Source organism: Natator depressus, chromosome 15 (assembly GCF_965152275.1).
Source record: "Natator depressus isolate rNatDep1 chromosome 15, rNatDep2.hap1, whole genome shotgun sequence".
Classification (NCBI taxonomy): Eukaryota; Metazoa; Chordata; order Testudines; family Cheloniidae; genus Natator; species Natator depressus.
In genome coordinates, this window is record NC_134248.1 from 12,530,488 (window position 1) to 12,592,949 (window position 62,462).

The following is a 62,462-nucleotide window of genomic DNA, read 5'->3' on the forward strand; positions in this document are numbered from 1 at the left end:
AAAAAAATCCATGATATTGACAAGATGCCATGTTGCAAAGGGGACGGTTTAAAACAGAGCTAAAGGGAATCTCTCCACACCACAAATGCCCCACAGAAGTCCCCTAGATTGGTTTGCGAACCAAAGAGGGGCAAGAAAAAAGCTAGTTAGTGTTCGTTACATGTTGACTAATGTAATACAGCTAGTCCTTTCTCCTCCCCATGTTATTTTATAGCTGTCATACCTCTGTTCTTTTGCTCATTTGCTGCCTGACCACCATCTTTTTTTAAACATATGGAATTACTTTGATCAGAAATACTGGGTGAGGGATTTTTTTCATATCTGCATTAGAAGGAGTGGATCCTGCCGCATATCTGCTATCAGAATCCATTTCAGTGGCAGATGGCAGCAGAGTTTGTTTTGTTTTTTTCCAGGTGATAAGGGCAATGGCACCATAACATAGAAAGCAGGGGTGAAGTTACGCATGAGCTTAGGTGACCACTAGTTTCCACTGCCCCCACATGCAGTGAAATCCCTTTGCTGATATTAATAAAAAGCAGCATAACCCTTTGGAAGGTAAGAGGGTGTTTTTGGGTCAAGGGTGCCCGTTGTTAGCATTCTAGTCTCTTTGTAGAGAGCTTTGTGTCTTGTTTCAGAGAATGATGGTGAGAGAAATGGTTAGGATATGTGATCTAGGAGAAAGCAACAGAGTCTTGGGAGAAACACAGGCATTCTGGGGGGTGGGGGCAGGAATGTACAGACTAATTATGCAGGAGGGAAGACAGAGATTCTACTTTATAAATACAATCCTGTCTGCTGGCTCTGACCTGCGGCCATGTTCACTCTTTGCTTCTGACTTAAGTTACAGTGGAAAGATTGTTTGTTTGAATCAGTTCTTGGTTTTTTCCCCAGCCTCGGCCTGACTTCTGGGTTTGCTTGGCTCTTGATTCCACTTAGTGCCTCAGGGCTCTGAGTGTCCCTTAGTTATGCTAGGGACACTAACCTGGAGTTTGTGGGGAATAATAAGAATAGTTGGTGACTCCTGGCTATAGGAACCTTCTGGGAGGAGAATCTTGCAGCAAAGAATCTGGACCATTTTAATTAGACTTCAATTTTAACACTGGAATGCTGTCTGCCCAAACCAGGACTTCAAACTGGGGCATGCTGGTGAAGAACTGCTTGCTGTACAGATGGCCTCCAGGTGATACCCAGTTTTTCAGTCTGGAACCTGGCATCACTAGGCATTTACTTCTGGATGAGTCCTGTCCCAGGCATCTCTGACATCCAATCATTTAGTAAAAATATCATGTTGATAGAAAGGAAGTGTGTGCACCCTTTAGAATTTGTTTTGAGGGAGTTCTCAACCATTTTAAATTATCCCCTTGGTCAACTATCTCCATCTGAGCTGATTACCAGAGCAACCTCCATTCCTATCAGAGGGTTCAGTTATTTCACAGAATATACTAATATTAGATGGTCCAGGTAATCCAGAACATTGTATGCAAACCTCTTTCAGAATTTTGGGGAAGTTCTGAGTGAGCATTCAGAGCTGGATTCAAGCTTCATAACTTTGATCTATCTTTGTAAGGGATTGAGCTGGGATGTTCAGATTTGGATCCAGGCTCTCTCTCTATTTGATATGCCATCATCTGGGGGGGAACCTAATAAAGGAAGATGATTTCTGTTATCTTCCTGCTGAATTTTAAGATTTGGTGCTTTGGAAATTTATGTTGGCCGTTCTGTTCCTTTATCCATACACAATTTCAAAGAAATAGTCTGGTCTCCCTCCATCCCTATTACTACTTCTAGTTTTGTCATTACCCTTAGTAGCAATGAAAAGAAATGTCTACACTGTCCATGCTACAGCGCGGCAGCGCTGTGACATAGGCAGTGTAGACACGCTTTATCACCGGGGGAGAGCTCTCCCAGCAATAATAATAATAATTAAAAAAAACAAAAAAAAAGAACCCCACCCCGAATGAGGGGTGGTAGCTTTATCGCCAGGAGCACAGCTCCCGGCAATAAAGCACTGTCTATACTGATGCTTTTCAGCACTACAACTTTTGTTGCTCAGGGGTGTGTTTTTTCACAACCCTGAATGACTAAAGTTTTAGAGCTGAAAGTGGCAGTGTAGACACAGCCTACGCCTTTGTTGTATTGATGCAGGGTGGTTAGTCTGGTGCACAGGAAATGTATTGTTTTTTCAGGTCTCTTCCCTACACAAGTATTCTTCAACTTTATTGCTCTGAAGTCAATTTCCTACACGTAGTACACTTTAAACAAAGCTAAATTAGAAACAAACAAGCCACCAAAAGAGAAGTCACTGTGAGTTCATGCTAAGATTAGAAAAGAAACTTGGAGAACAGTTCAGCTATGTGACCTTATTCAGGAGTTGGACACGGAACAGACTTGCTGCTATGTTTTTCTCTACAGTTTGCAACGCACACAGAGAAGAACTTGGTCAATCCCAAAACAAGGCCAGACCCTTCAGTTTGTTCCCAGAGTGGGTTCCAGCAATAGCACAGCTAGGAAAATGCTTTCCCAGCTTACAGCCATGCTGGGTATTGACATGAAATTGAGCTATGTGTCGATTTCCTTAAAAATCCACCTGTAGTTTCAGCTGGATACAACACTGATATTCTGTTGTGCACTGTTAAATACCTGCCACGTTCCACCCAAGAGGTGGATGAAGTGATTCTTTATAAATAGCTTTTAAATCCGCTAGTAGAGCACTTTAGGATCTTCAGATGAAAGCTGCTATATAAATATCAGTCATTATTATCATTGCATTGCAGGAAAGCACTGGGGAAACAAATATTTCCTCAAAAACCAATTCTCCAGGCTCATGGCCCTGGACATTCAGGTAGAACTATGGTGATGTGTGTAGTAGGAAGGCTTAGATAAAACAGATAATAGACTGGCTACCCTCTGTCTAAAGGAGTTTCTCCCTTCACAAACAGTTCCCCTTTTCCATTTGCAATGTGTATTTGCCACCTTTTGTGTCATAGCATAGCACCATCCCAACTATTGACTAATCTTGAAAATTCCCCAAAAGACTAGAAAATTGTTTAACTAATTTCCTGTATCCTACTTCCACGCCCCCTCCTCTACTCACACAAACATCAAACCCTTCCTCTGCTACAACTTGCACATAAGTCTGTCACGGAGGTCACAGATTGCGTAACTTTCCGTGACCTCCGTGACTTATGCAGCAGCTGGTGTGGCTGGCTCTGGGGCTGCCCAAGCAGATCAGGCAGCCCCTGGGCCAGCTGCACCAGCTGCTGCTGGGGCAGTTTGGGTATGGACGGGGCTCAGGGCTGGGGCAAGTGGTTGGGGTGCAGGGTGCTGCTTACCTTGGGGGCAGGGGCTCCCCACAAGTGGCCAGTGTGTCCCTGCAGCTCCTGGGCAGAGGGGCCAGGGAGCTCTGCACGCTGCCCCTGCCTCCACAGCTCCCATTGGCTACGGTTTCTGGCCAATGAGAGCTGCCTAGCAGGACCTTGTGGCGGGGGCAGTGCATGGAGCTGCCTGGCCTTCCCTCCCCCTAGGAGCTGGAGGGACATGCAGAACTGGTAGGGAGTCTGCCAGTCCTGCCCCCACTCCACCCCTTCTCCAAGCCCCTGCACACTCCTGTTCCTGCCCCACCTCTTCCCGCCCCTGCTCCCCCCCATCTCCATTCCACCCCTTCCACCAAGCCCCGGCTTCCGCCTCCTCCCCCGAGTGATGCCAGGAGCTGTGGGGGCGGAGCAGGGCAGGCTGGGGCTGGGTTGCTTACTGCTGCCAGCACCAGGCTGCTAAACCCCCAGGCCGCTCTGGACCCCGTGTCCTGAAATGCAGGGCCCACCAAAGCACAGGGCCTGGGGCAGTTGCCCCAGTCAGTCCTATGGATGAGACGGCTCTGGTCATCAACAAAAATGAAAAACTGGTTTCCTGTCAGAGAAGAGCTGTATGTCTATCTACCTGTTTACATGTGAAATGAGTATTGTCTTGTTCACAATGGGTCTCCCATCACTAGTCTGAACTGAATGCAAATAAAGGGTTGTGAGGACATCAGAAAGAAACCAACAGAGAAAAACAGCTTGGGGGAGAGAATCTTATTTGGTGGTACAGATCAAAGATCTGCCTGAGTATATCTGAGCGATAGAGAAGACACTCAGGCAGCCTTCACTAAGGAAGTAAGAGAAGGACAGCAGTTTTCTTCATGAAAAGGGGGTCTCAACCAGCCTTGGATGAAAATGCTGAAGAGGACTTTGGGTGAGATAAACTTCTTTAGAGGTTAAACTGTTAGTTAAGTTTAGTCTCTAGAAAGCAAGTTATGATTTTGCTTTATATGTAGCCATTTGTTTCCAATATTCTTACTCACTATTACTTGAATCTCTCTTTTGATAACATAGTTATAGTGAAAACAAGAGTAAATTTAACTAAGCAAACTGATAGTCTTAAACTGAATCTTACAAGCTTCAGTGTACTGTTCCTTTGGGAACAGCAGGCCTGGTGATTTTGGGAGTGTTCAGTGGATAAAGGGCTGGATGCTCCAGAGAATGCTCTGAGTATTCAGGGGTTGGTGTGTGTCTATCACTACCTGTACAGAGAGAGCAAGGCCTGGAAAGTGGTGTTTTGCTGCTAGAGGCTGGTGGTTTCAGGGTACTGACCCACAACGGGCACAGACAAGACTATTTCGTGCTAAGAGCAGGCAATGGTGAGGTGCCTCACAACCCTGGGTACCCCTGGGGAGCATCACAGGAGAGCATATGGGGGTATCTGCAAAGGCTGGCATTTCCAATTGCTGCTGGGAAACCAGATGACCCCTGGATTCTTTTTGTTTAGATTAAAAGTTAATTAATATAAGTTACTCTTCCCTTGCAAATATTTAAGAGGTTTAATATTTAACTTAGTTAACATTTGCTGTTATCAAGGTTTTCAAGTGCTGTGTGTTGCCATGTGTCACGGACTCATAGGTCATGCCCACTCTTGGCCCCATACAGTCCCTGGGGGGAACCCTCTTCAGTGTAAAAAGAAAAGGAGTACTTGTGGCACCTTAGAGACTAACAAATTTATTTGAGCATAAGCTTTTGTGAGCTACAGCTCACTTCATCCTTCTCAGGGGTCCACTCTTGGGGGTTAAACCCCTCCACCTCTTGGAACCATACCTCTCTGAACCTTTAGCACACCTGTCTCTCGCCGTGGGCCCCCTCAGGGAGTCCACTCGCTCTGGAACCCCAGGGCCTCCACTCCCAGAGGGAATAATGCAACCCTGTTCTCTAGACTGGAGCGACTCTCATTCAGTGTAAAACAGGAGGGTTTATTGAGCGTCTGAACACAGCATAGGAAACTCTCAGGGCCCTCAGGCCTGGCCTCCCTCAGCACAGTACATCCAAGTCTCCCCTACATCCACGTGGGCTCTCTTTCTCTCCCTCTCCAGCTCAGAGACCTCCTGCTTTCCAGCTGGGCATCCAATATCACCTGCTCCCAAGCCCCGCCTTTCTCCTTTGTCTTTTGCCCAAGTAAACAGGGTCGCCTGGGCCTCCTCTTCTCTCAGCCATCCTTTGTTCCCCACTAGCTGGACCCAGCTGGCCAGGTCACTGGGTCCTCTCTCTGCAGCCCACTGTCTTCCCACTGGCCAGAACCGTCTGTGTCGGCCGAGCTGGGCCTCCTGGTGACTCGGTCACCAATCGCTGGGGTATCTATTCTCCCAGCCGTTGGCTGGGGTCCCAAGTTCCGTCGCTGGGCCTCTGTAACAACAAACTCCCTCTCCCATCACCTCGTTAAACCAGTAACACCCAGGGAAACTGAGTCCCACCCCCTCTGTATGCAAACTATTGAAAAAAACCAAGAAAATACCCCCATTTCATCACACCATGTCTTGTAGGAGACGTAAAGAAAAGACTCTAAAAGTCATAGTTTTGATCTATTAAGACATTTGTAACAGTCACTGGACTCTGTAACCAATCTTCTCATGGGAACAAAATGCTTACACATTATTCATTTCACAATAACACCTAGAAGCAGAAAGCATGGCCAATAGTTATTGACTCTGGTGGGAATAATGAGGTTTAAACAGGATGGCCTCTTGGTACTTACTAATGGAACTATCCTTTATTCATACCCACTGTTCCTTGTCCCAGATTGGTGTTTAAATGGAGGCTGGTACATTGCCTCCTTATTTTGTCTGAGCTGTCCTTTGTGTGGTAGATTGATTCTCTCTGGCTCTGGGATGATTTTCCAGTGATAACCTGGGGCTCAAAGCCAAGTTGAGGACTAGGTTAATCATTACTGTTTCTGGCTGCTGTGTGGTATCTTTTTGCTATTAAAAATGATATACATCACAAGACGCATGACATTTTCTGTAAATTGTGATACTCCCTCTTTTCCTCCCCTCCCCATACTGTGGCTTTGCTTATGGGACATCTTAAAAGTTCTTAAGAGTGTGTTGTGCCCGTGTGCTGGTTCTAGGTTAGCCAGGGATTAGAGGCTGAGGGGGCCAGACGGGATCTTTGTGACCATCTTGTCTGACCTCCTGTATAACACGGGCTATAGAACTTCCCCCAACATAGGACCTATAGCAGATCTTTTAGACCAACAGCCTGGGCACGGCAGGAGCTGTCGCCCCGTAGTGATTCTAATGGGAACAGGGGGTAAGCGGAGGGCCTGCACAGCTCCAGGGGGTTGGTAGGAGATGCACCCGTTCAGCGCTGGGTGCCATCTACTCAGTGAGCGACAGGCTAGGCCAGAGGGGCACATCCCAACCAACCCTGGGTGGGCGGCCACAAAAGAGTGCACAGGCCATGGAGACGGACAGTGCCCCCACCCCATCCCCATGGCGGTGCTACCCCCAGGGCGCTGTGAGAGGCAGGTTGGCGGGGCCCTGGGGGACAAGCTGGCACTGCTTCTGCCCAGGTTGCAGCCAGTGAGCAACCATCCCCGTAACCCCACCAGGTCTCGCACGTCCAGCCCCTCAGCGGGCCCCTCCCGAGCAGGGGAACGCGCCAAAACCCCCTGAGGGGTGGTGGCGGGGGCGTGTCCCGCGGGCCAACTGTCTCATTCGGGGGAGTGCCGGGCTGGCCGCCGGGGCGTAACGGTCACTTAGCCTGCCCGGTCCCGTGCAGTCCGCTGGTGGCCACCGCTGCCTCCCTCGTCCCCGGAGCCGCCATGGCGGGGGGTCTGGATTCGCTGGAGAAATGCCTGGAGCGGCACCTCCCCCCCGAGGAGCTCGGCGAAGTGAAGCGGATCCTCTACGGGAACCTGAGCAGGTGCGGGAGGGACTACAGCTCCGAGCAGCCCCTGCGCCGGCGGCCCGCGTTGCCGTGGGACTGAGGCCGGGGTGGGGGGTGCCTTAGCTCGGGCGGCGTAACCGAGCCGGGGGGAGGGGGCGTGGCCGTTGCTGTTGCCGGAGGCCTTTGGGCCTGAGGTTTGGCTTGAGGGGTGGTGGCCGCGCAGCCTCCAGCAGCCGCCTTGTCCCGCCTGGCGGTTGGCAGGCGCGCGGCGCCCGCGCTCGCGCCCTGTCTGCGCGCGCGCGCGCGCGCCCTTGATTCCGCTCCTTTGCTGTTTCAGAAAACTCGCCTTGCCGGCGGCGGCTCTGTCGGCCGCGAGCCAGAGGGCGTTTGAGCTGCAGGGCTGTGGATTTGGAGCGGCGCCCGAGCAGCTGAGGCAGCCCCGCGTTGTCCGAGTGGGGCTGGTTCAGAATAAAATCCCCCTGCCCACAGATACACCCGTGGTGGAACAGGTACAGTCACGGGCTCTGGGTCAGCCCGCTCCAGCTCCTCCGTTGGATCAACACCTGTCATGAGCCTGGCTGCTTAAATTCCCAGCTCTGTGACACTGAAATCATGGACTCCTTAGGGCCTGTCTTCATCCCCCCCGTGGCACAGCTGCAGGGATGGATGTAGCAGGTCTCGGAAAGACACATTGTGTTGACAGGGGAGCGCTCTCCCATGGAGGTAATTACTCCGCCCCACTGAGAGGAGGAAGCTGCGTGGGCAGGAGATAGGCTTGCCAGCTTTGGTTGGCCATATTCCTGGAGGTTTCCTCACATGACATCATCTTTTAATTAAAGATTAATCTTTAATTCCTGGAGACTCCAGGACAATCCTGGAGGATTGGCAACCCTAGAGGAGAGCATCCCACCCCTGAACGATGTAAATTATGATTTTAGTGGTACTATAAACAAGCTCTTAGAGAGACTGGTCTTGTGTCTCATTACAACAGTAAGTAACCCCTTAACGCTTCTTTGTTCAGTGATTGCAGAGGTGACTTTGTGCACATTGCAGAGAAATTGTGCACATCATTCTGAAGGATCTCTTGCAATGTGTTAACTCCTCATATTTAGCAATCTGTTCTACCTTGTACTGAGCTGTGACACTCTGAGTCCAGGTCTACATTAGAGACCTATATCGGTATAACTATGTTGCTTAGGGGTGTGAAAAATCCACACCCTTGAGTGCTACTGACCTACAATTCTCTTCCACGCCCCCACCCCCAGGGTAGACCGTACTACATCGACGGGAGAGCTTCTCAAGGAGGTGGATTAACTACACTGCTCTCTCTTTGGCATAGGAACATCTTCACTAAAATGCTACCACAGCATAGCTGCATTACTGTGCATGAAAACAAGCCCTGAGTACCTTTCCCAGACCTCTGCGTATCTCAAAGCTTGTCTCATTCACCAACAGAAGCTGTTCCCGTAAAAGATATTACCTCACCCACCTTGTCTTTCACATGTCACACTATCAGTTCTGCATTTCTTGTGTTGTCCGCTCTCAGTTTTGTGGCCTATGTTACTTAATGTCCTTGGATTTGACTTGTTGAATGGTAAATGGCCAAGAAGTCTTGTTACTCAAAGAAGAACATGCAGCTCCATCAGAAAATCTCATGTGTATTGTTTACTTATTGACTTGCCCGAGCTATTTGTAGTTTTCTTGAAGCTAAATATTTAGTTACTGGCTTTCTAAGCTAAAAGCCTTTACCTGTCAAATGAACCAGAAAGGTTTCATGTTCAGAGAATTGAAAGTTGATGATTGCAGAATGCAGGGTTGGTGATTTGTATAAATTCTACGCTCTAAGACTCTTTATACAGCAGTAAGTCAAAGGTCTGAGGGGAGTCTTTCACCAGAAGAACACTGGCATGTCTGTGATACAAGATGCACAGGTGCAAGTTTTATGTAAATCTACAAAGTCTTTTTAAAAGCAAAATAAAGGTGAATTCCACATTTGTGAAATATGCTAGACCGATAGTCCAATTTATTCACAGGGCAGAAATTTCACTCAACACTGTATTTTGGGGAGAGAGAGAGAGTAGCTCATTCTCTGTGTTAGTCAAGTTCTTGCTTTCTCTGTGGTGTCTGCCAAAAAGAGTGCCAGTTGCTGCCATTTGTTATTTGGATGCCTGTCCACTAGAAACTGGCCTGAGACTACCAAATCATTTTGCATAACGCTACACAGCTGTTATATCTGTTTGGTCAGTATCAGTCTGGGTTGGATTTGAGATGGATATATATATGAATGGCTCCAAATCTCGTTGCCACTGCCCCTATGCCTCTTTATAACTAGAGTTCTCCAGTGAGAGGAGTTCCTGTGTAAAGATTTTTAAGTACTTAAAGAAAAATATGAACAGGCCATCACTGGTGCACTGCTTGGTTCTTGTAAGGGATGCATTAAAACATGCTTTGAGGGTAATAACGGGTATATTACTGACTGAAGCATCTTTACTAACTCTGTGTGTGTGCGTGCGTGCGTGTGTGCATTTCAAGCCTCAGAGCAGGAGCGTCTCTCATTAGATCCAGAGCATATGCCAAAAGGAGGAGCTTGTCTGCATTTCAGGAGTAGCCAGTCCATGGCCATCACTGCCCCCGATCATCCCATCTCTCCTTTATCCAAACATAGGCAACTGTCCCACAGATAACCGTAGGGCCGATGGCCTCCTAACTTCTAGTCAAAGAACTTCTGGTCGAAGTTGTCAGATGTATGGGGCTCAAGAGTGAAGCAACATACTGCTCCAACAAGCATTTTGTCAGTTCACAACTCTGCTAGCTCCTGGGCTGGTATTTTAGGGGAAGATCTGGAATCTACATGTGCTTGCAGGATGCACAGTTATCAATTCAATAGCCTGTTCTAACCTCTGGTGCTATTATGCTTACTCATTCACATTGCTAAGTGTCACATCTCAAAACAGCATCAAAATGGTTTTTTGTGTGTGGCTCTTTTAGGGTTTATAGATCTCTAATGCACATATAGGGACTAAAGGACAGTTTTTCAAATGAATCTAGGTGCCTAAAGATGCAGATATGTGCTTTTGAAAATCCCATTAGGCACCTATCTGAATGTTTAGGCCCCTAAATACCTTTAAAAATGCCCTAAATCTTTAGGGCCTAATTCTGCAACCATTGCTTGTATTGAGCAGTAACTTACCCTACAAGTACTCTCACTGAAATTAATGGGGTGAAGTGCCAAGCATGGTACTACTTAGTGTGAACAAAGGTGGCAGAACCAAAACCGTAATGTTATAAGTGAATTGTGATGTATGAATTTTTATAGAGTCAAATTTCTTATAACCAGGTGGTTGCACTGCACAGGCGAATAGAGGAGATCGTGGAGGTGGCTGCAATGTGTGGGGTCAATGTGATCTGCTTTCAAGAGGCTTGGAGTGAGTATTTTCTGTAGCCTCCCCAAGTCCAGATTTTTTGCCTTTAAAATGCTAAAATTTCTGAAAATAGCCAATTCCTCTCCATTTAACAGGTACCCTATATTTTAAAAATGTTCCGCCGCAGCTATGAAACAGAGATTCCAGGATACAATCCCCTGATCTTTATTTTCTGAAAGAAACTTAAAAGAATCCTTGTTAACAGAGCTGTGTGCAGGTCCGATGTTGGTCTGCAAAGGCAGGGTCTGCATCTGGGCGATGCTTTTAGTTATGCTTACTGTGTGTTCTTTCACCTGCTCTTCCCCTTTTCTTTCTTGGAAGTTTTGTTTCATTTAGGAAGATTCCCAACAGCAGAAAAATAATATTTAAATGAAAATGGAGGATGTGTGGGTTTAGGACTAGCCAAAACCAAAATTGAAGGACCTCCTGTGTGACTGTTGAGGAAAATATGTCTTAGTCATTAATTTGCAGGTTTCTTTCTCAGACACGCCTTCAGGGGATCCTCTGCCCCATGTGAGATAGTGGGTAATCTTCCCCTCTTATTTCACCTATACTAACTTCCTACCCTCTTCGTCTCTAATCATAACCACCTCTCTTCTGGCCAGACAGGCCTCCCATTTCAAATTAGTAGGGACTCAGTCTGGCTTCTTAATTGAACAAATGTTGGCTGATTATAAGGTGCTGTCTTTGCTCCATAGTGCTGAGTGACTGTGCGACACTTCTTTCCTTGCTGGGCTGTGGAGTAAGAGGAAATTAGATCTTGGTCTGCTGCATATAGAGCACTGGAACTATACGTGGCTGGTCTTGTCACAGTGTCTCTGTGAGAATGCAGCCTAGAAAATCTAAAGTTTAGAGACCCCTAAATGGCACATTCTCAAGAATCAAACTCCTTTTTGCAGGGAGAAGAAGATAGTAATACCATACTCAGATGTGGTAATTATTTCTCTGTTTGCACAAAAGCAGCTTCTGAACACATTTCATTGACCTGTTTTATATAAGTAAAGCAGAACCCACCCCATACCAGCTCAGTGACCTAAAGTCTTTGTATTGACTTCTCATGTTGGTGTTTTTCTAGCTATGCCTTTTGCATTCTGCACAAGAGAGAAGCTTCCATGGACTGAATTTGCTGAGTCAGCAGAAGATGGTCTGACAACAAGGTTCTGCCAAAAGGTAAAAAGCTGAATTCATACCATTCTGTAGTGGTCACTTTTTGTATATCAGTCTTATACATTGTAAGAATCAAAGAACCAAAAATAATTTTCCAGCACATTCAAAGCATGTATTGTGAGAGCTAGTGAAAGTGCAAATGGACAGTACACGTGCAATATGAAACAGTTTTTAAAAAATCGTACTTTACATTTTTATAGTGCCTTTTACCCTGTAGGATATGTGAGTCTTCCTATCCTGACTTTTCCCATATTTTTACAAGACAATAAGTTTCACAGCCAGTCACCTTTAACTTCTAGTCAAGAAATTCCTTTTGAATGGAACAGACTATGCATTAGCAAAGCATTACACGAAGAATATTAACTGATGAATTAACTAATGTTCTGAAAGGGAAACAGTTTCATATGATTCTTCTACATCCTTCCTCTGACATGTAACACAGAATGTAGCTTTCTGTGCACCGGAGGTGACCTTTTAATAGCTGGCAGTCATTCGGCCAGGGATCGCTAAGTGAAAGCATGATTGTGGGATAATTTTCACCTTCTGCCATCTTAAATAGGCTGCAGTTTTCTTGTTTTCTAAGGGATGTTGTATTTTTCTTTCTTAAATGATTCACTGACATGATCAGGTTTGTTGTGGGCCTGAATCTACTCAGATGTGATCTGACCTACTAAGCATGTGTATGTAACCACTTTACAGCTTCAATCTGACCTAGGTCAAGTGTGGGGCACTTCTCAATGTGGGGTTAATGACCTAAGGGCAGATCCTGCAAGAAATATTCAGACATATGGAAAAGTAAAATTACATGAGGGGAAAGAAGAGAAAATGTCATTTGACCAAAGATTAAATAACCTATCAGTCCTAAAATTTAGTGCAAAATATTCTTGCTAGAACATTAAAAGGTACTGTGATGCTATGATTCCTGTGGATAAGGCAGCACCTATACTTTTAAACATAAATGTATTTACAAAGTGTGGATCCACTATGTACTGTATAACTACAATAACTCGTTGATCAAAGACTTTCTTATATTTGATCTGTTGCAATAAAGAGGAATTTAAATTCCTACTCGAAAAAGGATTTGCTCTTGGTGCACAGTGCCACAGTTCTATACCTAGCATAATTGGGGATCCAAATTGTGTAACGTCTTTCTGTTATGTTACTAACCCTAAATTTAATGAAAGGAAGAATACAAGGACGAACAATGCTTAAACGATGAGCGGCCAGTAGAATCTGGGATTTAGTTCTAGAGAGTGATTCCTGGGACATCCTTGGAAGACTCTGCCTTGCCTGAATCCTTTTGTTCCCCACTGTTGGATTCAGTTTCATGTGCCTCTGCATTGCTGCTGAAGATAACCTGAATGCTTTATCTCGTAGGTAAAAGCCAAACATGAGATGCTTTGCAAAGAGAATAAAAATGATCACTAGGTCCAGACTGATTTAATAAATGTCTGCATAGAGTTGTCCACTTTCCATACTGTGATTTCACATGTCAGGCATTCACAGGAAAGCCTTAGCAAATGCATTCATTAATCCTTTGCTCCAGTTCTTTGTAGAAGGCATTGGGAATCAGCACAAGGGTTTATGGGAAGCTTTAGAATCTGAGGCTCAGGCGCAAATTGTTAAGTAGAGTTGGTCAAAAATTCTGAGTAGAAACATTTTTTCAATGGAAAATGGCTATTGGAATGAAATGAGAATTGTCTTGGAAGAAAATTTGTCACTGGAAAATGAGGGTAAAACAAAAATTGAAAAAAAAAATTCAGTTTTCTGTTTTGGTTTTTCATTGAAAAACTGATTTTTTATTTTCTGAAAAATAATAAATGTTCTTTTAAGCATGTCCTATGATTTTTTTTTAACCTTTTTCAGCCAGCTCTTGTTAAGCAAATCCACTAAGCAGTGTACCAGAATGAGAGAATGAGAGCAGGATTAAACACCCTCTCCCCCCGCTTATCTCTCAGCAGTTCCTTATGCCCCTTGTGGGTGGGTGGGTGGGTCTGGCCTACAGGTTAAAAACTGCTGCTACAGCAGAACTCATCTAACTGGAACTTGGTGCTTCTGCTAGAAGGATTCAGACTGGAAAGTTTTCACTGAGGTATCCCTCTCTGAACAAGAAAAATGTTGTAACACTAGAGTTCCAGTACATCATATATTCATCACTAGTGCTTAGCTGAGGTCAGAATAATGCACAGAATGAAAACCTCTCCTGTATTCTACTTTGAAGGGAAAAAGATGAAAACAGAGTTAATCATAACAGGCTTTTCCGTAATAGAGATTTTCTGTTCATTTCTATAGTTGGCAAAGAAACACAATATGGTTGTGGTGTCTCCAATTCTGGAGAGAGATGATGTACATGGAGGAACTTTGTGGAACACTGCAGTGGTGATTTCAAACTCTGGATCTGTCCTTGGGAAGAGCAGGAAAAATCACATTCCAAGGATTGGAGATTTTAATGAGGTGAGATGCAGCATTGCTTATAATACACTGTCCTCACTTTGTAGCTCTTGCTTGTCTCTATATGGTAGAGTGTTGGAAAGTGTAGCTGCATAACTGTCCTGTCCATTTTGTCAAGGTAGAATTGTGTGGCTATGATGATACCACTGAGGGATTTCTGGTGCACTCATAAATCACAAGCATGGAATATGATGCCACCAGAATTCCCAAGATGCTATTGTAGCTTTGATTTATTTTAAGTTATTTTCTTTGTTTTTATAATATTTCCCCAAAATAATCTGCTCCACAATACAGGTTATCATCCCAATGGGCTTTTCTATACAAAGCAACTTCACAAAAATATTGAGGAGCTTTATAAAAATTGTGTAATTCATAGCTACGGTGTGTCAGTTGTGGGGCTCTGATGAAGTCACACTCCTGGTGAATTTCCTGTAAGCTGATGAGCCTTGTGTTATATGGTTCAGGGATGAACTGTACCTGTGATCTCTTTGTATCTCTCCATGGGCGCTTCTTTCAGGTGACAGGCCTATACCTGCACTTCCCTAAGTAGAATCCTGCAATTTATCCCACTTTTGACTAGACCACAAGTTTACAGCACCTTTATTTATGAACCACGGTACCTCCAGCATGGCCAGCTGGGTTTGACCCCGATCCAAAATTCTCTCAGGGAGCTGTGACCAGCTGGTAAATGCAATGACATAGAGCAGCTTGTTCAAAACAGAGTATGATTTATTTATCTGTAGGAACATCACAAGCAGAGAGAAAAGGGTTAAAAATAACAAATGCCTAAATGCATATTGTCTTACCTAAACCTAACCTTTCCTTGCTAGTTTAAATAGATTCTGCTTAACCCAGGCACCCCCAAAGCATTGGGCTGCACGAAGCAGGCTGCACCCCTGCAACTGCTGCCTCTCTCATAGTCATCCCCCGACATCCAGTCAGCGTGCTGTGTCCCTCAAGATCCAAGCTGCCTTTAATCCATTTCAGAGTTCCTTTGTTTGAAATTTCCTACCCAGAGATCTCCTGATCTTTCAAGCTAAGCCCCTGGAGCTGACAAAACTGGTATGCATTTCTCCAGAGCAGATTGGAGGTAGTCTTCATACAATGGATTCATAGTATTATCTGAGCACCAGGCAACTGACTTCTGTCTTCAGCGATTGTTTCAGGTTCCTGAAAGGTTTAACCCTTAGCTGCCTTTTAGCCAGCACTACAGTAGCCACCAAATCCTCCCCCTTCCCTACACACACACATAAACATTCATACAAATTAATACACATACCTTCCATGTTCTTCACACCTTATTTAATAGTTAAATCCATACATAATAAATACCGTGTTCGTACTGTATGGGCCTAGAACACTCTGTCTCAGAGGTTCCCAAACTATGGTCCGTGCAGCACTTGCTGGAAGCATGTTTCTCTTTGTTTCCAGCTGTGAAACTGGAAAAGGCATGAAAGGCAGCTAAACTGTATATGAGTACTTTCACTTTTCTATGCATGAAATTGCTGCAGTTGCCACAGGGTTGTTACGTGATCACCAATGGGAGGTGGTCTATGTGACCATAAGTCCCAGGAGAAGCATCAAAACAATCTATTAACATAATTAAACAGTTTTGACAATTCCAACCCTATCAGCTTCACTGTAATGGGTAAGTAGTGTTTGCCTAAAACACCCCACCTTGTTAAAAAGTGTTGATTGTGCTTGGAAGGGGTTAAGGATAATCTGCTGGTAACTTGTTACCCTGCCTGGATATAACCTAGATAGTCATGGCTCTCTGAAAAGAGAGAGACAGACAGACCTTGGGTGAGGGCTGAGCAGCTCAGACTGGGGGAAGGATTATTCCGATCTTTATTAACAGAGAAAACAACAATAAAGTAACAAAATCCAAACCTGAGGAGGGCAGTGAGTTGGACTTCTCAGACTGGGTGTTTGTCGTAGAGCAGGTTGAGAAACATGCCAGCTTGCAATCATCCATGGCAAATCAATGAGAACTAAATGTAAAGGGGAAAAAATTTGTTCTCTAACCTTTTCAGCCCTGTGTGGGAGGTTGTATAAATAAACAAAAATCAATCCTCCTTGAGACATCAGTTAGTTGCTGTGGAGATTATTATGACCTCTGGTGAGGAATAAAGAGCAAGAGCTGATGAATTCCCCCAAGAAATAACAATCTTGTTTTTCTTCTCCTATCATAGTAGAAAAAACAGAGGACTGAGAAATAAAAATAAATTAAAAATATACAACATAGGCAGATCTGTTTTGAAATAGAAATATTTATTAGAACATAACTGCCATGCTGGATCAGACCAATGGTCCATCTAGCCCAGTGTCCTGTCTCTGACAGTGGCTAGTACTAGAGCTTCAAGGGGAATTTGGGAATGATTCACCTTGTCTTCCACTCCTGGCTTCTGGCAGTCAAAGGTTTAGGGTTGCCTGGAGCATGAGGTTGCATCCCTGCCCATCTTGGCTAATAGCCATTGATGGACCTGTCCTCCAGGAATTTATCTAATTCTTTTTTGAACCCAGTTATCTTTTTTGTTTTCACAACATCCCCTGGCAATGAGTTCCACAGGTTGACTGTGCATTGTGTGCAGAAGTACTTATGTTTGTTTTAAACCTGCTACCTATTAATATTATTGGGTGACTCCTGGTTTGTGTGTTATGTGAAGAGGTAAATAACACTTTTTCTCCACACTATTCATGATTTTATAGATCTCTATCATATTTCTCCTTAGTTGTCCCTTTTCTAAGCAGACCAGCCCTAATCCTTTTAGTCTCTCCTCATATGGAAGTCGTTCCCTTTGTTGCCCTTCTTTTATTTTTGCTAGTTCCACTATACCTTTTTTGAGATTGGGTGAGCAGAACTGGACACAGTATTCAAAGTGTGGGCAAACCTTGGATTTATATAGTGGCATTATGATATTTTCTGTCTTATTTTCTATTCCTTTCCTAATAGTTCCTAATATTCTTTTAGCCTTTTTGATCACTGCTGTGCATTGTGCTGAAGTTTTCAGAGAACTATCCACGGTGACTCCAAGATCTCTTTCTTGAGTGGTAACAGCTAATTTAGAACCCATCATTATGCATGTGTAGTTGGGATTATTTTTTCCAGTGTGCATTACTTTGCACTTATCAGTGTTGAATTTCATCTGCCTTGTTGTTGCTCAGTCACTCAGTTTTGTGAGATTCCCCTTGTAAGGGCTGGTCTACATTGAAAAGTTACATCAGCATAGCTATGTCTGTCAGGGGTTTGTTTGTCTGAGTGATTGGCTGAAGTAGGACTGAGTGGACTTGTAGGCTCTAAAGTTTTACATTGTTTTATTTTTCAATGCAGTTATTTTTTGTACATAATTCTACATTTGTAAATTCAACTTTCATGATAAGGAGATTGCACTACAGTACTTGTTTGAGGTGAATTAAATTTTTTTTGTTTGTTTTTTACAGTGCAAATACTTGTAATCAAAAATAAATATAAAGTGAGCACTATACACTTTGTATTCTGTGTTGTAATTGAAATCAATATATTTGAAAATGTACAAAATATCCAAAAAATATTTAAATAAATGGTATTCCGTTATTGTTTAATAATCTGATTAATCGTGATTAATTTTTTTAATCGCTTGAGAGCCCTAAAAAAAAGATAAATTGCAAATGAATACCTAACTTAACGAGCTACGTGAATTTAAAAGCAAAAAGGTTTTTTTTACCACACGCTTACAGCAGTCTAACTGGATTGCTTCAGCCAGGACCTCCCTCCAGTTCAATGATGCTTCCTTTGTGTTTCAAACATTGTAGCTGTCCTGAGTAGAGATGAGGGGAGAGAGGTGATTTGCGGGCCTCTGTTTCTTATTTTTATACCCTTCTCCCCTCTTTAAGGATTACCTCCAGCTGGGGGTCAGGTGACAGGCAGTCTGTTTACAAAGAAGCTCCTAGCTGTTTCATTGTCAGTATGGGGAAGTTCTCGCTCACCCCTTCTTCCTGCCGCAGAATGGCTGCTTAACTAGGTGGTAGTCTATAATAGTTCATCTGATTATGCTGATACCTGGCTGGGGTGCCAGTGTGTCTTTGTCTCTGAAAAACTGGTTTGGGCCTGCCTCTCTAACTTTGGAACATGTTACAGCAATGTTATACAGTAGAATCCTATAACTTTACATGCAATGTTTCCATACATATTTTACCAGGACACTAATGTTCTGCAGAATGAGTTTTCAATTAGTACCTCACAGGGCATGCCTTGTACCAAATTTATCATAGACTTGCAAAAATGGTGACCATGGGGTACAGTCTGTCACATCATCACAGGTTTTATCTTTAATGGCAAGACACTAAGGGTATGTTTTCACTGCAGAGTTGACTGGGGCTCTTACTTGATGTTGTCCCTAACCCTTCACCTGTCCACACATAAAAATGTCTCATCTGAGTTAGATGGTGCTTTGAACCCAGGCTGGTTGGCCTGGCTGGGGTTATAGACAAGAGCTCAATAGTTGATCTCCTTTGGGCTGGCAACCTGTCCATGTTGCAGGGAGGATAAAAGTTAAATCACTTCAGTGCTGATTGTCCTCCAGTGCCTTCCTACAATTCCCCCTGTGTGCCGAGAAGGACAGATAAGATCTCCCACAATTCACTTTAAAAGAATCATATTGCATCTCAGCTTACTGCAGCAAAAAGAAGCATGGGATATTCCTCCAGAAGTCCTTACAACAAACACAAGTGAATGCAGCACCAGTGAAGATGCAGTAACTTGAGTGAGGCTTGTGCCTGGGCTAGGCTGCACTGGGTGCTCAGATTCAGGTACTGATTACACAAGTTAACTCTATTCTGAAGACATAACCTAACAGGTAGTTCAGAGTTCCATTAAGAAAACAGTAGGTGTTATATGTGACAGTTGGTGATGCATGTCTACTAGCTAGTACATAGCATTCATCTCCATTTTCTAAGGTACTCATGGAATTACTGGAATGTATTTTGAGAAGGAAGAAGTGTTATTGGCTGAACCTAGTGAAGGCCTTACACTCAACTTGATGGTATATCTTTGTATGTTTGCAGTATTGTTTTAGCCATGTTGGTCCCAAGATATGAGAGCGACAAAGTGGTGAGGTAATCTCTTTTATTGGACCAACTTCTGTTGGTGGAATAGACAAGCTTTCATGCTTCACAGAGTTCTTCTTCAGGTCTAGACCAGGGAGTCCCTGAAATAGTGAGGGTGGGAGCATGGCACCCAGGGAGCTGTGGGGTAGAATGGGGGAATGCAAGGAGCTCCTGATGTGTGCAATAAACTGGGCCTACAGAAGCTATCAAATGTGTAACCCCCTACTTATCTGTCTATTGAATGCAGCGTGTTTTACCTCCTGTTGGCACTGACAGCAATGTAAATTGAGCCAGCGGAAATGGAAGGTCATGTGGCTTTTATCCACCTCTCCATTCTGAGTTCTCTTTTCCCTCTGTACCATCTTATTTCATCTCCCTTGTGTGACTGAGGTCCCAGCGGGGGCCAGCTGAGGTCACTCAATTAGGGTGAACTGCAAAGAATGGGGCAGACAATCCCCATAAAGCTGGTGGATATTCCAGTACTTAGATTTACCAAGCCAGCATAAAACAGCTTCTTTATTACCTTACTGGTTACTTAGAAGTCCAAACAACACAGTTACCTTCCTGAGGAAACTACAGTCCATCAGTGATCTTCCAGAAAACACCATCCTGGCTACTATGGATGTAGAAGCCCTCTACACCAACATTCCACACAAAGATGGACTAAAAGCTATCAGGAACAGTATCCCCGATAATGTCATGGCAAACCTGGTGGCTGACCTTTGTGACTTTGTCCTCACCCCAACTATTTTACATTTGGGGACAATACATACCTTTAAGTCAGCGGCACTGCTATGGGTACCCGCATGGCTCCACAGTATGCCAACACTTTTATGGCTGACTTAGAACAACGCTTCCTCAGCTCTCGTCCCCTAATGCCCCTACTCTACTTGCACTACATTGATGACATCTTCATCGTCTGGACTCATGGAAAAGAAGCCCTAGAGGAATTCCACCATGATTTCAACAATTTCCATCCCACCATCAACCTCAGCCTGGACCAATCCACACAAGAGGTCCATTTCCTGGACACTACTGTGCTAATAAGCGATGGTCACATAAACACCACCCTATACCGGAAACCTACTGACTGCTATACTTACCTACATGCCTCCAGCTTCCATCCAGGACACACCACACGATCCATTGTCTACAGCCAAGCTCTACGATACAACCACATTTGCTCCAATCCCTCAGACAGAGACAAACACCTACAAGATCTCTATCAAGCATTCTTTAAACTACAATACCCACCTGCTGAAGTGAAAAAACAGATTGACAGAGCCAGAAGAGTACCCAGAAGTCACCTACTACAGGACAGGCCCAACAAAGAAAATAACAGAACTCCACTATCACCTTCAGCCCCCAACCAAAACCTCTCCAGCGCATCATCAAAGATCTACAACCTATCCTGAAAAATGATCCCTCACTCTCACAGATCTTTGGAGACAGACCAGTCCTCGCTTATAGACAGCCCCCCCCCCCAACCTGAAGCAAATACTCTCCAGCAACCATACAACAAAAACGCTAACACAGGAACCTATCCTTGCAACAAAGCCCAATGCAACTCTGTCCACATATTTATTCAAGTGACACCATCATAGGACCTAATCAAATTAGCCATGGCATCAGGGGCTCGTTCACCTGCACATCTACCAATGTGTATATGCCATCATGTGCCAGCAATGCCCCTCTGCCATGTACATTGGCCAAACTGGACAGTCTCTACACAAAAGAATAAATGGACGCAAATCTGACATCAGTAATCATAACATTCAAAAACCGGTAGGAGAACACTTCAACCTCTCTGGCCACTCAGTAAAAGACTTAAGGGTGGTAATTTTGCAACAGAAAAGCTTCAGAAACAGACTCCAACAAGAAACTGCTGAGCTTGAATTAATATGCAAACTAGATACCTTTAACTTGGGTTTGAATAGAGACTGGGAGTGGCTGGGTTATTGCACATATTGAATCTATTTCCCCACGTTAAGTATCCTCAGACCTTCTTGTCAACTGTCTAAATGGGCCATCTTGATTATCACTACAAAAGTTTTTTCTCCTGCTGATAATAGCTCATCTTAATTAATTAGCCTCTTACAGTTTGTATGGCAACTTCCACCTTCTCTGTATGTATATATATCTCTTCTTACTATATATTGCATTCTATGCATCCGATGAAGTAGGCTGTAGCCCACGAAAGTTTATGCTCTCATAAATTTGTTAGTCTCTAAGGTGCCACAAATACTCCTGTTCTGTTCTTTTGATCTCTGAATTACCGGAATACAGCACAGACAGGGACTGTTGATTACATTGTTGACCCTATTCATACATATGTAAATACACAAAAATGATCTCCCCACATGTCTTTTGAGGGTTATTTATTTTGCAGGATGTTTAACCCTTTCTGGCCATACGTCACAGTTGCACACTTGCTTTCAGTTGCAGCAGCTGTCATTTTTGCTCTTACCATTTTGGCATGGAGGGTCTGCCGATCAGGTAATAAAGTCTGTAGAGAATGCAGTATTGCTTCAGGAACATGTGAAAAAGCCAGGTGGCACAGCACTTATGTCCAGCAGTGAGTAAGAGAAGTAGAAATGGAACTGGAATTTGATCTCTACAGCTCAAGAGAGACATTTCTGTTGGATCTGTACATACAATGCAGGTATTTAGTGGCTGAGGGATGTTGTCTTTTCACATACTGTTGTGCCCCAGAGATCTAGTGAATTTTAAAGGCTGCTACCGGGGGGGGGGGGTGAACTCAGAGACAATACCTGAAGACACCTGCTTGTGTTTTTTCCTAGTCTACTTACTATATGGAGGGCAACACAGGGCACCCTGTGTTCCAGACTCAGTTTGGAAGGATTGCTGTGAATATCTGTTTTGGGCGCCATCACCCCCTGAACTGGCTCATGTACAGTCTAAATGGAGCAGAGATTATCTTTAACCCTTCAGCTACTACTGGAGAGCTCAGGTAAAGTACAAACAACTTGTGGGCTGTCCATTGCTTGGGATGGGCTGTATTGTGGAGTGAAATACCTGCGCGTCCCACATTTCCTGAAAGAGGAAAACCATACTTGTTTTTCCTAAATGTTTCTTTTGGACAGGAACATTTAAAAAATGTTTTGAATTACACTTATTTTTATTTATTTATTTTATTTATTTATTTTGGTGATATCAGTTTGGAGTGGCTCACAACTGTTAGTGCCTACAACAAGGCAGATTGTCAAAAGCAGGGCAGACACCCCAAACTGGTGATGTGTTCTATGATTAGATTTCACCAACCCAATAAAGATGTGAACTCCTGGATCACTATATCAATCTTACCATGGAGTCACAGACAGTCCCCTTAGATTCTCTAGTCTATCTCGCCACCCAGACAAACTGGACTTTCTGATAAAAGATCACTTACACCAAAATCACGCCACATTCAGGTTGCTCCCAGTCCCAAGAGAACCATCACTTACCCCAGATCAGTTGGTATCCTAGATCTTACATGAAAGGCAACGCTGGTAGCCAATTCTAGAGTAAACTAACTAAAGGCTTATTAGCTAAGAAAATAAGAGTTATTGAGAGGTTAAAGCAGGTAAAATATATGTACAGGTGAGACACAGTTTGTAATTACAAATGGTGGTAATGATGTAATAAACTGCCAGTTTCCCAAAAGTCTTCTCAGGGTACCCAGATTGTCTCTAGGGATCTCCCCTTTGCATCTGGTATCCTTCCCTATAAGAGTCCAAACAGTCCAAAGATGAGGGATCTTTCCCTGAATCCATACTTCTAGCTTCTTCTCATAGGAAACAAGCTGACAGGGTCACTACCCACGTGGGCTCTTCCTTTGGGGACGGAGAGTAAGGAATGCATTTAGAGTCTTTGATCTCCAGTCATCACACAAAATGACCACTTGATTTGAAATTAGCACTTTGCTGTTAAAGTTCTTCATTTGCATTCTGTAAGGCTTCTTTCTCAGATTGATGGGTTATTTAGTTACAGGCATATAGACAATGTAAATATTTGCTGTTACAGCGGGATACAGATAAGTTACAAGAGTGCATGTAACATCCCATTACTTTTAATGACATTTAAACACCAAATACACTCTCATACATTTAGTAGTCACTTTGATCTATATTGCTACACAAGTGAATTGGCCTGGCTTCTAGCTATGCATTTGTAAGCATTCAGTGAGGCCTGGGGCTTTGGCATGAGCTGGCACATGGTCTGCCAGCATCACAAGTGCATCTATTAGCTAAGGTCCAGTATTCCAGAATATGTCAATGGATCATCTTGACACACAGTATAGTACATGTACTTTTTCATTTATCCAAATGACAGTGGAGTCTGAAAAGAAATCCAGTTCTGTAGGATGTACACTCCTATACTAGTAAGCAGTTTTGCCAGACCTGTTAATTATGAATTAATTATATTGATTACACTCAGAGGATTGGTAGGTTCTCATCCCAAGATCAGGCCCAGTATTATTAAAATTACTATCCAGTTGGGAGCCCCGACATGCATGGTTGCAACACTCACACTTAGGAAAACCTTTTGTATTTGTAACAGTTTTATTAACACAATTAGTAAAGTCACAAACACTCCAACCCAGCAAGGTAGATAGAGAGAATACAGAATGTGCATCTGAACATCCATATACTCACACCATTCTTTGCAAAAGGACCCAAAATGTTACTCATCATGTTCACCGTCAGATTCACTATCACCAGTGGTCAACATTCTGGCATCTCCCAAGAGTCACATCTCCCCAAGGTATGTGGGTTGGGATACAACTTTGATAACGTGTTACGCTGAAACTACTATGCCAAATACATATTCAGTAGGGGTTTCATTCTCTTTTCCTAGAGTGTCTAGCATAGTGGGGCCCCAATTTCAGTTGGTATCTAGGTGCTAATGTAGTACCAATAAGAAATAATAATAATGTTACCCTTTTTGGCCTAACCACTTGTTTCCATTAGGAGAAACTGATGATGGAGTCGGGTATTTCTTTGATGCAGTCCTGTTTATTTACAAAGAACATATATAAAATCCTGTTTTCCTGAATGCAGTAGGAATCAAACAGCAGGAGACAGTTATTTACTCACAGTTCCAAGCCTCTTTCCAGCCAGCACTCTACCCAAATGTGCTCTTTCTCAGCTTTTTCTCAGGGTCACACTACAAGTGCTTCTCTGGCTGGCTGGTAGACTTCCTTGCTATCTATCCTGTGTCCTTCTGTTGTGTTTGTGCTACCTCTCTGCCCCTTCCCCAGACCCTGCAATCAAATCAGTATCCCATCCCTGTGTTTGTGTTCAGACCCCCATGAAACCCCTTGGCCCAGTGGTCTAGTCCTTGGGCAGTAGTTTCCATTGCTTCAGCCATCACTAAACAAAGAGGCATTTAGTTTTCCCCTCATTTAGCCTGAATGGAAGGTAACTAGTATAACATGCCCAACAACTTCATCAAGGTGGGGTGATTGCCCAACCCCCAGCATAACAATAATATTAATATATTCAGTAATGCTAAGTCTGTTTCAGAAGATCACTCCTTCTCTAGGTGAGGAGCTGGTTGATAGAACATTTGTAGGCAGCCTTAGGGGATTCTAATAACTTAGGCCCCAGTAATGCAAGGAACTCCATAGGGGTGCAGAGTTCTACCCATGCAGAGCTCCTGGCAGAACTGAGACCATAGTGCTTCCTATCTGAGGTAATAACCACTTCCTGGGCTGAATAAACTCTGCCTTTGAGTCTGTCAGCCCCAGGATATGGCTGTTATCAAGGTAACAGGAAGCCCCGTTGAGTTGTTTTAAGACACTGACATTTTAAATGTAATATTCAAATTGAAAGTGAAGGAAGAAAATCTAACAAAAGGAATGCACCCCTTCAAACTAACTGAATCCCCTTTAGGCCCCTGCTTTCCCTTCCTCTGACTCAGCAGTGCTTGTCTGTCCAGAATAATTGCAATATATCTTTCCTTTCATTGTCTTTAAAAACAAAGAGAAGGGAGGGGCCTCTCCCAGTGTAAACTGTGTAAACATAAATGTATGAATTATTCTGGGAACAAGAGCACTGCTGAATGGCACAGGAAAGAACAGAAAGTTTTAAATCATGGAGAAGGGAGTCATTTAAAAAATTTTTTTTGACAGTCCCATTTTCTGTGGCCCCCCCCCCCACACATATTTCTCCCCTTCTCTTTCATGTAAATTTGGAATTTTTCTGTATCAGCCGAAGGGATTGAAGCAGTGAGGCCAATCTTCTTGCTGGCAAATAGCTTGAAAATTCTGAATACATGAGCCACTCAGAGTAGGGAGATTGCAGTAGCCAGAGGAGTGTGATTATTGATAAATAAGAGCATAGTGAATACATAAGTCACACACCCACAGCCAAGCCCAGTACAGGGAATTGTATATTTGGAGTGGTGTGGAAGGGAACTATAATTTTGAATCCGTAAGTGTACAGCATCCTGTCACTCAGACTGCCTAAGGCAGTTCTGTTTCCCGATAAGAGCTGATAGCTGCTGATTTAGGTTGTTTAATATTGGAAAATGTCCTTAGAAAAGAGTTTAGTAAATACAGAGTCACTTGTAGTGGGCTTTACAAATATCACCATTAAAATAATGTTTGTGATGTTGGTCCATCTTCAGCCCATTAGAAGGAGAGCAAACAGAAATTATACTGCCTTCCTGAGGCACTTCATTGCTTTTCTGGGTGCTCCAGGCTCTCCTGATTATTGGCTTTCTTCTCTTGGTTGCTTTTTGAAGGTATAATTTTTATTGCAGGAAGAGGACTCTTGAGTCCCATGCAGAAAAGAGTTTCTAGGGAAATGGAAGAAAGCTGTTCTGTAGTAACCTCTTGGCTATCATCTCTTTTCCCACAGTATTTCTCCTTCCTTCTGTGAAATTGTAATTTCCAGGAGCCTTTCAACAAAGTCCCTTTTTCTTAGATGTGCTGGCAGGTTGGCTCAGCAGTTGGGGGGAGGGGAGGGGAGGGTGGAACAGGGGGAGTGATAAACCTAGTCCTTTCAATCAAGCCAATGAGCATCTTGTAGGTGTCTGAGTCTTCTTGAGATTTACTTATGAGTCATCCACCCACACTCTCCCCTTGGAGCTCAATATTGGGCAGCTACATGCTGTTATGAGGGTGATTTTGCAGAAGAGTGTACAGCCAGTCACTCTTGTTTTTCAGTGCTGTAGGTACTGTCAAACCATATCTTCTTGAATTATCTGATCCCTGTGTCTCAATATGCTTAATGAAAGGAAGGCTGCCTGCATTTTCAGTGAGACAAGGGGAGTGAAGTAATATCTTTTATGGGCCCAACTGCTGTTGGTGAGAGAGACAAGCTTTCGAGCCACACAGAGCTCTTCTTCAGAAGGTAGTCTAATAAAAGATATTACCTCACCCACCTTGTCTCTCTAATATCCTGGGACTGACATGGCTAAAACTACACTGAGTTTTCAGTGTCTCCAAAATTGAGTCCCAGTTTGGAAAAGGACTGAGGGTGAAGGTGGAGGAGGAATTCTTTCCCGTTTCACAGTTCTTGGTTTTCTGTACAGTGTGGAGACTGGTGTAATGGATAATGATTGAAATGTTACAGTGCTGCTTTTGTCAACCATGCCTTTTTGTTCTGTCAGCCCTGCATAGGGGAATGACTTTTGAAAATGTCTGTGAAACCTGCAAGTAGAACAAGGGGAGCAGGAGGGGTGGACTTTTTTTTCTAGCTTTCAGACAATCTAGTTTACCATTGCCTGCCTCAGAAACTGCTCCTGGAGAAAGGGGGAGGGGGGCAATTAGAGTGAGAACCTTTCTATGCTGCTGCAAAATATTATTTGGATTCCTGAAAATTAATGTATAAGTCTTCCAGATTGTTTTGAAAAAAATTTCTCCCAATGACTTTAATGGAAGGTGCATATCTAAATTCCCTGGGCTGCTTGAAAATCTCAAGCCAGGCATTTAAAATTCTCATCATGGTGGTCACCATTAGAAGTCAGCATTTGCCAAGTTACCAGATAAAATAGTCTCTCCCTATATGTGGAATGGAAATAATGTTGGTAACTGTGCTGAATCTGGTGGAAAATGCTCACTATTAATGGTGACCACTCTTTGTGATCCAAGATCATTGACAGCAGTTGGCTGTGGTTAGCTTTTGTTTCCCTGATCGCGAGGCTCAAGATTACAGGTATCCACAGCCCATGAAATCTCAAAATTTAGCTATGAGCCATGCAAATAAACGATAATCACCACCTTTTTTGTTACCAATTTGCAGCGAGTCACTGTGGCCAATTGAAGCAAGAAATGCAGCTATTGCTAACCACTGCTTTACATGTGCCATAAACCGAGTTGGAACGGTAAGTATTTCAACACTTTGCTTTGTAGCCTTAATTTCAGAATCTATGCATTTGAGCACATTTTAATCCTAGCTAATGAACTGTATAGTGCTAACGGGATTACATGGTAGCTGTAGGACACCTGGAAAACTCCTGTATTCCTCTGTATAGCATGAGACCTCCTCTCTCATGAATGTTTGCAATGTGCTTTGAAGATTGAAAGTGTTGCTATGATACCTAGTAAACAGGGAGAGTGTGAGCCACCTGCCCTGCTGCTGGCAGCCTGCATTCTGCTGTGGCTCCTTCCTATTCTTGACTTGTTCTTTCTCTATGGTGATGGATTTAACTAAGGGCTTGTTTACACTTACTGGGGGATCAATGAATGGTGACTGATGCATCGGCGGTCGATTTAGTGGGTATAGTGAAGACCCGCTAAATCGACCATAGATTGCTCTCCTGTCGACTCCTGTACTCCACCAGATTGAGAAGAGTAAGGGGAGTCAACAAGAGAGCGTTTCCGTCGACATCATGTAGTGTGGACCCTGCGGTAAGTAGATCTAAGCTACGTCGATTTGAGTTACGCTATTCACGTAACTCAAATTGCATAGCTTAAATTGACTTTTCCCTTTAGTGTAGACAAGGCCTAAGATGAATGCTCCTTCCCTTCTCGCTAATTCTCCTAGCTCCTATGCAGAACCCAGTGTCTCCTTCACTAAGATTATTGAAAATAAAATGTGTCCTTGCACTTCCGTAACAAAGCTGGTTCCTACTAGTCAGACACCTTCTCTCCTTAACAACTGAGACCATGGAACCAATTCTACCTTCATGTGCAGTAGGTGAGGCCTGTCTTCAGAGCTAGTGACACAAGGTGGATGAGGTGTAATACACTGTATTGGACCAGTTTCTGTTGGTGATGGTGACAAGCTTTTGAGCTGTGCAGAGCTCTTCTTCAGATCTGGGAAAGGTACTCAGAGTGGTGTAGATAAATACAAGGTGGAACAGATTGTTTAGCGTAAGTAGTTAACACATATTTTAAGGGACCATTTAAGGGAAGTTGTGGTGGAAACCTGTAGGGAAGTTTAGATCATTTGTCCAGAGGATGAAAATAATATTGATATCAACCTCTTTATGGGCCACCCTGAGGAAGAATTTCTGGACAAATGCACCATGAAACCAATGTACCTCAGATACATCAATATTATTTTCATCCTCTGGACAGATGACCTAACTTCCTTCTGGATTTCCACCACTACTTCAACAACCACCACCCATCCATCAGACTCTCTCTAGAACACTCTCACAGCAGCAACAACTTCCTGGCCATGATTAGCTTCAACAGTGGAACCTTAGACAACAGTATACAAGAAACCCCATGGATCACCACACTTACCTTCACAGATCTAGTAAGCACCCCAAGAAATCTGTTATCTACAGCCAGGCCCTCAGCTATCACAGAATATGCTCCAAGGAGAAAGTCTGGGATACACACCTTAACACATATAAAACCACTTTTACCGAACAAGGATACTCCACCAGAGAAGTAGATCACATCATGGAAAGAGCTACCCCAAAACCCCAAGAGACCCTGCTTTGCTACAGGGGGGAAAAACCCTCCGACCGCACACCTCTAGTTGTCACCTACTACCCCATACTGGAACCTGTACGGGGTATCTTTAAACCGTTACAACCCATACTCGATGGGGAGCACATTCTGAAAGAAGTCTTTCCCAACCCTTCTCTTCTGGGCTTCAAACAACCCACTGTGTCTCCAGGCTCATTGTCAGAATGAGCTCCCCACAGACCAGTACCCACCAACTCAAAGCACCACGAGACCCTGCCATAACAACAGATGAAAAACCTGCAGACATATCGCTACCGGTACAAGCGTCAATATCTCCCACAACACACGTTTCAAGATGCATGGGTCCTACATATGCCTATCATAACCTGTGATGTACCTCCTCCAGTGCACTAAATGCCCCAGTAACAACTATGTGGGTGAAGCCAGACAGTCATTATGCTCTTGAATGAACTCACAGAAAGTGATGAAAGACAAAAATACCATATCATCCATGGGCAAATACTTTTCACAAAACGATCACTTCACTCCATATCTGACCTATCAGTCCTCATCCTCAAAGGAAATTAGCACAATTCCTTCAAAATATGAGCCTAGGAGCTTAAATTCATAATTTTGCTGGACATTAAAAATAATGGTCTTAATAAAGACACTGGATTTACGGCTTATACAACAATCTGCAACCCATTAACCCCCTTTTTTTGTCCTATGACTGGAGGAGTGTTAATGGGCCACTTCACCGTGAATCATTCCTTAAAATATGTGTTAGTTACTTGTACCTTTCCCAGACCTGAAGAAATGCTCTGTGTAGCTCAAAAGCTTGTCTCTTTCACCAGCAGAAGTTGGTCCAAGGAAAGATTATACCTCACCAATGTTGTCTCTCTAATATCCTGAGACCAACCTGACTATGTCAACACTGCAACATTCAGAGCTAGTGCACATACAAATTCTTTGTTGAGCAGTTTAGCGTGTATATTTTTTTAAGGTGCTCTCCGTGAATCTGGCTTAGTGTCCACCTGGTTAGACCATGTTCTTCCTTTCTGTTCTCTGCAAAGACTACCTCATTTAAATCTCTCTTCTCCCACCCCCATACCAGAGCTGTCCTCTCCTTGGACTGTTAACTTGTTGTGGTGGAGAGGCTTGTGTCCCCCAATGACCCTCAGAACTATGTTGTTCGGAGTATTGTACTCGTGGTAGGGTCACCCTTGGCGAACAGTTCTGAGGTGAGGTTCCAGATGAAGCATGGTCCAGACTTCTCAAAACCCCAACGGTGGAACAGGTGTATTTAAGGACTTGTCAATTCTCTGTGGCTGTGAAGGTGCATAAGGGGTGCAGCAGGATGGAGACCTCCAGTTATCTCGGACTCCTCTGCCACTGGGTCCAGGGCTCCTTCCTGTCAAGTTCCGTGAGGTTCCTGCCTGCGCACCAGCTCCCCCACATTAAAAGATTTCATGCATAGGCCTCTGCCGTGACCAGAGCTGTGACACGCTAGTATTACTACTCATATTCCCCAGAGCGCTGTGAATACAAGGCTGTCAACCAAGAAAATGCCTGTCTTCCAGGCTAGTCCATCCTAAAATTCTAGCAAGACAGTCACTACCTTGAATCTAGAAACTAGGTGACACTGAAGATTCCCTTCTGCAGACAGTGTTGACGGTAAGCCAGACAAGTCTTAATAGATGTATGCCAAGCATTAATTAATATGTTAGTATATTAAACATTGAATTGCAGCAAGATTCTCTTGCATGAAATGAGATTATAGTGCCATCTACAGCTTCATTTCAAACTGGCTTTTGTTTCACAGGAATACTACGTGAATGCATTTACATCTGGAGATGGTGGAAAAGGTACGTTCAGCAAATACCTTCATGAGTTGCTAATAGTTGATTCTGAAGCATGAAGAGTTATCTTTCCGGCTATCTGCCTGTAGTTTCCATGACATTGGTCGTATCTAAGAGCAGCCTTACTTCCCAGAAATGCCACTGTCATAGAAATGACAGGCAACTAGCAGAAAAGATATCCAAAGTACAGTGGCATATGGTCATTGGAGGTGCTTATATAGGGCTGCTATATCCTTCCTAGGGACTCCAGTCTGTATGATCCCTGGAAACCTGCAAGGCAAAACCCAATTAATTTGCCCTATGTTGTCAGTGTGGTTTATGATGATGCATTAATCTTCATGTTCTGACTTTAAATCCATAAAAGCCAGGAGTTCTCTTACCAAGTACTATTGCTACATACACAAGTTAATGTGAAAGAGGATTAGCTTCAGATAGTCCAGATCCAGACACACAGGTGAGCTATTGAGTCTCATGCGTTTTTGTAAATGGTTTACATAAAGTTATAGGTACTTGCATGCCTCTGGCATGCCAAGCCACATGATGCTGAAGATGGGGTGCAGAGCTAAGACATACAGGGGACTCTCTCACTGGAATTCTGCATTTCACTGCTTTATAAAACGTTGCCTCTTTATAACAATTGGCTATGAGTCTGATGTGGTTGTAGCAGACTCCCGAAACCTTCCTTTAGGCTGTCAGATTACTCCTCTTGTAATGCCTATTTTATAAATAGACAAATGTGCAATTCCCAACAGATATGTCTTCACTGCGGAGTTAAGATGAGTGATCACCACCTGGATTAATCTAACCCCAGCAGGGGGAGTGCAATACCCGTGTGACTGTGTCCTCACTGATACTGCATTCACTATGTTGCTATGACTTCTGAGGGTATATCCCATGGTTCTTTGTGCTGCAGTAAGCTGAGAAACCCTATGATTCTTTCCCAGTGAATCGTGGTAGAATTTCTGTCTTGGGCACATGGGAGAAATTGTGGGAAGCCATTGGAGGTGTCAGTGCAGGAGTGATTTAGCCTGCATCTTTACAGCAAAGTGGACAAGTTACCAACCCAAGGGGAAGCAGCACAGGAGCTCTTGCCTATACAGCCAGCCAGCCTGAGCCCTGGTCTACACTAGGACTTTAGGTCGAATTTAGCAGCGTTAAATCGATGTAAACCTGCACCTGTCCACACGATGAAGCCCTTTATTTCGACTTAAAGGGCTCTTAAAATCGATTTCCTTACCCCTGACAAGTGGATTAGCGCTTAAATCGGCCTTGCCGGGTCGAATTTGGGGTACTGTGGACACAATTCGACGGTATTGGCCTCTGGGAGCTATCCCAGAGTGCTCCATTGTGACTGCTCTGGACAGCACTCTCAGCTCAGATGCACAATTTTTTGCCGTTGCTCTGACGCAGGGAGGGGCGACTGACGACACGGCTTACAGGGTTGGCTTACAGGGAGCTAAAATCAACAAAGGGGGTGGCTTTACATCAAGGAGTATTTCAGGCAGGACTTCACAGAGGGTTCCAATAAGAAATGGTGCACCTAAGTTATTGTTCTTATTGGAACAAGGAGGTTAGTCTGGCCTCTGATTGATCCATGGCTAGATTTACCTCGCTGCACCTTCTCTGTGAGTGACTGCAGTGTGACCTAGAGGAATGAGTCCCCTAGATGGGGGGCGGGGGCGGGGGTTTGCAAATGAGTACAAAACAAATCTGGTCTATTTCTTGTTTTGATACACTCCATCTATCTTTTACATCTTTGGCTGGCAGCAGACGGTGCAGAAGGACTGCTAGCCATCCTCATCTCTTGCCTGCCCGGCAGAAGATGATGCAATAGGACTGCTAGCAATCCGTATCACCTGCCTGCTCACCATAAAATGGTTCAATAGGACTGACTGCAGGACTAAAGAGAATGACTTGATCAAGTCACTAAAAATTTAGTCCCTGCGCCCATGTCTGCCCAGGCACTCCTGATCGACCTCACACAGGCGACCAGGAGCACCTCGGACATGACGATGACGGCTACCAGTCCTATTGCACCGTCTGCTGCCACAAGGCAATGGGTTGCTGCTGCTGTGTAGCAAGGCAGTACTGCGTCTGCCAGCACCCAGGAGACATACGATGACAGTGAGCTGAGCGGGCTCCATGCTTGCCGTGGTATGGCGTCTGCACAGGTAACTCAGGAAAAAAGGCGCGAAACGATTGTCTGCCCTTGCTTTCACGGAGGGAGGGAGGGAACGGGGGCCTGACGATATGTACCCAGAACCACCCGCGACAATGTTTTAGCCCCATCAGGCATTGGGATCTCAACCCAGAATTCCAATGGGCAGCGGAGACTGCGGGAACTGTGGGATAGCTACCCACAGTGCAACGCTCCGGAAGTCGACTCTAGCCTCGGTACTGTGGAAGCACTCCGCCGAGTTAATGCACTTAGAGCATTTTCTGTGGGGACACACACACTCGAATATATAAAACCGATTTCTAAAAAAACGACTTCTATAAATTCAACCTAATTTCGCAGTGTAGACATACCCTGAGTATAAAGCGCTACCAGACCCAGGGGAGAGGCTTTTGTGTGAATGGAAGGGGGGTGAGGGGCAACACCTGAATAAGAGCCCAAATTAACTGCAGTGAAGACATACCTTAGAGGGGTTTCACAGGAGCAAACCAAAATATACTTGGCCAGTTTTATTCTGTTCTTTAATTTTATATCATTATAAATGGTGAGAACATGACAGGCAAAAGTAAACACAAATTATAATTCAGAAATAAGAGAAGAAAGAAAAGAATAACCTAATGCATTGTCATGTTCAATATAGGCTTGAACAAAAGGATAAGTTATAAAAGTCAAAGAAACTTGTACTCTGATTATCTATTCAGAAATCCAAAAGAAGTCTGAGATTCTGAACTGCTTTCTCTTGGGGTAGATGTAACGCACCAATATTCAGTTGTAACCTGAGCATTTGTCCTATGGGAACCACCATCTTCTCTGTTTTTTCTGGCCTCAGTCTGAGTCTCAGCCAACCCATTTGCTACAGATCCTTATATTGGCCTGACATTGGAGCTGAGTGTTAGCGGCTGCTGCATGAAGGTGGATAGTGGTTGCTATCGCTCACTTTGATTGCCCTCACTGAGCAGTGCAGAACTTTAGAGGTGTCTGATGCACTTGATCTTGTGGCTAGTCCTTTGATCCTGTTGAAGATATTTGCATTTTTAATAAGATTTTTCTTCCTGCTGTCTCAACGTTTTATACTTCGGTCCTGCACTGAAGAGCTAATGCTGTGAACTCTCTCAGTTGCTTTGAAACACACTGTGATGTTACTGTTAGCATTTACTTGATTGTAGGCTAGATGGGAGAGGGAAACAAAGCCCTTCTTTAAATGCAAATAGTTTTAATAATTAGCCAGCACAGTAGTACATTATGAAAAGCCTATGAAAGTTACTTGGGTTCCTGTTTGTCTATGTGAAAGCTTTCCTGTGAGGGAAAGGGTAACTAAAGGATAGAGCTACAGTTTTCCTGTGGCTTCACTGTGGCTTTTTGAGTTAAATGAGGGCACAGTTGGGTGAAAAAATAGAGGAAGTAATCCTGAGTTTCTCACGGGAAAGAACATGTGAAGTTCTGTACTTATTTGCTCATGGCATTCTATGTTGTTTATTATTATTTATTTATTTTATTTATTTATTAAGCCCACCATGACTTGGGATATTTTTATGGCTCGAGTTATGTGGCTGCACCAGATGGCAGTCGGACACCTGGACTGTCTCGCACACAGGATGGGCTTTTGGTGGCTGAGGTGGATCTAAACCTTTGCAGGCAAGTTGGTGACAAATGGAGTTTTAAGGTAAGTCCTTATTCTCTAAAGAAACCTGGCCAGTTTGCTAACTTTTATATGACACTGGATGGGCCTTACATGTTAGTTTTTGTGGAATTTAAGCTGTTGCTAAAAATGAAACCTTCTAGTCCTTATGATTCTGAAGATCACACTCAGAAGGTAAGTGGTGGATTGCTCACTTCCTGAGCCTGCAGACAGCCTGAAACCAGACATGAGAACTCTCCTCATTCACCTCTGAAGCCTCTTGCTCTGTTTCACTTTGGAAGTGAATTAAGCTAAATGGAATTTAGGCCACTTTAATTCTGAATGAGAGCATCCACACGAGCGTGTGCTGTGATTTAAGTAATCTAACACACCTTTAGTTAATTTAGATTAACTTTCCTGAGGGTATGTCTATACGGCAATCGTAGGTGCTGATGGGTGCTCGACCCTGCCCCGCCTCCACCACTGCACCGCCCCCATTCCAACCCCTTCCCCAACTCCGCCCCCTCCCTGCCCCTATTCCAACCCCTTCCCCAAATCCCCACCTCTTCCCCACCTCCTCCCCTGAGCGCGCCGTGTTCCCGCTTCTCCCTCCCGGAGCTTGTTACGCCATGAAACAGCTGTTTTGCGGTGATAAAAGCTGGGAGGTAGGTGGAGAAGCTGGGACGCAGCGTGCTCAGAGGAGAAGGCACAGGTAGAGGTAACGTGAGGCAGCGGGCAGGGAGGGGAACTTGGCTGCCGGTGGGTGCAGAGCACCCACTAATTTTTCCCTGCGGGTGCTCCAGCCCCAGAGCAGCCTTGGAGTTGGCGCCTATGACTGCAATTAAAAACTCACAGCTGGCCCATGCCAGCTGACTTGGGCTCGTGGGGCTCAGGCTACGGGTTTAATTGTGGTGTAGATGTTTGGTTTCAGGTTGCAGCCCAAACTCTGGGACCCTCCCACCTCGCAGAGTCTTAGAGCCCGGGCTCCAGCCTGAGCCTGAATGTCTACAGAGCAATTTTTCAGCCCTGGAGCTCAAGCCCCGAGAGGCCGAGTCTTCTGACCAGGGCCAGCCACAGGTTTATTTGCTGTGTAGACATACCCAGAGAGCTCACATGTAGTCAAGCACTTAGTTTTAGTCCTCAGAACTGCTATAGGTCTGGAATTTCTATTAACCTTTCCTCCTGAACCCAATATGCACTTTGACTCCTGGCAACAAGTAGGATAAACCTCTAGCTCAGAGGTGGGCAAACTACAGCCCACAGGCCACATCCGGCCCGCGGCACTGTCCTGCCTGGCCCCTGAGCTCCCGGCTCGGGAGGCTAGCCCCCGGACCCTCCCTGCTGTCCCCCCTCCCCCGCAGCCTCAGTGCGCTGCGCCGCCAGCACTCTGGCCCACCGCTCCTGCTGGGCAGCGTGGCTGGCTCTGGCGGGGCTGCGAGCTCCTGTTGCTCTGAGCAGCATGGTAATGGGGGAGGGTTGGATAAGGGGCAGGAGGTCCTGGGGGAGCAGTCAGGGGACAGGGAGCAGGGGGCGGTTGGATGGGGCGGAGGTTCTGGGAGGTAGTCAGGGAGCTGGGGGCGTTGGATAGGGGGCGTGGTCCCGGGGGGCAGTTAGGGGCGGGGGTGTGGATAGTGGGTGGGGGGGGTTTGGATAGGCGTGGGAGTCTCTGGGGGCGGGGGTGTGGATAGGGGGCTGGGCAGTCAGGGAGCGGGGGGGTTGGATGGGGGTGGAATCCCGGGGGGCGGTTACGAGCAGGGTTTCCAGGAGGGGGTGGTCAGGGGACAAGGAGCAAGGGGGTTGGATGGATTCTGAGGGGAGCAGTCAGGGGAGGGCGGGGGCCAGGCTGTTTGGGGAGGCACAACTTTCCCTACCTGACCCTCCATACAGTTTCACAATGCCGATGTGGCCCTCAGGCCAAAAAGTTTGCCCACCCCTGCGCTAGCTAGTGACCTTTACAATCTGTCATCCTCTTCCTGCTTGAGTTCTTCAGTTATACCATATTCCAGTGTTTAAAATCAGACATGGTAACAAAGAATTTTATGTCTTTATCTGTACAAAAACACATCCAACTTCCTTGCGTTTTGCTCTTGCATACACTTGTGACATATGGTCTTATGTGTTCTGTGACACACTGGACCTAAAGTCTGTGGAAAGGACTCCTGGTGGCTGTGGTATACTGGTACTGAGTTTTACATCCTCAGTAAAATGAGGGGTCATTTCAGCAGAATGTAGATCTGGGTCATCAGAGAATACAAAAGGCCACCTCAGCTGCAACAGCACATTTTAGATGTATTCAAATGTGGACCTTTTTTTTGCTGTGTGAAAATGAGTAGTATAATCAGTACGATATCCCTTGTGCTGTTTTTATATTTGGTTGTTTATTTTATGCTGCCCCCATGTCTTCTGTTTCCAGTGTGCTGCAGTTTTGTATTGATAGTGCAAACCGGCATTGCTGGAAGTTTTGGAAACTGAGTAGAGGACAACTGGGACTTTTGACAACCAGAAAGGAGTAGGATGCAGTTTAAATTTTTGTCATTTGATGGAGATGCATATCCCCTTTCTACTTGTGAGCAGCCAGAGGTGGTTTGACATTTGGGGGTGATGGGCATGACCTTCTTGTTCCCCACCCAGACAACCCTTGACAGCAACCACATATCCCCATAACCTGCTCCAGGATCTGCCACTGCATCCAGCAGCAATGGATAAGGACATTAACTGTATGTTTCTTCTAAAATTATCAGCAGTGAAATAATTAACCATTATCCTCATTACATTTCAGAATTCACTCTGTTGCTGTGAGAGGAGCAAGTTCACTCCCCTCAAAGCTAATGTTTCAGGCTGCTTGCACACTCAGGAAGACAACAGTATCAGGTCACATTTAGAAAGCTTTTTTCACAAGTATAATGGCTATAAACTTACTATGGTTTTGCTCTGAAAAGTGACTGTAAAAAGAGCAGCATGGAATTCATGTTTTATATGGATATCTTTCACACACACACACACACACACACACACACTGAAAGTCAAGATGGGTTCTTCCCTTACTCTGCATCATCACCAGGTGATCATGCTACCACAGTGGGAGCTGTATAAATTCCTACATAAATACAGGTTCTGCAGCCCAAATGCTACAGTGACACTTGTGCAAACCCACTGAAAGCAGTGGGGTTTTCAGGTGTTACTGGGAGCATCGTGTGAAGACTTCTCACTTGTGTAGTTCCACTGCCTTCATTGAGTGTACATTGGTGTATCTGGAATTCAGTATATAATTCTGTTAGTGCACAGCAAAGAGACTCCAGCTCTCCCACTCACCTGTGTTATCTCTGCAAAAGTAACACAGGTAAAAAAAAAGCTGTAAGAATTTATTTTTTGCACTAGTTAGCAAATGTGACTCTGAACACACACACAGGGAGTACACATGCTGAGTAAGACTGTGCCAATTTTACATAGTCACTTTGCAGCATAGAACTCCATTTGTAATGTTATTTTAAATGAGAGTTTAGCTTTTGCAAGAGACTGCTTGTGCCAGGGCATTGGTAATTTTTGAAGACTGATGGAATTAAGACCTTACTGTTCTTGGTAGTTAATGTTCCTTTTTAAAAAAGTAATGTAAATCAATATTTTTCTATTGAAATTCCTTCCACTGATCATCTGTAATCCTCCTGGGTAGCAGGGAGGAGGAGCAGCAGCTAATGGGAAGTTACTGAAATAGGCTACAAACTCTGCTTTTCTTTTCCAGATGACTGGTAGATACGAGATGTATGCAGAGGAACTCATGAAGGCTGTCCAGCTTAACTTTGCACCCAATATTATTAAAGAGTAACTGTGGCGGTGTCCTCTGGTAGGAGAGATCTCACACCAAGATGATAGCACCTCCTTTATAAAACAAAAGTGATCTATGTATGTTAGTCTACAAAAGTCTCCACCTTCTATTATCTTACAGTTGGTATTGCAACTGAAACTTGGCTGCTAGTCAAAGTGAAAAGTGACTGCTAGTCAAAAGTTACTATACATTTTTATAAAGCACTTACTGCAAAGTGATGAACAAATGATAGAGGGCAGGGTGAGGAACTCACCTGGTCAGATTTAGCTTAAATTCTGAAATGTGCATTATACTGTATGAGGTGTTGGTGAAAAGGTGATATAGCATAAGCAAAACCAGTCTGGCCCTGAGGAAATGCTAGTGCGCTTTCCCTACATGCTTTGTTGCAGTGGGATAAAAATGTCAATGCTTAAAGGCTTTGTCTGAGACCTTCTGACACATGTAGTCTCCTTTTCTTTGGACGGTGAATCAGTCATATGGTTCAGAAGAGTATCAGGAATACAAGCATTGGCTCTTGGTACTTCCCAAAAGGAAGCGCTAGATAAGGAACTGACTGTATTTCCCCTCACTTCACATGATAACTTTACATTGTCACAAGTAGCTGAACGCTCCTGCTGTCACACAGGTGTAATTTGTTAAGTCATGTTTATGAAAAAGCTAAAAATGGCTCTAAACAAAAACTGCCATTCAGCTATTCTTGTAGCTCTTTCCATTCCTTCACATTGACGCAGACATTGTAAGCTTCAGAGTGATGTTTGGGGTTAGTGTGCCTGCTGGTTGTGTCTATTTGTGTGTGGGTTGTGTCGTGCTGGGAGAGTTGTGTAGATTTCTCCAGGCTGGGAATGAGGAGGGTGGCTGCAGTGAGAGGCTATGTGTGTTTGGGATTCTTGTGTGTGGGTTACGTTGTGTTGGGAGATTTTTGTTGATTTTGATGTCTGTGGCAGCTGGGCCAGGTAATCCAGCGTTTGTGCAGTTTCCTTAGTACAGCCAATGAAATTATTGCATGCAAATTAGCTGTAGAATAAGGTTGGTTGGTTGCGTTACCTCTGATATCACAATGGTCTCGAACTCTTGGCATAGAGATGCGTGCCTTACTATAGCTGTGCACCACACAGGTGTAATACGTAAGGTCAAAATGGCTGAGAACTTAAAAATTGGATGGTAGTAGGCCATGAAACCCAGTGATGATGGAACCTGGTGATATTCTAAACAAACAGAGCTTTCAAGCCATGCTTGGACCTGCTGCCATTGCTTCACACTGACTCAACAGACATTTTAGGCTTCAGAGTGCCATTCCTAGAATCTTCTTATATGGATGCTGCCACACTACATATTTCAGCTTGGGGACATTGTACCTCTTAGGTTATTTATCTTGCTGGGGAGGTAATGCCCTTAGCCTTGCTGTTCTACCATCTGACTCCTTAGAGCCGGGGTGCCAAACATATGGCCCATAATCCTGCACAGCCCACCAGAGCATTCATAAGGCCCACAGCGGGACTCAGGCTGTCAGCCCTGGGTGGCAGGACTCCCGCTGTTAGCTGAAATCTTATTAAAATATGTAGAATCTGTTTGGCCCACACAAGGTTGTCTTAGATTTCTGTGGCCTTCTAGTATAATAAGGTTGGGCACCACTGCCTTAGAGAATTGGTGTATCTAAATTGGTGGTTTAAAAAAATGAACTGCATGTCCCATGTAGTAGTTTTACAGGGGAAAATACAGAAGGAAAATATCTGGCCAAAAACGGAGTGGCTGAAGTTAGGTTCTTATGTCGGTGCTCAAATAAGGATTTAGGAGCCTAATTTTTGGCAACCATTTTTAACTCTCTCTGGTGAAGAAAGATTTAAAATGAAATGTGTATGGTTTGGCTTGGCTTAGTGAAGATGAAAGGGACCTGGGGGCTATAGAAAAACCTTTGAGTGAGCCAAGGGTCTAAAAGTATATAGGGCCTGGTCTACAGTACGCGGTTATTTTGGAATTAGCCGAGTTACCTCGAAATAAAACTGATTCCGTCCACACGACCAAACCAGTTTTTTCGATTTAAAGGGCTCTTTACTCCAATTTCTGTACTCTACCTCGGCAAGTGGAGTAGCACTAAGATGGAATAAAAATGAGAAAAAGATTTGTTTGTAGAACTCCCAATAAAAAAATTTAAGGGTATCATTTTCTTAAGAGAATTGGTGGAAGTTCCCTTGTTTGGGACACTTATGACAAGTGATCAGTAAATAGTGTGAGAAAGTAATCCCACAACGGCAGGGGGTAGCACTGGGTACTTTGTAGACCTTTTCCAGTGCTAAAACCAAATTGGTCTGTAACACCAGAGTAACTCCCATTGAAATCAAAGGCATTATTCTGTTTTATACTGATAAAATTTAGTTCAGAATCTAGCCTCTAATATCCAATTTGTATCTTAACCATCTTAATGCTCTGCAATTTTAAAAATCTCAGTCAAGCAGGATTAAATGCTACACATTCTATTAGGGCTTTACTCTAAACTCCACGAAGCTATTATGAATGTTGCTTTCTAGAGAATTGATTAGTTTGGCCGTGAAGGACAGAGACAGCTTTGTAGCGAGACATCTTTTTATATTACAGCCAAGCCAAACAGAACTCTAACAGTGTTCAGTACTTTGTAATGGAATGTATTACTATTGCAGACTTCCATAGCACTTCAGGATTTTGTTGTCTTATTTTCCTGTAGCCAGTTTTTAAATACAGGCAACTAAAGCTTCTAAGCAGGGCCCCAAATGACATTAAGGAAAAAAAAAATGAAGGCGGCTGCCTAGGAAGTTTTTTCTGTAGTATAGGCAAGTAGCTTCCAACTTTCAGTCCGGTGACTGTCCCACCAGAAATACAGCCATTGCATGATGCATGGGTATAACAAATGCTAGTGGAATTCATTCAGTATCACGTGCAGGAACAGACCCTGTGATGTGAGGGTGGGGGGGGTCAGTAGAGAGAAAGAAATGTAATATTTTAATGTTTTGTTCGTAACATGCATTGGATCTGTCTGCTCACTTTTAATTTCCTGTCTCTCCCCGTGTCACCCCCACATTAAGCACTTAATCCAAGCAGCACAAGAAAGCAGGGAACCCCAGCTCTGTGGCAAAACTAACTGCCTGAAATGCTTGTAAGCAGCAGGACTGGTTCTCTCTCTCTCCAGGGGGGTATTTTTGCCTATCTTCTGTTATCTCTCTGTATAGCACCACCGCCAGGTTGAGATTTGGCCATATTTATTTTTTATACAATTTAACTGTAGAGTCTGGGATTTAATTGCTTTCCTTCTATTGTTTTGTATTATAAAGCATTTAATACAGCCCACCTAGAACCAGATAGTGGCTCCAAACAGGAGGTGACTACTAGTTGGGAATCACTGGTGCAGATAAGGCTTCTGTGTATTGATCCCATTAAAAATATGTAAACACTAGCAAATGAAACTGTTGCAAGGATGATGATAGGACATTACGGTTTATCATCTAGTTTGACCTTGCAGCAATTTAGCACATATACCCACCCCATACCATACCACCATAAGTTGAACCAATGCTTTTGGGTACTCCTGTAGTACCCAGTAATGGTGCTAGAGGCACAGAGGCTATTAAGGAACCTCCAAAAGCCCAGCATTGCATTGTGAGATGGAATTAGAAGGAGCAGCTGAATTGGTGCAGCAGTTGCAATTCTTGTGGCTTCTTTCAAACAATGCAGAGAAATTGGTGTAGACTGCACCAGTGCAGAGCAGAAGACCTCAACCAAAGAGTTGCACTCAGCTAGGATACCCACTGGTTGTGTGATGCCTGAGACAAATGTAGGGTGTGGATAGCAACAGTACATGGAATTCTTTGAGCTGGGAATGTAACCAGTTTTGCTTCCCTTTTTGTTTGCCCATTATAGTCTGATGTAGTGATGTGTCTGGGAAAAGTGAAAGGAATATGACCCTAAATCCTAACGACAGCGTACCCACAGCTGAAGTAAATATTTGTCTCTTAAGAGTTTCAAAATGGCAGTTTCAGCTAATTGTATCATTTTTAGTTTAATACGTATTTCTTTTAAAGATCTTCACACATTTTTGCATAATAAACTGGTTGACAAATACAGCTGCTACTGCTACACTATGCTATAGGGTTCACTTAAAACCTTTATTGAGAATGGCTCAATTACAGAAAAAATATATTTATGTATAAAATTTCTCTGCATGTAAAATATCCCTTTCTTTGCTGTGGACAAAATGAATAAAACAAGGTATTACACAGAAACATTCTCAGGGTGAACTTTTTGATAAGCAAACTTCTAACTGAAAAAAGATAGACATTCTTTATTTTTGCCCAATTAACTTCTTTCTTAACCTAACGTTTGACTCATACCTTCTCAATATCAGCTCTACTCAAATATGGCCTTCACCACTTCTCTCTAGGCTCATCTTCCAGGGCAGTCTTCAACTTGTTTTCCTTGGCTGTAGGAGTTCCTGTGGCAGTGAAGGGCTCCTGTTTTCTTTGTCACTTCATCAGCTGTAATTTAATCTTTAAATTCCATTTAACTATTTAAAACCCAGCCACCCAAATACTACTTAACCCAACAGCAGTAAAAATGATTACACCCATATATATGCTTCCATCATTTACGTTAGGTATTCTCACAATGAGACAAGATTCCATTTTGTCTTTGAGTTGAATACATGCAGCGTAATGTCTGCTCTCAAGTTGGTTCAAGACCAGAATCTGAACACCAGAACCAAATACAGTCCAAGCTCAAACCAGCTGTATGGCAACATATCATTACTCTTAACCCCTCTGTAAGAACGATTTTCATTGGGCTAAACACACCCTTTTCAGTAAATAAATTCCATGGTGATTAAATTATATTGGAGGAGTTATGTGATGGGAAAAAAAGCACAGATTAAAGAAAGATATTGACTAGTTAGTTTACAGACGTGTTATTAGTAACATAGCTAAAAATCCTTCACAGTGAAGCATTACACACAAATGGACTTGGACATACAATTCTCTAAGTCAGTGGCCAGCTGGTAGCTTAGCCAGTTTTGCAGGCATTATAAGGCAAAGCCTGTTACTGGTTTTGGCCACAGGGCCTCTGCAGTGATTGTAATGGAACTGCTGATGCTTCCGTTCTGTCAGCCAACAACTTGTATCCTAATTCCCAGTCATCTTCACATGCAGCGGGTGCTTCAGTGCATTCCAGCCACACCTGCTGTAAATTAGTTCTGATTGAAGACAAGTTTCCATCAAACTCGTTTTTCAGATTTTGCAAAGGAACTGCATTTCTACTCACCTACCACTGTATTTCAGGCACTGAAGAAAGGAGCACTCTAGCTTATATTGAACATACCCTGTCAAGTACTTTTTGGGTACTCTCCAGTGTTTGCAAGCCACCTAGATTAGAAAAGGTTTTTCCTTACAACTTTTATCCTTTAGCATATTGCTAAACACTGACTCCCTGTACACTGTTTTCACCAGAAAGGGTGCCTTTTATTTACTATCTGCACCATCAAGGATTACAGCTTTAGGAAATGGGTTTAAGATGTGTCTCCTTGGCTGGTTGTCTAGGTACAAAACATAATGTTATAGTGCTTACATCGATAGCAACTTTTTTTCTTTTGTTTTTAAAATCATTTAGAATTTGGAGGTGAGTTCCAACCAGTTATAATTTTAGAGTAGACCAGATTTTGGGCCCAAAGTATTTGCCAGCATGTCTTTAAGTCAATTGTACATATCTGAATTCTCAGCTGAAAAGGCTAAGTATAAAATCAAGCACATTTATATTGTAGTTAAAGTCATAAAGCTAAATTTCAAGAGGCGATGAGACTGGGAGTCAAAATTTGTAGGAAGTGTAAGGACAAAGCTGAATTCTGTCCTACACTTCAGTGCTTCTCTGCCAGGGAGGTGATCCCAGATACGTTCACGGGGCTGCACGCAGCCTGCTGCAATCTTACAGTTTAGCTTAAAGCATCAGAGTGCAGTGAGGACCCTGCTGCTTACTCCAAAACATAGCTGTTAAGTGAGAAGAGGTAGAAAGTCTGGACTCCTGCTATAACATCTTTGGACTTCAGCCAAGAGAAGTTTGTTCTCCCTGCCTTCTCAGTTAGAAGCAGAGTTCTGAGCTGGGCTACTGGCAGTATCTATTCCTGGGAAATCCCTCAATAAATCTCAACAACAAACGTTTAACCTCAAATTACAATTCAGGCTTTGGGCAAAATCTGTTCTTTCTCCTGCCAGACATTTAAAGCAACCCCCTGCATGCCAGGCATAAACCCTCAGTGCTTGGGTGGCTACTTACTCAGTGCATTTGCTTAATCAACAGTTTAAAAACTGTACCTAGACTTGATCCCCGGATACTGCAGAGAGAGAGGGAGAGTGTTGTAGTGGGCAGAAAGATGTTTCCAAGCCTTTGCACACAGACTTAAAATTTCTTAGACCCAAATAAAATGTCACCAGTCACCCTTTTGGGGCAACAAAGAACTTTGGTCAAGCCATTCCTAGAGACGTCTTAACTCATGCAAGATAACTCAGTAGGCAAAATGACACTAGGTGCGGTGCTTACTACTTGGAAGGAGTAGCCTATAGCCCTTAGCAGGAAGACTGATCCTCCACTGACAATAAGTCCAAACTGCAAACTCAACTCCCAGGTACAGATGTTGAGAGCAGTCAAGCTGGGTTTACACAAGAAGCTTGCTTCGTAAATGGTATTTCATTCCCATTATGCAGGCAATGCTGATAGGATCTGCCACAGTATGTCAACAGCTGACCAATCATTTTCTTTCTTGAAAAAAAATAATCATGGGGCAGGTTAATCATTTATCCTCTCTACACCCTTCTGATCATTAAATAACTAAATCATGAATGAAGATCAGCTCTGGCAGTTTTGAAGGCAAACCAACATGTATTTCCTCTTTTTCCTTTCTTGCTTCGTGTAGCTGAAACTGCACAAATTTCCAAGTGAAGATTAAATTTGTGTACTTGGTGTATTTTATTTCAAGTCTTTAATTCAGAAACAAGCTCATAGCCAACTGTAAGAGTTGGACTCTGAGGGGATTGCATTTTGAAACTGCTCTCAAATGTGCAACGTTAAAATTAAAATGTGTGTGTGTTATATATTGCAACATCAGATAGTTCATCATCAGGAATAAAAAGATGAAGACAACACTGCAATATATTTGTATGAATGTCTATAAAGCATCCCTTGTTTAAGATCCCACTGCAATTCAGGAGCTAAGTCTCTGCAGTAAGAGTCCTGAGACAAGCAGCCAGCTGCCATGCAGGTGCTGGGCAGACTGCACCAGAAATGACAAAGCAGCAAGCTTGGATGTCAGCTGTCCGTGTAGATAAACAGGATATCCTCATCTGTGCCGTAACTTGTCCTGGCTTCCTCAAAGTTACTGATGCTGGTGCTGCATGTTCCTGTGGGACAGGAGCAGAGTGTTAGTCAAGCTGAGCCAGGGGAAGAATTTGCTCATGAACAGCGCTTAGCCTGGCTTTGGATAAACTGAGAACTAGACCTCTTGGGCTTGATCTTGCAGCCCTTACTCGCTTGAGTAGTCCCATTGATGTCAAGGGGAATGCTTATTTGCATAACAACTGCAGAAGTTGGCTCTGTATAATCACACACCATGTTGTTCTTTCTTCAAGATACCAAACGTGTACAGTTTAGCTCTCCTAAACTGTGTCCCTCTGAATACTCAATCAGAGGTATGAAGGCCATAGAAGAACCTATTAGAATGTATTTCCAATGCTTCATCTGAATCACAGCACAGAAAAGAATGAAATCACTGAATTCTGTAAGAACAATCATGGGCCAATCAGCTGGTGCCGCCTGACTCAGATGCCTGGTATCGGGAAACTCCAGCTGGTTTTGCATTATGCACATGTTAGTAACGAGAAGATGGAGAATCCACACAGAATGAAGCAAAGTTCAGCTACTCACGGTCAGCATAGGCAGGGTTGTTGTAGTAGACACTCCCTGAGGCTTTGTTGTAGCCACACAACACAATGAAATGGCCCTGGTAGTCAGGATTCCTGCAGAAGCACTTCTGGCCAATAGGCAGGAAACAGCAATATTTGACAGGACTTGAGCAAAGTTCACACAGTAACAAGACTGCATTCACCAGGACAATGGCTACATGACCTTGGGACAGGTGCTCCTGAATGTCCTGGACAGTCACTGTGCTGCAGAAGAAAATTCAGACATTCACAAAGAAGCGTAGGAGAGAGATCTGTATTCCCTGGATGGGGCTCTCCCAACCATGTGAGTGTGGATGATGTCCATCTCTGTTATGTGACTGCTATGATTATTTTACATATCTTTGTTGTTGAGGGCCCTACTGCAGCCGCGGACAGTAGGTATTCCATCCAAGTCTATTATACCCTCACTGCCAGTGAAGAGCAGAGCCATTCTGGCTGAAATTCTATAGAGCATTCGTTAAAATGAATAGAATCTCAGGATGTCTCAGATGCCCTGGAGGAGCAGCATTTTTGTCAGAAGTATGAGATAACCATTCAACACTAGGGAGATTAGTTAATTTATGGGGCAGTTAGGGATGCTGTAGAATCCCATTCCACCACCTGGAAGCCCAAATGCAGCTGGTCTCTAAAGCACCAAGTCTTTCTCAGCTGAGGGATTGGATGGCATAAGATCCCCAATCATCTTGGTCTCTGCATCCTAAGATACCTTTGTCAGGTAAGAATACAGCTTCCCAATTATAAAGTTGCATTGTCTGGCTCTCTGTTCTTGCCAGGATTGTTGTTCTAATATTTTATTGTGCCCAATTTAAGAGCATGAAAATCACCCATGCCCACCTGGTAATCTCATTTGTTTGAGCTGAAGTTCTTCATTCAGAGACACAGACAGATGGTGTGTTCCATACCAGTCTGCACTCATCCCCTGGATCAGATCCAAATGTTCAGGCTGATGTCCTTTTTAATCTCTTCCGGCACTGCTCTTCCCCTTTGCCTTCTCAATCCTAGTGTTGCACAGGCGCATATACAACCTCCCCCCCAATCTCTGATGTGAGCCAAATGCTAAAGCTTTGTTACTGTGCAAGATATGGCCTAGATTTTTGCTGCCGCCGCCTCCTCCTCCCCCTCCCCCCAGGTCACAGCACTAGGATAGATGTTGCCATGCAAACTCTGAGTACATTAACAGGGCACTAAAGATTCTGGCAAATGCAGGTTTAAAAAAGCATGTAAAAACACAATAAGGCCATTGTTTCTAGGCACAAATAGTACCTTCTCTTTTTTCTCTTGCTACTACTCATCCACCCCAGTAAACAATATGCAGAGTCAAATGCAACCCTGGTGGAAGTGGATGCAACTCTTGACTTCAGTTTATACCCATTTACAGTCAGATTGAATATGACCCAGAGTCTTTTCTCCTCTTCCGAATTTTGCTATCAGCAAAAGGGTTTTAAGCCACGAGTGTGATTTTTCTCTCTCCCATGTTTGAGTCTCTCTCCGGGGAGGTTCCTTCTCCTATGATGTCATCCTTCCTTTGGAAAATATTGTAAATTACAGGGTTTCCAAGGGAGCAAAAGCATGCATGCCTGATTTTGGTTTACTTCTCGAAGTACAGAGCTCAGCAGTGTTAGCACAGCTCTGGGAACAATGGGTTTTGTGCCACTACAACACTCACTTCAGCACTGATGGCAGCTTTTTTTAATACAAGCGATTTAGAAGACATTCCCTACTAGTTTATCTTAATGGAAGACCAAATTTTTGGCCGAAATAAACAGCCAGTTTCCCATCAGCAAATCCAAAATATTGCTTTTCCCCTTTCAGGGCTCCACTTTTCTGCTCTTCTTCCCATTTTGCTTCCTCCCTCTGTCTCAATGGAAGTGAAAAGACAGCGTGGGAAATAAAGAGGGGGTGGAGCCTGAATTCAGTCTGACTTACACCAGCACAGTCAGAGGTAACTCAAAGGAGCTAGACAAGTGTGAAAGGAGACTCAGGCCCCTACAGTCTCCAAAGAGAAAAGGAGATGAAATGACAAGCTCACCACTTCTCCACCAGCACCTTGCTGGCTTTGGCTTGGGCGAACAGCTGGTTCACTCTGTTCTCTTCCGTATCAAAGTGTTTCCTGTAGAATGACTAAGGGATAAAGAATAATTTACGAACAATTCATCAGAATGAAATTCACCCTAGTAAAGTGAATCTTCAATTAAAAACCGGTTAGAGAGGGACTGGGTGGTTTAGGGGGTTGATAATGGGTTAAGGTGTCATTCTCCCTCAGGTCACCAGAAACAGGATAAGAACCTCTCCTCTAGTTCATCAGTTCAAATTCAGTCCAGGTCAGTGGTTATTGCAGTCTCCAGCTGATGGCTATTGAGCTGCCTATGTGAAATGAATCTGGTCATATCAACTTAGTTCTTAGATTTCAGGACTCCACATAAGAAAAACCATAACCACTACTGGATCGAATTGGCCCTTTTGTTGGCAATATCAACAGAGGCCAAGGATTGAATGGACATGGAGACTGAATTCCCCTCTCACCTCTAGAGGTGGTTCCTCCAGGTCAAGGTTGAGGCACGTTGGCGGGGGAAGTGTAGTGGAAGCTAGCACTGCTGCTGCCCAGGCTGTACCTGTTCTGTAGATAAATAGAGGGCTTCAGTCTCCAAGGCTGTTAAATAGGCTGGAACCTTTCATGAACACTGAATTGGTACTATTTTTTAAAACGTACATCATGGAATCAGTGCCGGAAAATACCCGGGACCACATCTAACCTGGGTTTGGAATTGTTTCATGGACAGTTTGGCAATAGACAAACCTTGCTTACAGGAACGGAGGTTAACCACATCAATAACACAGCTCCACCAGCATGGCCCTGATGGATCGTGATGGAAAGTGCCTGATATTTCCCAGTGAACGAAGATGCTCACCTGATTTTTATAGCCCTTGTCCACTCCAAGTGTCTGTGTGCAGAACCTATGCTTAACACCAAAGTGCCGCATTAGGTAGGCCAAGTCAATGGTCCAGATACTCTTTGTTAACCGGAGTTCCCGGATGGCTTTCTGAAATTCCTCATCATTCAAACGATTCAGGTACCTGGGGTATTAGAGGAAGGGGGGAAGCAAAGACATTAGCAGAAAGTGTGTCTAACAGTCCAAAGCCTCTTAATATCACAAAAGGGAAAACCTGAAACAATAGGGAGAAACAACCAAAATACAACCCACAAATGAACCACAAATTTCCAAAGAAATGGGGTAGGGAGCATTTCACTGGATTTATCACAGGTGACTGTCTCCCTTTTGGAAATTTAGTGCTGTCTTAATTATTTTACAATTCTAAAGGTGTACAGGATGCTGTACAAGAGGTGAGCTGTGCTAAACAAATAATGGGGCTCTATCCTGAAGAGTTTAAAATCTAAAAGCACAAATTCAACAGAGCAAATGCAGGAAGGGGTATGGCAACTATAGCTGAATTGATTCATGGAATAGGTGCGTTTCAGAAGGAGTTTTTTGAAGGAGGAAAGGAACTCGGTAAATATTCAAAGGAAGGTTGCTTCAGGCACTGAGGGTAGTGTGAATGAAAAACAGTTGAGAGGCTTGGAATGCAGAAAAAAGGAAGGAAGCCATTGGAATTCAAGAGGGAAAGACACAAGGTCAGATCAGCAGGGTAAGATCCATCTTGGCAATGGAGGTTTTGAATAAAGTGTAAAGGAAAAGAGGAGAGGGGGATGGAGAGGCTAGAGGCAGAGGTTACAGTAGTCAAGATGGGAAATTACCAGCGCACGGACTAACGTCTTGGCAGAAGGGATGGAGAGAAATGAAAATCTTCTACTTCATATCTACTAAGTGGACATCTAAATAGGTATTTCACTCTCCTGCACCTAAGCTCGTGTTCCTCTGTGGAAGGAAAGACTAGTTCAGCAGGACAGCTAGTAGGTTAAAGAAAATGGGCAACACAGAGAATAGTTTTGAAACTCATATTCCTGGAACGGAAAACATTTACCCCACAGAACGGATGCCCAATAGGACAGTGGCAAGATACTAACTCTTATAAATACAGAAGAAACCTGCTGGTCATTTGAAGACACACAGAAAGGAATTCAAGGGAATTATAATGCTGTGATTTGTAACAGTTCCAATAAGCAGAGAGAACATTCTGTCAGACAAAACGTGCTAATCTGCAAGGATAACATTCTATTGGGTTAAACATACTAATCTACAAAGTTCTTAAAGTTAATCAGATATTTTGTATATATCAAGAAACTTGGTTAATTATCCTTCGTCTGTGTTTTCTTTTCCTCCTGCTGGAATACTGGTGCTATGCCCAGCGAGGCACAGTAATTCTTAGCAGGGCATTGGAGAAAATATGGTCTGATGAAGTTGTGAGGTTAGTCATAGCTGCCCCACCCAACTTTTCTCCTTTGACCTTCGATCCTGGTCTTAGGGAGGGTCCCACAGTGGGGATAACATTTCCCAACTCCCCATGCTCAAACCCACTCCTCTGAACCACAATCAGTTACTTACTGCAATGCCATCCTGGAGCAGGCTAGCCCACAGTCCCAATGGTACAACTGCTGAATAACTGGCACTTGCAACTGGACATAGTCAGCTGGAGTAAAAACAACGCATCGTTAGAAGAGCATGATAGGTGAGTTAGCCTAGATGTGTGTATCCTTCCACATATTAGTATTATCAGTCCTCTTGTGCTGTACTGGGGCACTTGAGAAACACTTTTTATTTTGTCCCATTAGCAGGTTATGCTTCTCAGCATAAATTTAATATTTTTTTTAAACGGTCCTTTTCCAAATTGTAAAAGTAAGTGAACCATCAAGCATCTATTTTAACCTGACACTCCCTCTTTGCTACAGGTCTGGCCAATTCTGTAGCAAATTCATCCACCTCTTCTGCCCTAACTTTTTTCTGGTCATGGCCCTTGTATGATCACGAAGCGGTAATCACACCCTAAGAGAGAGATCAGGAGAGCAACAGACTTTTTTATCTTCTATTGTGGTGTGTCCGAAACTGAGTCTCTGGGTTTAAACAGACTGTGTGACTGCGGCAACCTTCTGTGCACTCTAATCACCAAAGATGTGCCAATACTCAAGCGTGTTCATCCAGCAAAAAAACATACCGTGCCACAAGGAAGTGCTAATTGAGCCTGTGATCAACAGAAACAACAGGAGGACTTGTCTCCTCAAGAACACTACACTGAGCTACAGCAAGACTGTGAGAAGTTGTGTTAACGCAATGGCAACTGTGTCTTTGCAGTCAGTGTAAAGACCGGGACAAGGTGTGTTCAACATCATGTGGGCTAGTCATGGTCAACATCAACTCCTCAAGGTTGTGCTCTAACTTGATGTAATTTTCTAGGGAAGATATGCCCAAAATGCTTTTAGCAGAAACAGGCCATCGTGGATTTTGTGGCCTCCTTCCAAAATTTCTCACATTCCTATGTATTCCATTCTTTCTAGCCTTTCCCTTGTGGCTTTGAAAACCAGTGTACCTGCTGAGGACATCAAGTCTCTTTAGTTAATCTATGTCTGGCCAGCACAGATCAATGTACTAACTCATTATACTAAAGGAAATGCTAATCCCCAAGACCTACTCACATTAGGAATTATAAATCATTTGTCATAAATCCCTGCTGGTGGATTATACTAACCTCATTTTCCACTAAGGACTCTACCCCATTAGGTCCAAGAACACATTTTCTACATTACAATCTCAAACAGTAATAACTGAAGCCTAATGTGTCAACTAATTTCCTTTGATTTATTGAGTTGCCTTACACACCCTTTGCTGCACCAACTTCATATTACTTTTCAAGATCCCTAGATGAGGATGATTGCCAGCTGTTCTGGAATAAATGAAGTGATAAAATATGTTCCAGCAATAAACTGAACTGCATGATCATCTCCAGTTTGGTAAATACTCAGTGTGACAGGTTTACAAAAAGCAGCCACTAATTCCAGATCCCTAGTGGACAGCACTACCCTCCTCCTCAACATGGATCTTAGGCAGGTTGGTGCAACCATTATCCCTGATCTGATAGACCTGGAAGTGTAGGGAAGACAGATCCTTGAAGGATTTGCTGGTAGCTTGCGAGGACACCACATCTTCCTGGAACAGTGGTATCTTCCCAAACTGAGTGCCCTAGTTCTATCGTCTGTCCAGAGTGATACAAATCCAGTCCCAGGACTCCTTTTTTTTCACTATACACTCAAAAGCCCAGAATGTTCTGTTGGAAAATAACTATCTGGTATTTAAATTATACCCAAATCCTCACACTGAACCCAGTTCAACAGGAAGAGCTTCCGCACAAGGTATTAGTTATAGAAGACGCTGCAGAACAGCGCTCAGGGAAGTGGGCATAGACCCCATCTTAGCTGTTTAATTCTAGCCCCCTCCCCCCATTCATGCAGTTACATTCACCGGCAGCATCTGATTTAAAAATCCCATCCAGGCATCTCTGCAGAATCAGAGCCTTAATATCCTTGGGGGTAACATCTCTTATAGGGACAGGTAATTTTTTCTGGTATCTCCTTCGGCCTTTAAAATACTCCTTTAGCTCTAAATCTTCACCTGCTGTATTAGTGATCACAGTGTGCACAACAGCGGGTGTGTAGAGGACTATTGCCGGCAAGGGTTGCAGACCAGTCAGGGCCTGCGAATGCCTCAAACTTCTCATGAGAGAGTCAAGGTAGGCATCTTTTATTGGACCAACTTCTGTTGGTGGAAGGTACAAGCTTTCAAGCTACGCAGAGATCTTTCCTCAGCTCTGGGAAAGGAAGCAGAGACGCTGAGCCAAATACAATTTGGGACAGATGTCAAGCAGAAGGGGTAACGCATGTAGGAGGCCGTCGCTTGAAATGAAGTGGCCAAGTGGGGGTTAGATTGTTATGCAGAAAGGGGCTGGGGGTCCGGATCCCCCCCGGGCAGGGCGCAGCGAAGGGGCTGGGGGTCCGAGGCGGCTCCGGCCCCCCGGGCAGGGGTCCGAAGCATCGGGGCGGGCTGGCTGCCCGGGCAGGGGCTGGCGAGGGTGCCCTGGGGGCGTCGCTCGGAGGTGGCTCGTTTGCTGGGCCCCAAAACCCGTCCCGGCCGCGCCCGGGGACACACTGACCTGAGGGCGGCTCCGAGTCCGCGGCCTCCTTGGGGCTTTTCATGCCGGCGGAGAGGGGGCCAGGCCGCTCAGTGAGCGGCCGCCGGGCCCGAGCCGGGCTGCAGGGCTTGGCGGGGCCGGGACCCCCGCATGTCTCGGAGCGGCGCTGCTCCTGCCGGCCCCGGCGCTGCTGCCTGGCAGGGGCGGGGCGGCAGGAGCTGCGGATGCGGCGGGCGGGGAGAGCTGCGGCTCCGGGCCCAGCCCCGCACAGCGGGGACTTGGGGGGGGGGGAAGGTGGCGAGAAGGGAGCGGGCCGCGCTCAGGACGGCGTCGCCATGCCCGCCCCCGGGGGCTATTCCCGCCGCCCCCGGCAGCTGTCAGCAGCGCGCGTCCCCGTCCCCGTCCCCCTCCCCGGGCGGGTCCGCGGGGCAGTCCCCACAGGGCAGGCGTTATGGGGGTATATGTGCACCCCCAGCCAGATGCCCGAGTGATACAGCGGGCGGGGGGGGGTTCACTCCTGCCTCGGGGCCGGGTGTGTTAAAACTCGCAGCGGCGGAGCCATGCGACCTTGTGGCTTCCCTCCCCGCCTCGCGGGCCGGGGAAGCAGGCGGAACCTTTGTTCGGGGCTGGTGTATCCCCGCGGGACGCCCTCTCCGGGGCCCGCTCACGAACCATAGAGTTGAAAGGAGAGAGGCGCTCGGGAAGCGCTCTCTCTAGGCAGCGAGGCCTTTCCGGTTCCGGTGCGCGGGGCATGGTGGGATAGCGGGGGAGGCCATTAGAGCGGTGAAGCTGAGCCCACGCTGAATAGAGACGTGCCTCGCGGAGCGTAAGTGGCAGGCGGGAGCGCGGCTCCTCACCGGCCGGTGGGTGAACTCAGGCCGTCCTGCGTGTGGGGAGCTGGGCTGGGGCCCCGTGGGGGGAGGGTCTCTTCTCAGCACTCCCCTCCCCCAGTGACCCGAGGGCCCGGGCTCCTGCCGGCGCCCCATCCCCCGGGACACCGTCAGGACCCGAGTTCTGCAGTGGTGAGGCAACATGGGTGCCGTGAGCCTTGTAGCTCGTCTGGGGTTAGCGGCTGTGGAGGCGGATTTGTTTTAGTACCGCGCCAGGAGTGTGTCGGGATCTCCCCGTGGAGCACTGGTGTGGCTGGATCCTTTGCTTTCCCGGCCCAGGAGGTTGGCGGGGTATAACCGGGCGCCACGGTGGAAGGTTTTGTATGTCTGACTAACCTGCCCCTTTTAAGAAGTCCTCTGTGACTTTTAATAAAACAAAAAGGGTTAAAGTTTAGAACTGCCTTCAACTGAGTATAGAAACATCCCACTTCACCCCCCCCCCCCCCCACACACACACACGATTTTCCCACCACCTTTCGTCCTCTTTAATTACAACAGCCCTAGTTACAGTGGGGAAGGGATGGGGTGAGACGAGAGACCAAAACCGTGCAGTGTAGCTGCCAGGTGAGTCCTTCATCTGTTAAACTAGATAGGAGTTGGTTTTTTACGTAGTTCAAAACATACCCTCTAGATGTTTAGTAAGAATTACTTAATGAGATTTTATATATATATATATATATATATATATATATATATATATATATATATAATTTACTCACATAAATAGTTCCCTTTAGGTCCATGACTGCGTAAGTAAGGATTTGCAGCATCAGGACGTAATGCACATCAGTGGCCTTGCCATATCATTTTAATAGGCTCCTTAGCCATTTCTTTCCACTTCGAAAGAGGTAATATCTCTTGTTGTACCAATTTCTGTTAGTGAAGGAGACAAGGGTTCAAGCTACACAGAGCTCTTATATCTTTATTAAAGGAAGTACTTCACCCACTCTTTCTCTCTAATATCCTGGGACCAACATGGCTATAACAACTCTTTCCTGTATGGTAAGGTAATTCTTCTAGTGGAGACCATGTATATTCTCAACCTCAGGCATTTCTGAAAGGAAATAGCTCTTGTATCAAAAATGTCACTTTAAGTCACATTGCTTCTGTGTCACTTTAATAGAAAATTTGTGTACTAAACAGTGCTCCCAAAGCTTGAGAAAATCCCCTACGTGGTACAGATACCTCCATCACAAGTTTGTAAGACTTCACACTAACATCTGTATCTTGGGGAATGTCCAGCACGTTGTATGTTTTTATTACGATACTTAGAAATACAGTAATGTAATATGGAATGCTCTTTATGTAGTTTCTGCCTCTTTGTAAGTATCACTTCCATCAAGAAATGAGATTCTGTGAATACACTGTGTGTGAGTCAGCATCTCTAACTGAAAGGAAAGTAGTATTTTTCTTTCGCTAGTAGCAAGCTAGTGTTTTGGAACTGCTGATTCCACTGCTTTGGTATTCTTACTCTGGTTTCATTTGGCTGGTATGGGCCATCACAAAGTTAGTTATGTCTACTTAACTCTTCTAAAATTATTATAAAAGAGCCTCTCACTCCTGTTTCTTGACTAACCCATCAAATTCCTCAGTACTTCTGAAAATGTAGAAAATTTGAAGTTTTTCTTCCCCATCCTCCATGACTCTCTCTGAGTTCCCCATTTCTTTCCCTGCTACCAAGATTTTGAGACCAACATAGTCTTTAAAATAAAACTATTTGGCAATTACATAGCAGTTCAATGTGCACAGAAGCCTTAACACTGATTACCTGTTCTGGGAATAGCCATGGTGACAGAAGTCCTGTTTATCAAGTTGGCACTTTTTAAGGGCACTGAATCTGTGGGGAAAAATGAAAAAAAACAAAACAGGAGTGAGTAGTCCTGTATTTTCTGGACTAGAAAAGTTTGTTAAAGGTGTCTAAGTGAAAATCTGTATTATGTAGGCAAAGAAACTTACATGCTATTCCTTTTTTTGGCCTAGGTTTAGAGCTGTACTGCTGCAAAGATGTCCATCGGAGTGCCAATTAAAGTGCTGCATGAGGCAGAGGGCCACATCGTGACATGTGAGACCAATACAGGGGAAGTGTACCGTGGCAAACTCATTGAGGCTGAGGACAACATGAACTGCCAGGTATGTCTGGGAAAAGGGGATCTGAATGGTGTATTTTTGGAAAGGTCCATCTTTGGCTGATTGTCAATATTTAAGTAAAGCTGACAATTTCTACTCCAAGATAAAGAAAGATGAGTTATCCTGCTTCATAGCTTTACCAAAATGACAGTCTCTCTTGTGACATTCTAGAGAGGGGACAGCTTAAACTTTTTGGTTTATAGGCAGGAGCACCTGTTCCTATCGGAAATTCTTACGCATTTTTCAGAACTCTGTTCTTTGACTAGTTTGAGATAATGGTATTTCTGCTAAAAACCCTTCGTTATTTCAACAGCTAGCTTCGACTCGACTCATTAGCTCAGGATATGTTTTCTCCAAATCAGTGTTTTGAAAAACTATATCATAAATTTTTTTTAAAGCACACACAAAGCCAGATACTTGAATATGGTGTAATTCTAATTGATTTTTAGAACTAGAGTTTCACATTCAAATCACAAATCATTCTCATCTCATAAGAAATTACTTTGGTAGAATAAACTAATATATGTGATACTACAGAAGGAAAGAGATTTCCCCTTGTCAGTGAGTTCCTGTTTTATCCCTAATTAAACAAAGCTTATATGTGTTAATGTGAACAACTTTAGGAATTTGTTACTAGAAATACAACTCTGGGAGGGATCAAAATAGCCTACTAAATCCCCAGGATTAGTAAAATTGCAATAGTTTAAAATGTGTTGTCTCCCATAAACAACTGCAATTGACAAAGAGTGCCAGAGTTAATAGACCTTCTGAGTAACGATTTAAATAGTCCTTGGTCTTATTGTTCTTTGTGTACCAGGCTCCATGGGTTATTCTCTTCTTCTCCACCCCTCTCCTCCCCTGCTCAACCATGTTTTTTACACACACACACCAGTCTAATGTAAATCTGCTGTGTACTTGTATGCTGATCTGATCTTGAATGCTGAATCTGATTTTTGCTGGCTAGATTACTCTAACAAACACTGTGCATACAAGTAAAAGACCAAACTTATGTAAGGCTATGATGTCTTTGAAAGATTCTTAGTGATCTTGCGGTGCTGTTTCAGGGTATTTTCTCAATTGGGATTCCATTTACATTAGTCAACTTGCTGCAGCTTCTGAAAAATACCAATCCATGTTAGCACAAAACAGATGAAAGCTTCTGTCAGAAATCAGTTTCAAAACAGTCCTGGAAAGCTATTCTGTTGAACACATGCTCATGCTATTATGTAGCCAGACAGCTTTCTATGTTTGAAAGAAGACTTCTTTAAATCAGAATTCAGTAGCCAAAACAAACTGGAACGCTTCACTATTTAATAGGCTGTTATAGGCACTGATCAGTTTTATGTCTTCCAGATGTCCAACATAACAGTGACATACAGAGATGGGAGAGTGGCACAGCTGGAGCAGGTGTACATTAGGGGTAGCAAGATACGGTTCCTCATTTTGCCCGATATGTTGAAAAATGCTCCTATGTTAAAGAGTATGAAGAATAAAAACCAGGGTTCTGGGGCTGGACGAGGCAAAGCAGCTATTCTCAAAGCCCAAGGTGGGTACCTCTGTGTTTGGTCATTAAGTTTCCTATCAATTAGGAAACTGAAGTGGCTGTCATTATCAAGAGTTCTGTAGTACAAAGAGTTTGGTTTATTACATCACTTAAGTATGACTGTCACAAGGAGTAAGAGGAGTTTATTTGGCAGGTATCCAGAGGGGAAAGTTAAATAACTGGGAAGTTTGCACTTTATTCCCCCTCCTTCCCCCCCACCTTGATTTTATTGTCAAACTCAAATTTCTAGTGCTTTAGAAAATTTAAAAACAGTAATATTCAAAAATACTAAGCTCTTAAGGGTCTAGTTAGTTAAAATCTCAACTCAACTCAACCCTCCCACATAAAACTCAAGATTTTGTGCTCCCTGAGTATATGTGTGCAGATTCTGAAGCAGCTATTTGAATCACTTGGGTCTTGTCTGTAGTGATCTTTTTCTGGGTATTGGGTTAATCAAATCTACTTCAGTTATCATTGAAGAATTAATTTAAATGTAAAAATGGCACTTAAATACACAAGGATTTGAACTTAAAAGTCAGACTTCCTTTATCTTTGACTAGGCCTAAATTATGTGGATTGGTGCATAATGATTAAGAACAAATACTTTGGGGCTGTTTATGCTTTAGATTACTTTGAAAAGGTTTTTGCTTATAGGGATTAAGATGTTTGTAGAGCACTTTGAAATCTGTTCAAGCGTGGTATATAATAATGGTGGTGATAAAATGTTATTTAAAAATGTCTCTGGCATGGCACTGACTTCTTAATATAGGTCTCCTGGGCTGCAGGTTTGTGCCACTAAATGGAATGAATACAAACGTTTCATTTTGTTTTACTGTCACTCTGTTAGTTGCATCTGTTTCATGACTAGAAGCATGTTAACGTTAGCTTCTGCTCCCCATCATAGAGCACTCTGGGAATTAGAGCAGTACATCTCCTTCTGAACTGTATAGGGTAACCTAGTTTTCACACTGCTAACCCAGCACAAGAGGCTAGATACTATAGTGATTGGCACCGCAAAAATATCTTTGATACAACACGTGTAGATTCTTATAAACATGCAGTTATGTCAAATCCACATGATCCCTTATTTTTTTTCTTCAGTGGCTGCAAGAGGAAGAGGTCGTGGAATGGGCCGTGGCAACATTTTCCAGAAGCGAAGATAATTTTGGACTTGACTTACCTTTTTTTTTTAAGGGTTTAATTTACGACGGGTTTCTACTACTTAATTTACTGGTTTCTACTACTACTTAAGGGTTTTTAATTTACTACCTAGCAGTTGGGTTTCTGTTTAAATAAAATCTGTTTCTGACAAAATAGAAAGTTGTGTGCTGTTGTGTGTTGACAGGTCTTGCCTGGGACACAGCTGATGAGGTGATAGCTTTTTGTAGTGGGAAGAGTATTGCATATTGATAATAGAGCAGATTATTTCTAAATCCATCTTGAAATAGAGAGACTGGTACCTGGATGTGTGCGTTCTCAGTATTTTTTGGTTAAATCTTGCATTTCAAGTACATCTTTGTGTCCCCGGCTTTTCTCACTAAATCCTGTTGCCATCCACTCTGCAAAAAAGAGTTAAGTCACCATCTAGATGTATATTTTTAGGTAAGAGAGGATGCATTCTCAACTGGCAGAGTGTTTGTGTGTCATGTTGAGAGTTTCAGGGGTTTGCTGTGGCCTTGAGTCTCCCTGTGACCCAATACAGGATCTTGGTGAGGATGACTGATTCATTGCTGACAGTTCTGTAAGCAGCATCTCTTGACTTTTTTCCTCTAAATCACCAAGTGAGCTGTTGAAGAAGCTGCTGTCTCATTTTGCAGTGCTGTTAGCAGTAGGGAGGGATTGAAAAAAACCCATGCAACAGGTCATGGGGAGGACAAGAGAATTTGGGGACTGGCTACCCTATTGGGTCATAATAATATGATTGAATAAATAGCTGGATGGCTGAGGATTTGCTGCCAAAAATATTACACGACATTCAGAGAAAGGGCCAAACTAAAAATAGAGCCTTGCATCTTACATATTACGAGAATGCATCCAGAATCTGAGTTGTGATCTTCTCTTTTCAAAGACACGAATAGCATAAGCATAGTTTCTGACTTTGCAAATATGAAAGGTTTGTCAGTCAGCATAATTTTATAGTTCCCTCCAATTCACTTTACTGAAATATTGATTGGTGTATCTGGAGAGTTTAAAAGGAAAGACTGTCCTTGCTTAGGTTTCAGAGTGGTAGCTGTGTTAGTCTGTGTCAGCCAAAAAAAAAGAGTCCTTGTGGCACCTTGGAGACTAAAATTTATTTGGGCATAAGCTTTCGTGGGCTAAAACCCACTTCATCAGATGCATGCAGTGGAAAATACAGTAGGAAGATAGATATACACACACACACATACACAGAGAACATGAAAAAATGGGTGTTGCCATATCAACGGTAACAAGACTAATCAATTAAGGAGGGCTATTAGCAGGAGGAAAAAAACTTTTGTAGTGATAATCAGTGAAAATAGTGGATGTCATGGCTCTGGCCAAGGCTCAGACGCTGGGGTCAGGTGCACTTGAGAACCTGAGCTGATGCCCAAACTGCAATATCCACACCACTGTTTTTAGCATTCTAGCTTGAGCTGGTCTACCCAGGGTCAGAGGTTCACTTCCATGTGCAGTGTAGACATACCCGGAGAGAGCCCCAGCCCCATTGGATCTCGTGCACCCCAGACGTTGCCAATCCCACTGCATCCCCCAGATCCCAATATCCCAAACTCACAGGATGGATTTGATTTTATTCATTTGCCTTTTTAAAAAAACAACCAACCAACCACCCAGTAAATAGGTCCATGAGTTAAAAATTGGATGCTTTTATGATGTAATAGGTCTACAAAAATTCCTAATTATCTAGATCAGGGGTGGGCAAACTATGGCCTGCCAGCAGTTTTAATCCAGCCCTCGAGCTCCCACTGGGGAGCAAGGTCTGGGGCTTGCCCCACTCTGGCGCTCCAGCCAGGCAGCAGGGTCATGTGGAGTGGCCCCTGGCTCCCGGAAACAGCAGCATGGCCCCCCTCCAGCTCCTATGTGTAGAGGCAGCCAGGGGGCTCCACTCTGCATGCTGCCCCCACCCCAAGTGCCACCCCTACAGCTCCTATTGGCCGGGAGCTGCAGGGGCTGTGCCTGCAGATAGGGCAGGGTGCAGAGCCACCTGGCCTCACCTCCACGTAGGAGCTGGAGAGGGGATATGCCGCTGCTTCTGGAAGCCGCTTGAGGTAAGCGCTGCCTGGAGCCTGCACCCCCAAGCCTCTCCCTGCATCACTGCCCCAGCCCTGATTCCCCCTCCCAACCCCTTGATCCCGGCCTGGAACACCTTCCTGCACCTCAAACGCCTCAGCCCCACCCTAGAGCCTGCACCCCCAGCCAGACCCCGCACCCCCCACCCCCAGATCCCCCTCCCACACCATGAATTCCTTATTTCTGTTCGCACCCCAACCCCAATTTTGTGAGCGTTCATGGCCTGCCATACAATGTCTGTTCCCAGATGTGGCCCTCGGGCCAAAAAGTTTGCCAACCCTGGTCTAGATAAAGTGCTTGAAAAAATTTCCTTGGGGACTGACAGACTCCCCCCGCCCCCTCTTTTTCAGACACTTTAAGCATTGTGGAAACTAGATATGTTCTGTTTCAGCGTAGCAGCCGTGTTAGTCTGTATTCGCAAAAAGAAAAGGAGGACTTGTGGCACCTTAGAGACTAACAAATTTATTTGAGCATAAGCTTTTGTGAGCTACAGCTCACTTCTGCATCTGATGATGTAAGCTGTAGCTCACAAAAGCTTATGCTCAAATAAATTTGTTAGTCTCTAAGGTGCCACAAGTCCTCCTTTTCTTTTTGATATGTTCTGTGTATCTTGAAAAGTTCCTTCAGAAAGCACTTGATCCTTCAGACACAATGTGTAGAGTTTGTTGCTTTTCCACAGCACAATGCTTTGCCACAATGGCAGGCAGGTTATTTAAATTACTAAATACTTTCTCTGACTGTCCACGACTATGTAGTGTGAATACCTATTCCATAGTTTGTATGTACATATTAACCCACTGCATGTGGGACATGCACTTTTAGGTTTGGACCATTCCTGCTGCACCATGTTCTCAGAATAACAATTCTCGCAGGACTTGTCCTTCTCTGGATTCCTGGTTACAGATGTAGAAACTGGAGATAATTTT

General features: G+C 44.1%; 3 protein-coding genes across 8 annotated transcripts; 2 read left to right on the forward strand and 1 right to left on the reverse strand.

Annotated features, from left to right (window-relative positions):
- Positions 1-7,011: 7,011 nt before the first annotated feature.
- UPB1 (beta-ureidopropionase 1) lies at positions 7,012-42,906 on the forward strand. Of its 2 annotated transcripts, XM_074972972.1 has the most exons (10): positions 7,012-7,226; positions 7,528-7,699; positions 10,528-10,615; positions 11,688-11,782; positions 14,072-14,233; positions 22,117-22,286; positions 27,565-27,646; positions 31,009-31,051; positions 34,730-34,884; positions 38,579-42,906. In XM_074972972.1, the coding sequence occupies exons 1-10, from the start codon at positions 7,126-7,128 to the stop codon at positions 38,660-38,662; spliced, it is 1,152 nt and encodes a 383-aa protein (XP_074829073.1). In that variant the 5' UTR covers positions 7,012-7,125; the 3' UTR covers positions 38,663-42,906. The 2 variants fall into 2 exon arrangements, with proteins under 2 accessions (XP_074829073.1, XP_074829074.1); XM_074972973.1 differs by lacking the exon at positions 7,528-7,699 and having other exon boundaries at positions 7,013-7,226.
- Positions 42,721-53,802, reverse strand: GUCD1 (guanylyl cyclase domain containing 1). 2 transcript variants are annotated; one of them, XM_074972974.1, is made up of 6 exons: positions 53,728-53,802; positions 51,132-51,216; positions 49,539-49,704; positions 48,659-48,750; positions 46,592-46,833; positions 42,721-46,068 (listed from the first exon to the last, which is right to left on the reverse strand). In XM_074972974.1, exons 1-6 carry the CDS (start codon positions 53,768-53,770, stop codon positions 45,977-45,979), a joined length of 720 nt encoding a protein of 239 aa, XP_074829075.1. In that variant the 5' UTR covers positions 53,771-53,802; the 3' UTR covers positions 42,721-45,976. The 2 variants fall into 2 exon arrangements, with proteins under 2 accessions (XP_074829075.1, XP_074829076.1); XM_074972975.1 differs by lacking the exon at positions 53,728-53,802 and adding an exon at positions 53,190-53,310.
- Positions 53,167-59,520, forward strand: SNRPD3 (small nuclear ribonucleoprotein D3 polypeptide). 4 transcript variants are annotated; one of them, XM_074972979.1, is made up of 4 exons: positions 53,167-53,307; positions 56,577-56,726; positions 58,077-58,269; positions 59,368-59,520. In XM_074972979.1, exons 2-4 carry the CDS (start codon positions 56,601-56,603, stop codon positions 59,427-59,429), a joined length of 381 nt encoding a protein of 126 aa, XP_074829080.1. In that variant the 5' UTR covers positions 53,167-53,307; positions 56,577-56,600; the 3' UTR covers positions 59,430-59,520. The 4 variants fall into 4 exon arrangements, with proteins under 4 accessions (XP_074829080.1, XP_074829081.1, XP_074829079.1 ...); XM_074972980.1 differs by lacking the exon at positions 53,167-53,307 and adding an exon at positions 53,318-53,447; XM_074972978.1 differs by lacking the exon at positions 53,167-53,307 and adding an exon at positions 54,384-54,532.
- Positions 59,521-62,462: the final 2,942 nt, after the last annotated feature.

Coding starts and splice junctions, on each gene's coding strand:
- UPB1 (XM_074972972.1), top strand. CDS start 7,126: ATGGCGGGGGGTCTGGATTCGCTGGAGAAATGCCTGGAGCGGCACCTC. Junction 10,616..11,687: donor CTGCTTTCAAGAGGCTTGGA/GTGAGTATTTTC, acceptor GTGTTTTTCTAG/CTATGCCTTTTGCATTCTGC. Junction 31,052..34,729: donor ATCTGGAGATGGTGGAAAAG/GTACGTTCAGCA, acceptor TTATTTATTAAG/CCCACCATGACTTGGGATAT.
- GUCD1 (XM_074972975.1), bottom strand. CDS start 53,295: ATGAGAAGTTTGAGGCATTCGCAGGCCCTGACTGGTCTGCAACCCTTG. Junction 51,217..53,189: donor TGTGATCACTAATACAGCAG/GTGAAGATTTAG, acceptor TTTTTACTCCAG/CTGACTATGTCCAGTTGCAA. Junction 46,069..46,591: donor CAACCCTGCCTATGCTGACC/GTGAGTAGCTGA, acceptor CCTGTCCCACAG/GAACATGCAGCACCAGCATC.
- SNRPD3 (XM_074972979.1), top strand. CDS start 56,601: ATGTCCATCGGAGTGCCAATTAAAGTGCTGCATGAGGCAGAGGGCCAC. Junction 56,727..58,076: donor AGGACAACATGAACTGCCAG/GTATGTCTGGGA, acceptor TATGTCTTCCAG/ATGTCCAACATAACAGTGAC. Junction 58,270..59,367: donor AGCTATTCTCAAAGCCCAAG/GTGGGTACCTCT, acceptor TTTTTTCTTCAG/TGGCTGCAAGAGGAAGAGGT.